Source organism: Mytilus galloprovincialis, chromosome 1 (genome assembly GCF_965363235.1).
Source record: "Mytilus galloprovincialis chromosome 1, xbMytGall1.hap1.1, whole genome shotgun sequence".
Lineage (NCBI taxonomy): Eukaryota > Metazoa > Mollusca > Bivalvia > Mytilida > Mytilidae > Mytilus > Mytilus galloprovincialis.
In genome coordinates, this window is record NC_134838.1 from 23,422,340 (window position 1) to 23,494,428 (window position 72,089).

At 31.8% G+C, this 72,089-nt stretch overlaps 2 protein-coding genes across 7 annotated transcripts; both read right to left on the reverse strand.

Moving 5' to 3' along the window:
* Positions 1-4,508: 4,508 nt before the first annotated feature.
* Positions 4,509-54,108, reverse strand: LOC143069914 (uncharacterized). 6 transcript variants are annotated; one of them, XM_076244690.1, is made up of 3 exons: positions 53,986-54,108; positions 25,464-25,551; positions 4,509-8,928 (listed from the first exon to the last, which is right to left on the reverse strand). In XM_076244690.1, the coding sequence occupies exon 3, from the start codon at positions 8,805-8,807 to the stop codon at positions 7,374-7,376; it is 1,434 nt and encodes a 477-aa protein (XP_076100805.1). In that variant the 5' UTR covers positions 8,808-8,928; positions 25,464-25,551; positions 53,986-54,108; the 3' UTR covers positions 4,509-7,373. The 6 variants fall into 6 exon arrangements, with proteins under 6 accessions (XP_076100805.1, XP_076100804.1, XP_076100806.1 ...); XM_076244689.1 differs by lacking the exon at positions 53,986-54,108 and adding an exon at positions 26,161-26,283; XM_076244691.1 differs by lacking the exon at positions 53,986-54,108 and adding an exon at positions 26,157-26,283.
* Positions 46,018-49,371, reverse strand: LOC143069898 (uncharacterized). The gene has a single exon (XM_076244688.1). The coding sequence runs from the start codon at positions 49,250-49,252 to the stop codon at positions 48,089-48,091; it is 1,164 nt and encodes a 387-aa protein (XP_076100803.1). The 5' UTR covers positions 49,253-49,371; the 3' UTR covers positions 46,018-48,088.
* Positions 54,109-72,089: the final 17,981 nt, after the last annotated feature.

A 72,089-nucleotide genomic window follows, 5' to 3' on the forward strand; every position in this document is an offset into this window, starting at 1 on the left:
GAAAATTTAAAACAGAAAGTCCCTACTCAAATGGCAAAATCAAAAGCTCAAATACATCAAACGAATGGACAACAACGCTCACAAGCATGAATTATTTGTGTACTGAGAAAATGATGGGTTAGACCGGTTTTTATAGCTAGCTAAACCTCTCACTTGAATGACAGTCGCATTAAATTTCATTAAATTGACAACTATGTGTGAACAAAACAAACAGAAAAAATGGGTTAAAATGTCAAAAACAGGGACACAGCTGTAAACATTGTGTTATTATCTTAATCACTATCAAAGCAACGGAATGTAAACAAATATTATCCATATCACAATAACACTATGACGGGATGCTTAAGTACATAGCCACGTCAAATCTTACAAAAGAAACCCAACAAAACACAAAGGTATACAGACGAAGCATATTAGCTAAAATGAAAGACAAGAATACAAAAGTTATCCTAGTACAATAACACAATGACGGGTTGTATAAATGAATAAACTCATCATAGATACGAGGATTAAATTGTGTAATAATGCCAGACGTGCGTTTCGCTCGAATCCAAATAAGTTAAAAAGGCCAAATAAAGTTTGAAGTTGAAGAGCATTGAGGACCAACATTCCTAAAAGTTTTGCCAAATACAGCTAAGGTAATCTGTTCCTGAGGTAGGAAAGACTAGGTATTTCAAAAATTAAAATTGATGCAAGTGTATGGCCGTTGTAAAAGAGACATGTTAATGCAACTGTCGTTGAAAAAGAAAAAAAATATAGTGAAAATTTGTGGAATTTTGAACTTTCTTAATTTTGGGGAAGTGACACCGAGAAAAAATTAAAAAAAAACATGTGCATGTCGGATTATTTTTTTCATATAAGATACAAATAACCAGACTTTTTGAAATGCAATATAATCCATGAGAAAGTTTATAGTTTAATTTCAAAGTACAGAAAAAAAATAGACGAAACATTTCAAATTTAAACTTTAAGGACGGAAGGAAATGAAATCATATCATGAGAACTTATGGACGCGGAAATTATCCACGCTAATACATGATTTGGATTATATATAAAACATACACAGGATGTTGCTTTCGGTCTTTTCGGGGGGTGGTGGTGGGGCTGGTTGGTTATCTTAATATTACATTAAGATAAAAAAAACAAAAAAAATCCATCACTTTAATAAACAGATGGGAAAACTTGTTAACATCTGTATCTTTTATGTACGAAAAAGGAATAAAATTTTAGATATAAAACTCATAAACGAAACCATGATAAAACCCTTGACCAATGCACGATAATAGTTGTTAGAGTGCTCTATGTCTCTTGACACAATACAGACGGTAAAACCATGATGTAACAGAAGTATGGGATACATTCCGACAAAGCTAACAATGTTGGGCTAAAGTTACAGGGGAGGTTCTGATTTTTATCTTTTATTGCTACAATTTAAAGACGGTTTTCATTTTAAAGTAATACTTCATGGAAGTTTAGCTAAACGTGTTTAATTGTGACGTTGATTTAGGCTGATGCTATTTAGAATGACAAGTCATTGTCCCATAATGATGCCCTTTACGACATTCTGAAAAATACTAAGAACATATACTTGTGACATTTTTACCTATTGTGTCTGTTTGTTATGTTCACACATCGTTGTCAATATAATGGAAATTGATGCGACTGTCATACAATTGAGAGATTTAGCTAGCTTTAAAACCAGGTTTAATCCACCATTTTCTACAAAAGAAAATGCCTGTACCAAGTCAGGAATATGACAGTTGTTATCCATTCATGTGAGTTCAGTATTTTTGTGATTTTACATTTTTTCCACATGTTTCGATATACCTACATATCATATGATGTCAAATGTAATAATTAATTAACGATTATTAATTTTGAAATCACTTGAAACCAATAATTAAGTATTTTAATTGAAAAAGCACTTATCGCCTTTATAATTTCATGCCAAAATACAACTTTCCAAACCGTGTCATTTGGATACTCTATATGAAAGTTTGATTCAATGTTTTATCAAATGCATTTTCTGGTGATGATTATTTCTAAAAACACAATGAGAAATATATTTTCATTTTCTTTTGTGTATATTTTTTTCCTTTTTGACCATAATAAACCCAAACATGCTTTGAACATTTAAAGGTCCTTACTATGTATTGACTACACAAAAACCCTGTCTATTATCTTTTCATCTTGGCTACTTATAATAATCACATGAATTAAACAATAATACAACGGGAAAAAAACTTCTCACGCTTTCGCTCGCTACGAACATATCGCAATCTTACCATTAGTATGCACGAAGGTAGATACATATAACAAGTGTTAGCTAAAGCTTTCCTGATAAACTGTAATTACAAATAAAGATAACAATAAATCGCGAAATGTTATACGTTCTGGACCCAGAATCGTTCATAAAGATTTGCTATACATTTTAACTCCCAATTTATATATCACTTTGATATGTGTTACTACTAATAAATTGTAACCCAGACGTTACTGTAATTTATTTGCTTCTGTAGAGGTTTTATTTCTGATAGTTCTACGTTTTCTAGTTCCATTTCTTTTTTTTTAAGAACTTATTGTTAATGAATTTTATTGCATTGTACAAGAATGGATTGAAAACTAAATCTTTGGATATTGTACAGAAATTATTCGTTTTTTCTGTACTTTCAATTCAGTTGGCAGTTACGTCTTGCCCACTCTCTGCAATACATCTCTCAGAATCTTATCAAACAGGAGTTTTCTTATTTAATCATTGTATCCTTTTGAAAAATCTTCTATCAGATTGCTTGGCTGAAACTCACGTAAAGCTTTCTCTGTTAGGAAAAAGGTCGGTACGATTATATACTTACTGGAACTGTTACGAGTATATACTTACTGGAACTGTTATGAGATTATCAAAGATGAATCTGTTCTCCTGTGATACCACATACGACAGCAATCAATCAGTAATGAAATGACGTAGATGTAATGTACTTTTGGTCACCGTGTTGCATGCAACATGTATGTTTTTCAAGTTTTCTCTTTGTAGTTACATATTAAGTTTAACGGTCAAATTAATAATTGGTTGACCTATACGACATGTCTGTGTCTCAACTCACTAGCGAGGGGATTTCACAAACTAAGCTCGTTATAGATACCAGCTAAGTTGTCTTATCTTTAATTTTGCCGATATCTGACACAGATTGCAAAAATTGAATGATATTTTAGATAGATCATTAAAGTATCTCCTTTAATATAGTCTGAAATCGATATATTCCAGAGACCCTTTAATCGATTCAGAAATAATGCCAAGGTTCTGTTGTTTCCCTTTTACGTGGCATCAATTTTGCACATACATCAAACAAAATACAAAACTTGTGTACATACAAGTGAAACATCGAAGAAGACACTGATATGTGAAAACAATGATTACTGGATAATTTTAAATGTAATGAAAGTTCACTGTTGACCGTTTCCAATGTGAAACCAGGCACATACTTGTATCCAAATCTTTTCTGTGGATTATCTTCCACAAGTTCCACTTTAGGAATGTTATTTCCGAAAACTTTTTTGGCGAAGACTCGCTTGCTCCTATTTCAAGTTCATACGATTCCTCTGTAAAGACATTTTATGATGTGACACATAATGTAAATCATATGCAAAACAAATTCCTGTTCACTTAAAACAAAGTCATGTTTTACGAATGGAAATGTCTATATATGGTATGTATATCTCCATAGGAAGCCTCAGAAATACTGTAATGGCGGGAAATACTAGTGACGTACACGAAAATACCATGTGTCAATGTATACTCTGTTATAAAATTTATTCTATAATGTTTCAAACTCTAAAGCGTTCAGAACGATCAATCAGATATAAAAAAAATTGTGAATTAATTTAACAGATATTATCAAAGATCTTTAACTAACACCAAAAACAGAAAAATGGCATAACGATTAGAGATATGACCAAAGAAAGCGTTTGTTTTGGAAAGGCACATGATCATGTTGCAGAGGAAGGTATTTAAAAAAATTTGATCAGAATTTTATATTTTTAAAAAGGTTAAAAAACAAAAAATCCCGAACTCCAAGGTAAATTCAAATCGGAGAGTTCTTTATCAAATGGCAAAATAAAAAGCTCAAACAAATCAAACGAATGGTGAAGCAGCTGTCATATTCCTGAAGATTACCTTTTACATATCAATTGCTATGTGACTTTTATACTTTTCTTTTATCTCAGGAGTAGATTACCTAAGCTGTATGTGGCAAAACTTTTAGGAATTTTGGTCCTCAATGCTCTTCAACTTTTTATTTTATTTGTCCTTTTTAACCTTTTTTTTAGATTCAAACGTCACTAATCAGTCTTTTGTAGAAGAAACGCGCGTCTGGTGCAAATACTAAATTTTAATCCTTGTATCTATGATGAGTTTTTTGACGTCAACTAACTTCAAATGTGTATATTCGCATCATTTTCGAATTTGAAACGATTTGTTTACTGCAAGAAAAAGGAAAACTAGAGATACATAATGTAGTTCAACATTTTAATACTTGCATAGGTCATATGATAAAAAAGTGTCGTTACTATATAAGTACAAAAACAAAAAGTATTGATTTCAACAAATTACAATCAAATTGTATAATCAAATGCATTTCAACTACAATTATAAGCATAAATGTCCTACATAGACTATGAAAAAAAGTAACAGAACTGCTGTAAGAATCAAAATAATCTAGACAGCAAAAAGGTTTAAAGGCTAACAATAGAAAGTTATGGAAGTTAATAAGCTACTGTTGTTCGTCAGATAGATAACTGAAGAACTGAACATTGGTATATGGGCATCTGTCAAATGTTGAAAACTGTAAATTACCCCTTTGGTCAGTTGGTGTGTTTATGTTACTTTGGTAGTTATTTTGCTGTTTCATTGACATTTCCAGATTTTCTTATCGTTCATATCAACACTGATTACTAAGTAGTTGCAGGCTTTTAATCAAAGGACATGTAGGTACGCATCAATGAAGCAGCAACAACAAATCTAAAATTCAAAAGAGGTAAACGTTCTGTTTTCGACAATAGGCAAGTACCTATGCAATGTGTCAATGCCTAATTAAGCAAAAATGATGCGGCTATAGAATGAAATTCAAAACAGTGTGGCTGTGGCCATTGATTGACACATTAAATTCATTCATTGACTGGGACAATTTAGGTGAACGTTTGTATGTAAAGACCACTGCTCACTATGTACTTTTTAAAGACACTTAAACTATGGGGTCACCAAAGGTTCTCAACACCTTAATAGAGTAACACGATGTTTTGATTTATATCAATTATATAAATCAAAACATAAAGGTTATTCCTGATTGATTTTTCGAATTATTTTATAATTAAAGGCGTTAAGAAACCTTTGGTGACCCCACAGTTTAAATGTCTATCGTAGGTACGTCATGAACAGTGGTCGTTACAGACAAACGTTCACGTAAATTGTCCCAGTCAATGGATGAATTTAATGTGTCAATCAATGGCCACAGCCACACTGTTTCGAATTTCATTCTAATTTATAAATACGACCAAATATCTTCAAAGAGCATAAAAATTAACAAAAGGACAAAGCCTTACACTGTAACTATCTAAAGACAATCACCGAGGACATTCTTGTCTTAAGATAGGTTCGTGATCATATTACTGGATTTAACTTGAGAATTTAACCTGGCCATTTTATATTTCAATTTTTGTTTCTCAGTGAAAATATCAGCACTCTCAATTTATTTCATTGTTTATCAAGATTTTATTTATGTTACATTGTATGTAATTCAAAGTTTATACTTAAAATATAAATTGCACTGACCATATTTAAACTCTATCTTTTGATTTGTACATCCAGTAATGTTTTACAGTTATCTGATCAGTTTCTCTTTGAATATAATGTTACATTTAATATTTATCCTTCCTGTTTTAAAACAAAGATGCCTAAGTACACGTGAAAAGAACATTTTGCAAGTGATCATATATGAAATGGATATTGTTGTTTCTCAATGCACAATAATCCATCAAAAACTGACCACTCAATATCAGTGTCACATAAATTGAGTGGATCACGTTTAGGGATCTAATCAAAGAGAAAACTTAATCAATAAGAAACATTTTCCCATAGATTGGTTTCAGAATGAAATAAGTGAAGAACTGACAAAACACTGTCACATATTTAATCAAATAAGACCAACATCTGATTTCTCAAGTTAATTGACAGAGAAACGTAAAAGTTTTATATATTACGGTCTGAACAAGTAATATTTATTTAATCATAGCCAACTTTTATACTGCGATATTTGTTTGTTGATGGTTTTCCATGGTTAGGCGCCACTTTCAACTACCTAGGCTATACCAAGGCAACCATAGATTATTAGTGGAGCATGTCGATGTTTCCAAAGAGAACAACCGACCGTCAGCAGGAATACTGTTAATCATTGTCAGTTTAGAGCGGGGAACATACCTCGCCACAAACGTGGTTCGAAATAAAATATGCTGTATTTGATACATTACAATAATTAAACTAGAGTATCTGAACATTCACATCCATAAAACACTATACAATAAAACAAAATGATACAAGCAAAAACAATACTAACTAAATAAAATATCAACATTTTTAAAGACAGGGATTATGACATTTTGAGGTCTTAGTTGTAAATCTTTGTATATTCTTTGGTATTAGTTATTTATTGCAAAAACAATATATGTGTCTGTTATCAGTGACATCTGATCTTTATTAGATGACTTCCTGGTTTTTATTTGACTGTTAGTTTACGACCAACCATCGTTTGATAAAATGCGCTGAGAAGGGTTACCAGTTTAAATGCGACTTGGACAATCTTTCATTTTCCAAATATTGTTTTTAGGATTGCAAATGCTGACTTTAATATTGCTTATTGATTACTATTTTTTTTTTAATTTGCATTGCTCATTAAATCACCAATGTTGTATAGCAACTGTTTCAGTTCTTAAATGTAATACACCTAAAAGAGACCAATAAAAAGTTGTTTTATCTTCTGAATCAGTCAATTTTGGCAGATTTTAATGAGATAACAATGTATTTCTGCTCACAGATCCTACAATAAAATGGATAGAAACGGAGTAAATTTGGAAAATTTGAAACTTAATGTCGCAAAATTTACCACCAAATGCGGTTAAATCGTTTTCTAGTCCCTTTGCTAGCATGCGAGTTCGTGTCATGCTAAGCAATGTACATTTATAATCATCAAAGCAGGAAGAAATGCTATTCAGTCAAAATTAAATTTGCAATTAATGTTATACTTCTTGAAACAATAAGTCTTAACTACAAGAAACGAACAAATGCTGCAATGTATAAAACTTTACACACATGTATAAATAGATAATTAAGTTTTAGGAATGTCGTTGTTTAAAGATGAAGGTTCGAAAAATTTCATGACTTCTTCGTTAAGGGTCAACGAATTTAATGACGAATTATCACCATCATCTCGATCATGTCTGTTAACAATATTTCTTATTCTATGTAAGCACGATTCACTTCTGAATACCCCAATACAGGTCTTGTAAGGACCTCTTCTACCAATAACATCAAGTCGATCCTGGCTCTTATGTAAACTCTTTCTCTTTTTGTCAACTTTTGAGATTGCACCTGTACCGTTTTTTGTAGGAATATCTGAAACGTCCAAACAATCATCCTTTATGCCTTGTTTGGCTTTGCCTTCAATTTTCCTTGAATTTGTTGCATTGCTTGAATAACTATGCCGCCTTTCAGTATATTCCCGACCGTCAAACACAGTGTCATCTGCGTCAATGTGAATAACGACATTTGACTGACTAGGTTTTTCTGATATATTCGTTTTGTCATGAAGAAAATCGGTTGAAATATCGTCGAGTTCTATTGTTTCCGTAGGGGATCCGCGAAACGCTGGATTAGAAAAACAAGTCTCGGAGTTTTTCTCTGTTGATTCCATGTCATGTGCGGACTTATCATCGGTGTTGCAATGAATAAATTTTGGAATAGTATTCTTCTCGCCACAGTATTTAGAATATTTTGAAAACCTTCGCTGTATTCGCTTGAATGATTTAGGACGGATATTTGGCATAGATGACGTTTTTAACCATGTTTCGTGATCACTTAAACACCTTTTTCGTTTGGGTTTTTGAGTAACTTTTTTGTCATTTAGCCATTTTCTTTGAATTTCCGGTGTTATCAGTAAAGCAGGTGTACTGATACTCAATGCTTTATATAATGTTGGCATTTTGGAAGCCACTTTATTAGAACGTTTACTTGGTTTTCTAATCGGCACTTCGATACCCCGGAAGTAGTTCTTTCGGAACTCGTCTATAACCATATCATACAATACACCTTTCTTTGTATTTGACAAGTTTCTACTAGGAAGAATGCTTTGAACGAATTTGTCTCTTATTTCACAATATAACACAACCGCTATCATAAGCACAAAGAATCCAATTCCCATTAGAACTGGACCAACATAAGCTAATGATTTCAACTGCGTATATTTTGTTTCAACTGGAACTTTCGTTGTAACATTCGATGTGTTTGTACTGTTGTAAATAGACGAGTTTGCAGAAATGTCGAAGAATTTTTGTGGATTATATCCAATGTAACACAAAAGTGCACCACTACACAATACAGTGAAACCAATAACAGATCCTACAACATTCGGAACTAAATATGGCATTCGGATAAACTCGAACCATTTCAAGTCTCGCTTCGGTAAGTTTCGTTTCCTTGAAGGTCCACCAAACCAACTTGGTCTTGTGTTTCCAAGCTTTATCCGTGCTTGAGGCACAAACATGATCACTTACATTCATGTTTTACGTTATCATATTCCTTGATTTGTAGAAATTTGTCATTTAAATACAGTAGTTAATATTATTTCACAAAATTCACGATATCCTCTCTATAGTCCCGTACAACTAAAAATAAAGTAAATAGAAGAAATTCAGAATATATTTGACATTAAATAATTCTTCCTTAGTATTTTAAGTAATTCATCATAAGTCGTTTTTGTTTCTCAAAGGTATTGGACTACATATAGATCTATACAATTTTTATATATATTTATTTTTATTTACGTAAGTGTGGGGACGTGACGTGTTCACGGATATCTGACGTGATCATTATGATCATGACAAAATTCTATAAAGGTTTATATTACCTATGCATAATTGGCATAAGAATAGATTGTACCTATATCCATCAAGCAAATCTGAAAATAGTTTCCAATGTAAAATTTCAGTTAAACGATCCATTAAAGCTTATTTCTATGAATAACAAAGTATTCTAGTTACATTTATAAATACTCATGAAATTTTAACGTTCAATAGAGGGAAAATCAGAAAGAGGAATAACAACCATGCATTTTTTTGTGTTAATTTAAAGATTAATTTGCTTTTGTGATATTTAAAAGGACGTTCGACTATATGTATAGGATTTGTTTAAAAGATAATTTATTTGGTGAACTGAGTATATGTATATAGTTGTTCAATGTGTGCATTTTAGACATGAATATAATTTATTTATTTTGTAACTTCTAGCTATATACAAAGAGAGTGTACACGAACACCAAAAATATAAAACAGGACAAAGTTCATATTTTTTTTTGCTGCGAACAACGTACGTTACTTATTGAAAATTCATACTTAAACGGAAATAAAACTGGAGGTCAAAGCTGAATTAAGTTCAACTAAAACTATATATTTTCCTTCGCAAAATATCCTTTCTTTAACAATGAAAAAACTGATATCAAACTCTCTTCACAGTAAAACGTTTGTAGAGTAATTTGTTTTTGATACGTAACTATTGATATAAGAAGGTGACTGTAGAAAAACTCATACTATTGCGTTTAAATACACACAATTTGATCCTACATATCATTCATCAAGCTCAATTGATAGAACAACATGTAGATACAAAGGAGACATTTTGTTTCTGTAGTTTTGATAACTACGTAAAATGACAACGTCAAAATATCTGTGAAATTGTTAGATTTTATATCTGGTCTTTTTAACTGATAATACGCTATATTAGTACATGAACAATTTAGCTAGAAGGGATGCACAATGAGTACCCATTTGTTATCGATTATTGAAGTATTTATCCGCCATACTTAAACAAATGCATTGTCTATCATGCCTTGAAGTTTTTGATACCATAATGTATACATCGATGTGTGTATTGCTTGCGTCAGTATGGTACAAATGTTCTAAACCCGCGACAAGGTACTGACAACTCTTACAAAAGTCACATTGTTTTTAGCGTTGAGGAATATTATTGCAAAATCAAAAGTTAATTTTAGTAAACCTGTTGGGAAATAATTGGTGGCTTTCCGATAGATTTTGGAAAATTGAGTTTTATTAAAACACTGTTAATACATAATTTCTGAAATTCAAATTACTCGAATTGTCAAATCATGCGCAACAGAAAAGGTTTTTTGTATCGCACATACATACTACTAAATGCGTATTGCATTGCTTGATGCATGATGAATCAATAACAAACATATTGACGTACATGTTTCAGTATAAGGATAACGAGTTTTTTTCTGATCATTAGAAAAAGTCATCCACAGACCCTTACGTTTAATATCAAATATCTGAACTAAAACATAGAACTATTTGAATATTTTGCAATAACAAGTCATGTGCATTTTTTAATTCAAGTATTTGAATTTGGTAGATATAAAAGAGTGAAATTATTTCTATTGAAGTAACAGTTGATATTGTTAAGAGCCAGGTGATAGCGTCTGTATCAGTTAAACCATCATTATTCTCTTTAATGATTAGTAAAACCAATTAACAGGTACGCGTTAACTTTCATCACCTCCTTATCATAAAGGAAAATTAAACAAAAGATCGGATTTGTATATAATGATTTGGCAGTTACTAGTAAGAAATATGTGATAGACACTTTTGAGATATGCCATAAAATTTCTACAAGGCTACAGAGTGTTCCATCGATCTTGTGATTTTAAACCAGCCTGAGTTAAAGACAATAAGATTTTTAATTAGTTCCATTACGATCTAGAAGAATACAATAACAGAACACTTGCAAGCTTATTACGTCATTTCGCTTACGTCTTATGCCACAATGAACCAAAATTAAAATTCTACTTTTAGTATCTGAAGATAAATAATATATAGAATGTGATAATTAACTATCGAATATTAAATATGTGAATGAACCAACCAGTCAGCCTTATAAGAATAATGGAACAAGTCGGCAAGCAGAGGAGCACAATTGGTTCCTATGGGAATGCTGATTTATTTATTGAAAACCACGTCCTCCAAACGCAACAAATATGTTGTCAATCAAGAAATCATGCATCATGATAATGTCAGATTCGGGGAATTTTTTGTTTAGATCAGATGTTTTGAAATAATGAATGTGTGCGTGAAAGTACGTCACCGATTTCTGTGTGTACGACCTCTTAATGACTTTCATAATGGTAACTTGAATTTGCATGAGTGCTATAGATTCATTGCTCTCGTTGTTTTTTTTAACATGTATTTATTTTCAAATTGCGAATGTCAAAGATGTCCAAACATTGTATAGAGGCCAAAGTGAAATTCTAAAGCCATCGTCGATATACTATTGATTGAACTAATTGCATTTCAGAGCCCAAATGAATTGTCATTAACAAGTGTATATAAAAGACGAAGCATATTATAAATATTTAGAAACATTAATCTTGCGAATAAACTTTTACTCAATTGAATTCTACACAAGATTTCATTGGAAAAGTATGGATATAACTTGGGTTTTTTTTTGCAATTTTTAAATGTAACTGATGGGGATATTTAACAGTCTCAGAAGATAATAAACTCATCCGACTGCACTCGGTATTTCAGACCGAAAGTAAAGAAAAGAGTATCATACATACTTAAGGATTATATTGACAACTCGTGTCGTTGTGCAGCGCAGTAGTTGCCTTTTGTATTTTTTGTTTGTTTATTGTTCGTTTGTTTCATTCGTTGTTTAAAGTCTTAAGAAACCTCAAATTAAAAAAAATAATGCATATGTTTTTTTATAACTCAATGGATAGTTTTCATTATAAAACTTATGTACATATACTTTTTTCTGAAGAAAATTCTTTAATTTATTCATATTTAGAAGAAGTTTACTTTATTTTAATTGCTTCCCCCGACATATTTTCCGTATGAAAAGTGACATCAGTGTGACCCATCTCGTAAAAACCCGGTGATCGCAATACGCATGGATGTCCTTAAAATAAACTATTATCGGAATTAACATGTTAAACACGTGCTCAATTTCCATGCTTTTTGTTGATTTTTAGTCGATTGTTGACAAACAGGTGACAATCGTTAACTTCGGCTTCAAAAAAAGAACTTTAATTACCTGCCATATTTTCACAACAACACTGACCGATTGAAAAAAATTGACGATTATAGCAAATTTACACGAAAAAAAAATGATAAATTCGTGCAAAGAAGACTAAGTTTATGATGTGTGTATGCATTGGTTCAAGAATTGGAAGAATATTATTATTTTTCACCGGTCACTCGTTTCTTAAGACTTTAACTGTTTGGTCAAACTGACGAAGGGAAAATAATTTAGCAGTTACTACGAGCTATTGGATACCATCGTAAAGTAAAAAGTTGATAAAACTTGTGGAACAGGATTTCCAACACCCCTCTAGAAAATCAAATAATTGTCCTTAATGTTTAACATAAGATAATTTGTTATTTTACAAATCAGATGTAAGTAGATGAGGGAATGCCGAGTGATTGTGTATGTCACTACGATAAAACTAAAGTAATTTTCGAAGAGGGAGTTAAATGCATATTTTAATCGTTATAATAATAAAATTAATTATTCAAAATGTAACCTTTAGCACTTGGTCATAATGTAAACACTTTTATTATGAAACATGACAACCAATTGTCTAGGCATTATTGTAACTTTTTCTCCATAAAATAAGTCAAGTAAATTCCGCTTTTGTTGGATACAATTATTTTAAATATAGAAACTAAAACATAAAAGGATTCAAATAATAATGTATCAGATAATTAATAAAAATAAATTAAACACACAATACCTTGGGATGTAGCATATCCACCGCTCTAGATCATTTTTCTTTGTGATGATTGTTTAGGAGGGCGATTGGTTTTATGTTTAATTGGAGCCCTACTAAAATGATATAATTTATCGGAGGTGAATTACAAAAACACATTGCCTATCATTTCTGTCAGTAGTGTTTGAATAGATAATACTTTTATCGTGTGAATCTATCATTTCTAATCTACATTTTTTTAATTAAATACTTGGTTTGAAATTTTTGATAAGAGGAATTTTGAAATGCTACTGTATATACGCGCTGATAATTAAGCTACCGACACTTGATAATAGAAGACAGAATCATACCCTGTATTAAAAAAGTCATTATGCTTGTACGTTATAAATAAATCTCTCTAAAGATATTATCAAGTTCAACTTTAAGTATAACAATGTTATGCGTCAAATCTTTGAATTTGCAATTTTGTATGTCAAACATTAGCCTAAATTTTTGGGGGGAAAACAATAGATTCTTCTCAGATAAAAGGAAAAAACTAACAGCTCCTCAACAACAACAATAAGGCATATGAAATTGCAAGGTAATGAAATGAAAAATGGTAGAAAAGATGTAAAGGTCAGAGAAAAAAAAGTTATATCACGTTAAAAAGGAGACACAAAGATACCAAGAAACAAATAAAAAACCAAGCCAAAATATAAAACAACGATCCTTTCTTTGTTGGGTTTATCTGTTATCGTATGTCTGGTATTGGTTTAAAATGAGATTAAAGCGTTGTTAAGGACCGTGTTTGATTTTTCTACGCTTTACACTACTATTCCTCATGCTCAGTTGAAAAATCGACTTCACCATATCTTTAAACAGAGCTTTTTCTATAAAAATGTGAATCATAGATACAAATTTCATGTTTTGGTTTATGATAAATAGTTCTTCTTTTGAGAAGAACCACACTGAAACAGTTCTTATTTTGTGAAGAGCCACACTGAAATAGTTCTTATTTTGTGAAGAACCACACTGAAATAGTTCTTATTTTGTGAAGCACCAACCACACTGAAATAGTTCTTATATTGTGAAGAACCACACTGAAATAGTTCTTATTTTGTGAAGAACCACACTGAAACTACCAAACATATACAGAAAAATGCTGGACTTTTTGATCGATAATATATTTGTTAAGTTTGGAGGATTGATATTTCAACAGACAGTCGGTATTGCAATGGGTACTACTTGTGCAACCCTACTAGCCGATTTGTTTCTACTAGCATGAGGCCGAATTCATCCAGAACCTTTCAAAAGACAAACAAAAAAAAATTTGCGAAATTCTTTCATTTTATTTTCAGATATATTGAGATGTCCTATCAATGAATAACCAATATTTTAGCCAATTCTTACATCTCATATATCCCAGTGAACTTGAAATTAAGGATGCTACTGATACTAGAATAACTGCCTCATACATTGATTTTTTTCTCAATATTGAAACAGATGGACTACTTCATCCTAAAAATCCATGACAAATGGGGACGATTTCAACTTCCCAATTTTCAATTTCCCATTTCTCAGCAGTAACATACCCTCTGTCCCTTCGTATGGTGTTTACATATCTCAGTTGATACATTATGCTCGTGCATGTTTACACTATACGGACTTCATATACAGATACAGGAGTGTGCTCCTTACACAGAAACTTCTCCAACAAAGTTAGTAGGAGGAAAGATTAAAAATGACACTCCGTAAATTTTATGGACACCATCATGAATTGGTTGAACCATACGATGTGTCTTTGTCTAAACTAAGTAAGGACATATTTACCACGTGATTTGGTTTCAGTTTGCTTTAGAAGAAAAACCAACATAGCTAGATGATACAATTAATTATCTGATTACTAAAACAATTATATCATAATAGTATAATAGTTTTTATTGTTATTTTAAAAATACATCAATTATCCTTATGCAAACCTAATCTTGAAATATATCCTATTGTTTAAATTTGTTTATAAATTTACCTGTGACGTCACTTTTGTGCGTCGATCATACAATGGGTGGTTCGCCTGCGCTGTTTTTGTGTGCTGACCTAGGTTGTTTTACGTGTTAGTTCTTATTCTGTGTTGACATGTATATCAATTATATGGTTATTTTTTTTTTTATATAAATTTACTGTTTGCAAAAGTATGAATTATTTGAAATACTAATGAATTTCTTATCACAGGCAAATAACCTAAGACGTATTAGACACATCTTTTTTTTGGAATTTTGGGTCATCTATGCTCTTTGTGTGGCTTTCTTTACTTTTTTTTTTTACATTAGTACACTGGTGAGTCTTATGTAGACGAAACACGCGTCTGGCGTTTTAAATTATAAGCCTGGTACCTTTAATAACTATTAGCATGGAATGTTCTATTTGCCACAAAACCAAGTTCAACCCACCATTTTTTCATAAAATGCCCTGTACAAAGTCAGGAAAATTGCCATTGTTACATTGTAGTTCGTTTCTGTGTGTTACATTTCGGTATTTTCGGTATTTGATACGTTTCTCTCAGTTTTAGTTTGTTATCCGAATTTGTTTTTTCTCTATCGATTTATGAATTTTGAACAGCGGTACACTACTGTTGCCTTTATTTATTGTAAATTTGTGTATTTCTCTATCCTGAATGTTTTATCATTTATTTGTAATGAAGTCCTGTCATGTGATGCTGTCATTTTAGTGTTATATTTAACATTGCCATGAAAGCGGGAGGTTTGGCTAGCCACAAAACCAGGTCAACCCACGATTTGTTTTCTTAAAATATCCTGTACCAAGTCAGGAAAATGGCAATTGTTATCTTATAGTTTGTTTCTGTGTGTGTTGCATTTTCGTTTGGTTTTTTGTTGCACTTTAGTATTTGTGAAGTTCATTGTTCATCTCTTATATTTAATGTGTTTCCCTCAGTTTTAGTTTGTAACCCGGATTTGTTTTCTCTCAAGCGATTTATGACTTTCTGACAGCGGTGTACTACTGTTGCCTTTATTATACATTTACTTGTAGTTGGCTGAGGGTTTTTTCTGCTCCCTGCTGGATGCCTCATTGTAACTTTGTGACGAAGAACATAAATTAGAGGGCTGTTCTTTTGCTTTTTGTTTCAATTTTTGCTGTAAATGTACTGATTTTTTGTAATGGATGCATACCCAATATTCTTTGTTGTTTTATTAGTCACGAACAGAACTTGTAAATAACACAATTGAAAGTGCATTTGTCTTCTGGTATTATTGCTCATTACTTTCGATAAGGTATATGGTATTTTGTTCAATTCCATCGCATTTGATATTGACTTTCTCCAGGTATAGCAGCCTGAAGTGCATTGGTTGTCGAATCATTAGGAATCAAATTCTAACTGTATTATGTAGGTCACTGTACTATTTGTTTTACGCATGGTTAATGTTGAGTATTTTATGATGAAATAGATTTTCGGCAATGTCAATATAAATCTTTTACAATGTAATAGAATTTGTGCATTGTTTGTATCTGTATGTTATTTTATCAAAGTGAAATTGACTATATAAAGACTTTTTGTTTTTAGATAGCTTTAAAGCGTTGTTGAAAATTATTTTTGATATTTCAACATTTGTTCTTTATTGTGTAGATCCAAATTAATTAAAATGTGTATGTTTACTAGTCGGATTACGAAATCAATAATACCATTGTTTCCAAATATTGAAGAAAAATATCATTATTTGCCAACATATTGTATAAGGTATTAAAAGAATGACAGAAAAACCCTGCTTGACTAATCTGTTTCTATATTTAGAACATTTGTAGAATTAACAATCAAACAAAAAGATATTAATTAAGTTCAAATTCAGTGCACAGAAACAACAATTTACTAAATTCTGTAGATATAATCGAATATTGAGCAACAAAACCAAAGTCACAAATTACCACAAGTTTAGCGGTAAACTAACTGTATATCACCTACTATTAAGAAATACATTTTCGATATTTTCAAAATTATCTAGTTATTTGTCACGGAGTCTCTATTGTTCCAGCTACCCGTATATGCGTAAATTTTTAATTTCAACAGGAGTGTCATGTATTAAATGCGGAAAATGACCCTGATGAGACGTCAGATTGCAAACTAGCTTTTGCAATGAACGTTTTGAGAATCGGAGATCGGAATATATATTTGAAGATGTCCTAAATAATGTGATTGCTTTAAAAAACAAATTTCTATAGGAAAGACTCTTGAACAGTAGCGTGTGGATGTAAACTAAGGGGAATAAAGCTTGAAATAAAACTCAGTATCTGAACTTGAAATTACTGATTAACTTCAGCAAAATGGCCGGAAGAATATGCATTTTTTCTCTATATTTTTTCGGGTAGCCGGACGAATAGCCACTGCCTATTTCTTATGAAATATTTTCTGATTAATGCTCAACGTTAAATACAATGCGACGAGTTATTAGTCTATGTTTGAATAGTGTCAATAATGCATATGCCCCCTTGCCGCATATCTGTTTATTTCTAGATCATAGTCATTCGATTCATTGATCTGTATTCATTTTATACTGTCTTTGGTCAATACTTCGAAATGCTATCCTTTTCATTCAGTGAGTAATTTCTCATCCATTAGTGCGTTCATTTGAGTTGTGGTTCTCATTGCAAGTTAAAACCCCTTGATACGTTCATTTGGCTAATTCATAGATGAGGAAAAGATGTCTGAACTAAGGCTACGCACAATAAATGTGATATATCAGTGGTCTCATATGATACAAATATTCCCAAACGGTTGTAGGTGTGGTCTCAAAGGCAATGACCATATTATTCGAAATTTTACTTGAACTTATTTACAAATAAACAAACCATCAAAGCACAGTTCCAGTGCACTCAAATAACCATATTCTAAAGCAGGTTCTGTGTTTACAAACAGATTGATAATAACAATTTATTCACAGCACGTCATAAGCTATAGCAAGAGAAACCCTTTCTACCCTCTCGGATGTCTTTGATTATTATCTAACAGAATCATCTGATATGAAGAAAACTATTGGCCCCTCTTTTATGTCAGAATTTTGAAGTGTACAAAATTAATTACTAGTATCTCATTACCACTTGAGACTGTCATTAGATGTTTTCATATTAAAAATGAATTATGCAATACAACAATTTTTCAGATAAGCACTTGATAACTTACATTGAATCATTGAACACAAATTTTATATCGTATATCATATTCATTAAATTATTGATATAGTTATAGTATATAAATGTCAAGTACTAATGGCTAGTATTAGTCTTCCTGTACATTGTATACGCAACAGTTTAATCATAAGCATTTAACCTTTACCCTAAATTGGATTTTTTTAATTGACCTAAACCACGAACGGCAACACTCTTATCTTATGTACCAGACATTGATTTTTAAAAGATCACACACACAAAAAAAAATAACCAAAAAACATGTTGCTTGATCCTGTTAGATAAGATGTTAGTTGTAAACTGTTTCGATATATTGGAAACTATCGTGTTTACAAACAGCGATGCGGTATGGAATTAAATATAAGTACGTCAGGAATCGTTTTTATCAGACTTGTATTTACGTCTTTTTGAAATTACACGGTGTTTTTGTATCATTTAAAAGATAAATTGAAGATAATAAAAGCAGTTTAATTGATTTAACGAAGGACTTACGTCCTTTGTTATTCATACTCAACTAATTGATTTCCGTGAATATTTGCTATCAACGGAATGAAAAACAACACTGAGTTCTGCTATTCTATTCTAAAGTAATAAGATATATAAATGTGGTCATATGCTCAATCATGTACCCGATGGCATACATATACAAATATAAGTATTGCAAGTCCGGTTTTACTTAAACTTAATCTAAAGAACGGTTTTCGCAGTTTTGAAGTCTATTTTGTTTACTGCACTTAAGCGTTGTGTATTTTATGGCTTTTCAAATGTTTGACTTCGAACGTACCCGATATAGGTTACCATCGGAGAGGCACGTAGTGTGTCGTCTGCAGGAACGTAAATTGTTATTTTCACGACGTCAAACTATGACTTATCGGGAAAAGATTCAGTTTTCGACTGATTTTTATCATTCAAACTCATTTAACTTGAAAACGAGTTCATCGACCCCTCTTTTTTTAAAATGCCATTTGGTTTGATTACGCGAGAAGATTATTTGTGCCAATTTTCATTAAAATTTGATAAATATATGTAGTAAAAAATGATGTTTTTTTTTCTACATTCATGAACATTTGATAAATATGAGATATTTCTGAATATAAAATGTATAATTTTTTAGGATACTTATGAAATACGGAATTAACAAATTATTTAACAGAAACAATGTGTGTTTATCTTTTAAAACAAAAAAGTTATGTCTTTCTTTCGAAAGAGAAAATACGGTCACAAATCCGAATTTTGAGCAAATATACAAAATTTCGACCTCATTTTACTCAAAAAGTAGCACATGAAGGTATATTTTTTATTACATATTTGATTCAATCAGGTAAAAAATAGTCTATATGGAAATTTTTATCAAAATGTAAATACGGGATCAAAACTGTATCGTATGCCCTTAAAGGGGGTAACATAACGTCTTAGAATGACGGGAAATGGTAGTAACTTCATTACGAAAATTGTTCTAGTGCACGGGAAGAAATATGATAAAAGAATACAACATCATGATATCTTATGATAACTGGATGAGATCGTAATAAATGCATAAATTAATACGATGTGAAATGCGATCAATTCAATATATCATTTTAGTAAATAACTTCACTTATCGCTGATAGAAAATCAGAAGAGCTTCTATGATAAATGACCAGTGTAAAAGATATAAATTGAACATATAAAACTATTGACATGTTTATCTTTTATTGATTTGAACAATTTCTTTGCAATGTTTGGCATCTTCCGTGTAAGCAACTACATTTGTATCATATCTGTAAGAAATACAAATTTGAATTATCTGGGACATATTTCAACCTTTCCTTATCTTATAAAATGTTGATGGTATGATTTTCAATGACACAACTCTCCACATTTTAGACCATAGAATTGTTGACTGAATAAATCTAAGTTTGCAATATACATATCTTTAGAAAAATTGACAAAATAAACACTAAATTAACGTACACCTAGAATGAAATTCAAAACAGTGTGGCTGTGGCCATTGATTGACACATTAAATTCATCCATTGATTGGGACAATTTACGTGAACGTTTGCTTGTAACGACCACTGTTCACGACGTACCTACGATAGACATTTAAACTGTGGGGTCACCAAAGGTTTCTTAACGCCTTTAATTATAAAATAATTCGAAAAATCAATCAGGAATAACCTTTATGTTTTGATTTATATAATTGATATAAATCAAAACATCGTGTTATTTCTCATTAATTTTTCGAATTACTTTATTAAGGTGTTGAGAACCTTTGGTGACCCCATAGTTTAAGTGTCTTTAAAAAGTACATAGTAAGCAGTGGTCGTTACATACAAACGTTCACCTAAATTGTCCCAGTCAATGGATGAATTTAATGTGTCAATCAATGGCCACAGCCACACTGTTTTGAATTTCATTCTATTTCTAGTGTCAAATTAGTCTTTCAAAACAATCAAAACTTGAAGCGTAAACATTTGTTTTGAGAACGACCACACAAATTTTAAATCAGTCAACGGACCAATATACAGCGGGACCGTCTAATTTGAAAGTCTTATAATTAGTACTTGCATGCACGCTCATCTATACAAGTATACTAAAATAAGAGTTATAACGTCATCGTTGATCTGTTAAAAAGTTCTGCAAATCCATAATTACTAAAAGGTTTTAAAATTGTTCTTAAATGAATTTAACATGACGATTTTCCCTGTTACCTCAGAAAACATATTTTGTTGAGAGTTTTACGCAATTAATTTTCCGAGAGAAATTTCAGATATCTAAAAGGGTCATATTTGTCAGTCGTATCGTATGAAAATAACATGTTGAAGCAGCGGAGATAGTTCTATGATTTTATGTGCCATTATTTATTTTTCAAATAATGTATTTTCGATATTATAAATGTGTCAACTTAACTAAAAGGGTTTTACCGTTATAACGGTCATCTACATCCCATTTAAAGGACAGCTGCACTTGAAAAACGGATACAATTAGTCAGTCGTGGTGAAAAAAAAATCAATGAAACCGTGACCAACAACAACACTGAATAGAAAACAATCCTGTGAAAGAATACGAAGGCCTCTATTTAAGAATTGAATACTTCTTTTTGTAACTTCGTTGGGGTGTAAAAACGTCGACCGAAGTACATTTTGTATGAAGCGAGCGCTTCATACTAAAAATGTGCGCACGGTCAACGCTTTTACAACCCTATGAAGTTACAAAAAGAAGCATCCAATACTTATAATAACATTTTTTAGCGATGATCATAAAAAAAACGAATTTATTATTGTTTTATTTAATTCACCTGTGCACTTTATTGTGGGACCATGTGTTATCATGAATGAAAAGTTTTATTGAGCTATGCAATTATTGTTTACGGAATAACACGTGATGTTCAATTAGCCAATCAGAATAAAGTATCATAATGAAACATACATCTAATGTCATTCAAGTATCTTTCTAGATAAAAGCAATGTCTACGAAAATTGGAGAGTTTATTTAACAGAAACTACCAAAGATTTGCGGATTTTGCCAGCAACACCGATCACCTAATGAAATAAAATATAAGATGAAAGAATGACAACCACTCTGCCCTGTCCTGTATTAAAACTCATTAGCGGAAAACCAGAAGAAAAACATCACAACTTAAAGAATTTTCAACAATATTGGTTCGACAGAGAGAACTTATAGTCACAAGATAACAAAACTATATAACATCACATCAAAGAATGCTCACAGTTTCAGAAAAGTTTTTTCTATAATAGAACGAAATTGATGTTCGAAATTATGGTCTCACAGTTTGAATACAGATTATTTTTCTTACGTAAAACCTCTCGTTCAAAATGTTCCTGTCATTTTGCAAATAGAAAATTATTCGTCCAACAGAAGAACAAAGATATTTTAATTTTATTTATGAACATTATATATTTTCGTGTGTAGTATTATTCTTTGATATAGAGTGCATTGTACTGTTATATAACCTTAGCTTTAAAAATCCTATTTTTGCTTGGTCTTAATACAACGTTTAAGTAGTTTTAGAAATTAGTTATCATGCATGAAATCGATACATGCTGATTAATTTTAGTATCAAACATGTTGATTACGCTACAAAGATGCACCATCAGTACCAACTAATTAAAATAAAATATTAGCTTCTAAGTTAATAGCAAAGTCAAGGATACATTCGAGCGTTTTAAAAACAAATACATTTGACTATAGTAATAACATTGAGAATGGAAATGGGAAATGTGTCAAAGAGACAACAACCCGACCATAGAGCAGACAACAGCAGAAGGTCACCAACAGGTCTTCAATGCAGCGAGAAATTCCCACACCCGGAGTCGGCCTTCAGCTGGCCCCTAAACAAATATATATACTAGTTCAGTGATAATGAACGCCATACTAAACTCCAAATTGTACACAAGAAACTAAAAATAATACAAGACTAACAAAGACCAGAGGCTCCTGACTTGGGACAGGCGCAAAATTGCGGCGGGGTTAAACATGTTTATGAGATCTCAACCCTCCCCTATACATCTAGCCAATGCAGAAAAGTAAACGCTTAACAATACGCACATTAAAATTCAGTTCAAGAGAAGTCCGAGTCCGATGTCAGAAGATGTAACCAAAGAAAATAAACAAAATGACAATAATACATAAATAACATCAGACTACTAGCATTTAACTGACATGCCAGCTCCAGACTTCAACTAAACTGATTGAAAGATTATGTCTTCATCATATGAATATCAGGCACAATCCTTCCCGTGAGGGGTTTAGTATCACACCATCATAACATATATGAGAAGAACATAACCCATTTCATGCCAACAACTGCATGATGTTTAAATAAATGTGTTTAGTTCCGATGCAAAGACCCTATAGGTGAATCAATATTAACGCCAAAATCTTTAATGACCTGACAACAGTATCGTAACTATATCCCTTCTTAATAAGTATATTTAAAGGTTTTGTTAGCTTCTGAGGTGAATACTGACATTTTAGTGCTTTATAAAGAATATTTCCATAAAATATTGGATGTGAAATACCTGAACGTATAAGAAGTCTACATGTTAAGCTATATTTACGAATGATGTTCTTATACCGATGATAAAATTCAGTAAATGTTTTGACTAGTTTGTGATATCGAAAACCCTGGTGTAATCATTTTTCAGTAATACATAAATTTCTCTCGTTAAAATCTAAAACATTGTTACATATACGAGCGAATCGTACAAGTTGAGATATATAAACACCGTAAGATGGTGACAAGGGAACGTCACAATCTAAAAATGGATAATTAACGATAGGAAATGAGAAATAATCTCTTTTATCATAAATTTTAGTATTAAGCTTTCCGTTAATGATATAGATATCAAGATCGAGGAAAGGGCATTAGTCTTTGTTAGTATTAACTTTATTTAAAGTAAGTTTAACAGGATACATTTCTTTAGTATACATACTGAAGTCGTCATTATTAAGAGCCAAAATATCATCCAAATATCTAAAAGTATTATTAAATTTATGTATCAGAAATTATTAATTTTTACTTCGTTATTTTCTTTTTATTACAAGTTTACCGGTGAGTATTAAAAAGACTCCTATTATTTAGTAGTCAAAATATGGGTCCTAAGAGACCAATTTTGAGATTTTTAGACCAGCCCAAACTTTCAATACATATTTTGTTTGACAATGTTTTTAAATACTTTTAAGTTTTCATCCAATCCTCAAACACCAACAGTAAATCAATGAAAAGGAACATAATTTGGAAGACAAAAAAAAAGGGAACTTGCAATTTCTAATCAACCTTAATTAGTCAGGCTTGACACTAAGAAAATACTACAACACGAAATTAGAAATTAGGAACTAACTTTTCGTATTTCAGTATATGATTTATTCTTTTATTATCTGCTTCATTCAGTGTTATAGCATCCAGTTCTTGGAAACTATTTTTGAAAGCATAAAGAATGGGCTAACTCTTCATACATTTGCAAAGATCAATCAAGGACAAACGCCCCACAATAAAGACTATAAATAAAATTAAATAAAAGCTGTTATATTAGATTTGAAATAATTTCATTAAATTTGAACTATTTTTCTGACAGACATGAACCTTTACAGTTTTATAATTGAACATCTTATTTCTTCTGAATTGGTACTTGATATAGTCACTTAATGATACCATTTTACCTACTGGTATTTTTTTTACATACTAGATGATATAATTGTTTGATAACTCTTGCTTCAGAAATTGAATTAGGAGGAAATGAGAATACAACTATACTGCAGGGAATGTTCGAGGATTAATTAACAAAAGGTCATGTCTATCTTTCAATCAGTTATGCTCTAGAATTGTATGCAATTTCTTAGTATCTTGGTTTTTAAATGTGCTAACGTATTTACGCACCTTAAGCTTTTAAATTTTGAAAATCTATAGTTTGAATTTATAGAACAGCTTAAAATATACCGCAACATCGGTATTTTATTATATTTTATTACCACTCGACGTCTGGGTCGTTAAACTACCAGCGTATGTATCTCCCTAGCGCTTTAACACAGATTTGTTATTACGTACATTTTCATTGATTTTAAGTGATACATTTTGTAATTTGTAAAAAAGGAATTGTTTTACTTTTCCGATCTCTTTAGTTCCCTAATGGTTTTTGTCTGGATCACATTTGCTCAACCAATACGTTTATGTGATGTATAAGGGACGGTTATTTTTCTTTTTGGACAATGGTGTTGTATGATTTATATTTTTAATTGACTTATAAGTCCAATGGGCCGGGTGTACACACATTGTATTGACAAATATTATTATTATACTACATATATATACACAATGTCACTATAATGAAAAAATCGTATTCGTATTCGTATTGTATGTTTTTTTATTGAAATTTTGTTTTTAGTTGCACGCTTGGTATCATCTCCATGTTTTTACATAACTTAAGTTATTACTATACATTGTAAATTAATGTTATACGACTTTGGATAGTTTAAGTCGCCTTTATTGATTGATTGTTTCCAATTTATTTAAGTGTTTTACATAACATTTTATATAATCAGTACGTTCCTGGTGATTTTTTATTCAGGAAAACACCTTACGCTTCATTATGAACAAAATGCTGTAAAAATGATTGTTTCTTACGCTAATTATGGCCAAAAAATGATTGTTTCTTACGCTAATTATGACCAAAAGGCCGACTGCTCTCTTCGCATCAAATATATAAAAAGAAATATCTACAAATACATAAATGACCAACTCACCTGCATTGTGTTCCAATATCTTACACCTTAATTTAATACGTCACAGGTTCTCTACTGGACATCTGGACAATTCACATTAGACTGTGGACTATAAACATAAAGAAACAAAAGAAAAATCAATTACAATGTGTGCTAAAGGAATATGTGAAATAGATTTAAATTAAAAAATGGACAATGTCTAAAATTGACCATAGTTATACAAGTGATTATATAGACATTATTGATAAAATACATGTAAGTTTAAATAATTACGTATAAATGAACCTAAAAAAATGAGATATTTAACACAATAGAAAAGATAGTAAAATATGTACTAATTTAGCATTTCAATTTATTTCAATTTTGTCTTTTTGTAGAACAAGGCTAAATTACAGATGAGCAACACACACGATGGTCACATAAAAATAATTCTTTCTAAATACTAATTCGAACTCTTTGACATAACATTCTAGGGCAGACACTTTTGTGTGGATGGTAAAGGGGTACATAATAACACCCTGCCATGCTTATCCCTATGATTATAAGATAACAGTCGTTATGAGGTCGCGGTTTTCTGGTCAACATATGATGTTAGATCACGATTAAAACCCACACCGTAAAGTGATTCTTCGAAATATATAACTACATGTATGGTAAAATTTCATCTCTCATCCCAATGTTCCGTCCTTCATGCTGATGGTCTACATTACAAACCTACCCGGCTTTTGTTGCTCTAGTCCTGAATATGTATAACCCTTAAATTGGCAGGTACACCAACGTCCGTTTACTCAGTATATTCGACACTTTTAATGACCTGAATGAAGTACATAATGTTTTCAATACATTCCGATTTATTTACAAAAAAAGTTTACGTTTCAGAATCCTGGGGCGGCTATCTTTAATTGAAACTAAATTAAATGAAAAGATAATTAGGTGTTCTTGTAAGATATGTATTCATTGTCCAATCTTATATAACTTTAACGGATAAGTGTCCTCAAGCCAAACTTCGTAAAATAGCGATCATTGCTTCTTTTAAGTCGGCAAGTGTTCAAAGCCTTTCATTCGCACCTTTTATTGTCATCGATTAAGTTGTAAACCGATAAAATCAGTAATGAAATCCGATATCTGAATTATAAAGAAACATTTGAAGTAAATAAACTTTAGAATTTAAGTAAGCAATGTATATAAAGATGACACCATTTATTTTGAAACTCACTGGTCAAAATTTTCATTCCGAGCAAAATGTTCAATTCGTAATTTGAATTAAATAGATAAGACTGTCTGTAATGATTGTCAATAAGACAACTGGAAGTATCAAACGGAGAACAGATGGCAATCATATAAACAAGAACTGGTTACCATTGGGCTTAAGACAATGAGTAAAGCCTACACCGTATATAGTGTATGTCAAAGAGACAAAAACACGACCAAAGAACAGAAAACAGCCGAAGGCCATCAATCGGTCTTCAACGCAGTGAGTAAATCCCACTCCCAGAGATGGTCCTCAGCTGGCCCCTCAATACTTATAATACTTATATTAAAACTGAGTCTGCCACTTTAGTAGAATAGTGCCATGAATGAGAAATCGATGTTAAATACCAATTGGGGTGTGGGGTTACATACAACTGTAATAAATATTTTTTTCCTATTATTTTGCGATTTTCAGCCACATTTTATTAAATGCTATTTTTGTTTTATAGTTATGTAAATCATATAAGTGTTATTTATGAAAATATATTGTAAAATTTTCCATTTTTCTTCCTAATATCACAGCTTTGTATATATTCTACGTGGTCTTTTCAGTGTTCAACTCATTTTTTATGTCATTTCTTCATAGACATAATACAGGCATTTCTCAATATGTATGTATTTTTAATGTTTAGTTTGTTACATCATATTTTATCGAAACCAATGTTTGATAGTTTGCAATATGTGTTTTTACCGTCAACCATTCTAAGAACATGAACCTTCTTTTTCTAGGACATACGTTTGTAGTTCTGAATAATAATGTTAGGAGAAATTCGTTTGTGAATTTTTGTCTGACTGAAATGACGAAACAATAATGATAGTTTGCAGAGGAAATCAATGTTCTTTCATCTGAAGATTGTTTTCAACGTAACCAAATTCATCCCATTGACACGCAATACCAAATTTAATAATAATGATCATGCAGGATTCCCATTATCCAGATTATCTTCAAATAAGTCGCTTACACCAATGAGAAAATAAATTCTATTTTTTTCAAATTGAATAAGAACTTGACTGTTAAATTATGTAATGTTTTGTATGTACTGAAGTTAATTGATCGTTTTTATGTAAATTTCATTCACTTCTCAAATCTGTAACCTACAAATTCAATAATGATTTTTTTTTTGCCATGAGGGAATTGTCTCCTGCAAATGTGAAATTATCTTCAATATACTGTCGAATTTATCCTCAGTGAAATAAATGACTCGAGGTCATTTCATTTCACCATCGAGACTCTTAAAGCTGTCAAAATTACAAGTCGCTACAGCCCTATCAAGTTGTTGACTCTGAACAAAAAATCATTATGAAGAAATAATCAAAACACCAATTCCCCTGTTGTAAACTCATCAAATTTATCATTCAGGATAAGGAAATGAAGCAGAGCATCATATTTGTTCAAATATGTGATATTTGTTCAAATATGACATATTGCCACATACATAAAATTGAATTGCTGCGAAAGTGCTAGGTTAACTATAAAGTATATATATGATGTTTTTGAAGTCAATATGTATGCATTGATCTCAAAACTGGTCTACATAAGACAAACTTCTCACGAAACACTGAATGGAAATGATCTTATAGACACCTCCATCTACAGGCTTTGACAAGAAACCATAATATTTTTATATAGAATTATAATTAATAAACACATTTTTGACTTAAACTTCTTTAGGTGGCAACGAATTATTTTGGTCTTTACATCCTTTAATTTACTTCAAATAACTGCACACAAAGAAAATTACTTTATTGATATTATAGAGGATTGCTTAAGCAAGACATATATTGTCTAAACATCAACAACCCAACAATGTTAGATCTGTAAATTTGCTTTCGCAAATTTTTTGTTCTACCTCGCCGGAATTCGAACCCATGGTACTGAGATATCGTGACACTAAATCGCCTGCACTGTAGCCGTCCCGATATACCAGACTTCATAAAAATGAAGCCTTCGGAGGCCGGGTGTTACCTTTCCACGTCAGTTTTAATCTAGCGTCGTACTACAGTACATGATATATTAGATATGAAGATGTAATTCTTACAGATCAGCTAAATTATCTATAGTAAAGGATCCTACAAATTAATGTAAGATACAGTCACAGAATATAATTATATCTATAAGTACGTCTGAGACAGTGACAACGCTACAACAGATTTATCCATCGGATCACCAGCAGTGATGGTGATACATGGCTGTGTACATTATGCATATACAACTCGTCTAAACATCAACCCAACAATGTTAGATCTGTAAATTTGTTTTTTTTTATTTACCTTCATCAGAAACGCTCAAAGCCAAACATTTAAATCCGAAAATATGCAGTGATAAAAACAACATAATAATGATATCAAGAGAGGAAAAAGGTTAAATTCAAGATATATATCTTGCTTTTGGGTTTTCGTCTTTTGTTGGAATGCTGGGTTTTTGACCGTACACATCTTTTATTCATATCGTTACAGTTGGACAACATAATAACAATTGCACTCTGTATTTACCCCCTTAAAACAAATGCAAAAAAAAAAAAAACAAACAAATTAAGAACAACAGGAAGCTCATTGTTTACAACTGACAAATATTATGTTTTCACTAAAGTAAACACGTTTCTTACTTGCCTTAAAACTAAGAGAAGACAATCAACACATAACAAATAAATATAGCTTGACCAACAGTTTGACAGCTGATTTTCTTTATAAACTCTATGACACGGAGTAGTTTATCTGAACAGCTGATGCCAATTAATTGTTTATCCTCTGTGTTTTCTTTACCACCTCTGATATTATACACAAATTCCTATTGTTGCAAAGATTTTTGTGTTGAAAAGTTAGGAATGTTTATTTTATATAGCTACTTAACAAGTACATTGAACTGCGCTATAACACAACTTTGACTGCTGTACCCCTTTTTTGACATTTTTAACTATTATGTCTGATTATTTTGTTCTCACATCGTTGTCAATATAATGGAATTTGATGCGACTGTCATACCACCATTTTCCACATAAGAAAATGCCCGTACAAAGTCAGTTGTTATCCATTCGTTTGATGTGTTTTGGCTCTTGATTTTGCCATTTGATAAAGGAGTTTCCGTTTTAATTTTCCTCGGAGCTCAGTATTTTTGCGACTTTACTTTTTTCTATAAAGTATTATTTAGAAGAAGACAAAACTGTTTCTATTATGATAATACTATACGTTCTAGTTGCCGTTATTTCCTAATCTAAATACATGTGTCTAGCAAGGAGTATACAGTTTCGTATAATTGAAAAATATGACCACAAGCACACAACAATACTGTGGATAATGCAACAGTTCTCGTTTATACTTTGGTGATAAATGAAATTTTTCAAACTTTACAATCTTAAAGACTTAACTTTGTTTGTCATACTTGATATCAGTCACAAATATGGAATCCACATATGATTGTTTGGCTGACCTTCTACAGACCTATTCAAACGTAACAATGTAAAAATTGTCTCCATACAACCTCAACATTTCATAGAAAGCTAAAAATGGCGAAATAAAAAATGTAAGATGTTACTCGTCAGATCGATACGAAGCACAAACATTTGAGAGTTATCTCAGAAGTCACAACTAATGATATGTATTTAAGACTAAAGTATACTCTTGACAAATGTCAGAATATGCAAGCTGTACTATGTAATACTAAAACAAAAGGCAAATGTGTACCATTATGGTGCTCTAAAATATACTTTGTTAAGAGTATGTATATATATTCTAAAATTCTAGAATAATCAAGGGTGCTATTCATTTGGGATGTTTAAGAACGCAGCCACGTTCAATTATAATATTAGTCGCCTTGCGCAAATATAACTTGAACGACTATTACCGGTCACCTTCATCACGTACACCTTAATCGTTAAAAATTATTATAAATTAAGGAATGTATCTCCCTCATGCAAAGCTCTGATTCCTTTCACGGATTTGGCTATACTTTTTGGACCTATTGGATTAAAGCTCTTCATCTTTTATATAAGCCTTGGATTTCAAATATTTTGGCCACGAGCATCACTGAAGAGACATGTATTGTCGAAATGCACATCTGGTGCAGGAAAATTGGTACCGTTAATGTTATTAATCGAATAATGGTATTGGTCTTTTTCATCGAATACATCTTGTAACTTAACCTGTTTTAAAATTAAAAATCATTTTTTTAGTCATAATCAAACTGCTGAAATTTACGAAATATACCTGTATCTGATATTACCTTTTTTGTTAGTATCATATCTATGCAGCCCCTGTTGTAAATAAATACTTTATATATGTCATTTTTAAAACACGCATTGCGGTGTTTGGTTTAAATTGTATAAGTTTCAAGTTTGTCATATTTAATCAGAATAGATTAATTTTTACATCATAATCATACTAATGAAAACAATCTGCTATGTTTAACCCCGCCGCATTTTTGCGCCTGTCCAAAGTCAGGAGCCTCCTCTGGCCTTTTCTTGTATTATTTTAACTTTTAGTTTCTTGTGTACAATTTGGAGTTTAGTATGGCGTTCATGATCACTGAACTAGTATATATATTTGTTTAAGGGACAGCTAAAGGACGGCTCCGGGTGAAGACCTGCTGGTGACCTTCTGTTGGTGTCTGCTCTATGGTCGGGTTGTCTCTTTGACACATTTCCCATTTCCATTCCCAATTTAATCTGTTATCCGAAATATTTATAGATAACTGCATTTAATGTTTTCCTTTCTTTATAATATTAATTTTGTTTTGTACACTTTTTAGGCGTTTATATATATCTCATTAAATGCAATATTCTATGTATTGTAGCTTGGTGATTGCTGCTAACAAGCAATCCATCAAACAACGGGTTCTGGATAGGTAAAGATAAATTTTTCCATATATAATATATTACAGATTCAACCATGATTTGGTTTGCATTTATAGAATATCTGTTGAACTGAAAATTACGGATATGCTCCATTTGTCATATCCATAGTCACATACGCTTCATGTTGAAAAACCTATTCCAATGATTCATAATTGCAAGAAGCAACTTTAGATCAACAAGAACACTAGCATAATGACACTTAATCAGGAAGAGATTGCCAACAGATAAATAATGTCATTTTGAATATAAAAATCATTTTTCACAAGTTTCCTTACTTTGAAGAGCCTTGATGAAGGTTTTGTCACTTTACATGGCGTTTTTATAGTCATGCTAATCCATTATTAGCTAATACTTTACTTTAATATGTAAGGATGTATGGAAGCTGACAAAGCATCAGTTTTGCTTCTGCATCAGTTTTTGAGAAATAATATTAGTTTTAACGAAAGGAGAAGGTTCACGAAGGGTTAAAATTTGTTAATTTTTTTAAAATCGGGCCAAAAAATTACAAATTTCACATAGAATTACTTGTGATAATACTATTAAGACAAAAATATTTTTTTCTGGCACTTTCCTTTACAATTTATGGAGGTATGACCCCTTTAATAAACATAATTTGTATTAAAAGGCCAATTTTGGTACTTTTTTGTCACATTTTTAATTGTTTTTGGCATAATTAACCTCGGCCGCCATCTACGATCCAAAAAGTTTTTATATTAATGAAATCTATATCAAAATTGGAATCTTTTGGTTACAACAAATTTTGGACCGTAGGTGGCGGCCAAGGTGTTTTTAAAGTTTTTAGGTCTGAAAAATGTACAAAATCGTCATATTTTGACAAAATGTCCAAAATGGACTTACTTTGGAGAATATTATGTACTCTTATGAAACATGTGAAAAGAACTAATACATTTAGCATTCAGACTTTTGAAGAAGACCCATTTACGAACCAAATTGAGACCTTTGTGGTGTTTTATGATAAAGTATATATTTTAGGCCATTTTGTGCCATAAGTGAACCTTGTCCTTTTGTCTCGTAGCCGATTATGGAAGGAATCTTGCAAAAGTATATTTTAAACCTTGATTAAAATTTCTATTACAAACTATAATTATTCCTACCTTTTGTTAATATTTTTCAAGTTTCACAATTACTGACCATAACTGATATGCTTAATCAAAATATTCCACAACGCATCTATAAAAGTCACATAAAAGAAAACAGACATATTTCAGTAACTTATTGTGTTAATATAGCTGACGATGACACTGTAAAATGAATAGTTTGTCCCCAGTGGTGCAGACACATATACATTTGTTAATTGTGTTGTGTTTCATGCTGAGTTATAGACATTGATATTATAAAATGATTGTAAAGCTAATACACTAAAAGGCAACATCTGGCTATGAATATTTCAAAAACAATCAACAGTGTTAATTGTTTACGTTTGCATCTATGCATGTTTGCAGTTTCATGCATGTTGCAGTCCTATTGTAATCTATGGACAGTGAACCCTTGGAAAAATGGTAGGTGTATGCACCCTGGTTAAATAGTTGAGTTGTGATACTACAATGAGAACCCAATCTACTGTCCAATCGTGCCGAAAAGAACACTTCTCATACATTTTACCAGATGTGAATTCACCGATGAGCCATTTTCTTTGCAATTAATAATGGCTAATGAAATTACTTGGGACTTGAACAATACAAGAATAAGCAGCATGTATGATCTTTTACTGTCATAATACAAACTAATGGAGTGGCAACTACAATATGTACGCTTGGTTATTATAAAAATTAGAAAATGCGATAAGTAATCATATGGCCTTCTACAATGAGTAAAACACATATTGCATAGTCAGCAAGAAACACATGTTTAAGTTAAGATTCAAACATTTACTTATAAAAAGTGGTATGATTGCCAATGAGACATCTATCCACAAAAGACGAAATGAAACAGACATTAACAACTATAGGTCACCGTACGGCCTTCAACAATGAGCAAAGCCCATACCGCATAGTCAGCTATAAAAGGCCCCGATAAGACAATGTAAAACAATTCAAACGGGAAAACTAACGGCCTTATTTATGTAAAAAAATGAATGAAAAACAAATATGTAACACATAAACAAACGACAACCACTGAATTACAGGCTACTTAGTTTACCTGAATTATTGCGTTGTCGCGGATCTGAGGTGTCTAGTAACTACCATTGGCACCCCCTGTGAAGACAACCTCTGTTTTACACTGTACATTTATTTACCGATAGCAGCGTACTAGGATGTGCATAATAACCAATAAAAATCCGACATCATAACATGATGTATTATAAATATTTTATTTTGTAATTAAAGACAGACAAGAGTCATACACCATAGCTGATAGGCATGAATAAATAGTGCTGCATTAACACGTATAAAAAAAACTAAACAAAAAAATATAAACATCAATATAGAAAAAGAAGGATATTTTCCTATGGCATATTCAAGAATGACCATACGAGTATTGCAAAATAGAAAAATGTGAAAGCAAAATACTGAACACCGACTAATGATGCCAAATTCTCTTAGAGATGGCCAACTAGCAGGGGATACCAATGGTAGATCATAGACACCTCAGATCAGCGACAATGTAATAATTCGAATAAGTAAACACGAGTATCTTAACTTACTGAAGTATTTATTGTCTAGAGGGAAACACACATTACACGATTACTGAAACAACTCCTCGTATATAAACTGTAAATGTAAAATCCGAATGTCTGTGTTACAGAATGAAAATATGATTGTTTCATTATTGGAATAAGTTGAGCTATAAATATATACAAAACAGAAGAGAACCTCACAGTCAATTGGCCACAGATTTGTAAATTGGGCATAACTTTTACAGATTAAAGCAAAAAAGTTGGTATGGTTATGTGCATGTTTGGTAGACTGTAAGAGTAAATAGGTCTAGTCTTTCAATTCGTTGTATGAGCACTTCGAACAGATAGGAATTTTAGATGTGGATAACTAGGTGCTAGTAACATGTCTGCTCTATCATAAGTTTATGTGTCGAAATAATAAATCTGAAATACTTTTCCCATGTTATGAAATACGCATTATTAACCTATTTTTCTAAAAACAACTCAATCGGTTTTCGATGGGAAAATGTTTGAAACTCAATTAACTTTTTCATGCACTCAAATGTTAATATGTTCAATCGACATTTTCTTAAACCTGTTAAAACTTACAAATTACTTTTAATACTCTATAACTTCGTACTTTTGTTGGCATTTCAATAGATTGATTCGAGTGTCACTGATAGAATTTGTGTGTACACAATGTTAAGCCTGTTTATACATGTTGGGAAATCTGGTCATTAAAGTCTGATGCTCAACATTTCTTATAAAACCAGATATAGGTATTATTCAGAACTGGAAAGGATATTCGTAAATTTTCTAATCTATTCATCAAGTTGAATATGCATTTAACAACATCAAACGTATAGAAAACTATCAAATATCTGATAAATCTGCTATATAACTTTACTTTAAATGTGCCAGCACAGTTTTATATGCATTTATTCTGAAAAAAGGTTTCATATATCTTATCCAAAGAAAGATATCCACTCCCAAAATTCTCTGCAAATGGATTAAAAGTACCCAATACCGAACAACCATAACGGGTATCTGTTTGTATCTTGCTTCTTTTATCAAGCGCATGTTTATCTCTACACAACTTATTATAGCATATAATTATTTTAGATAGAGACAAAAAACGGAGTCAATTTTGTGTAATATTTATAAGTATGGTAAAAAAAATGATTAGCATATGAAACAACTAAAATATTATTATAATCCTGTACGATTACGATGTACTTTTAGCCAAGATGACAACAATGTTTTATGGCATATGTTATTGGATTTCAAAAACAATCTTTGTAAGAGTGAATAAGATAAGCAATAAACGTTTATTTAAAACATTTTATAATTAAATGGGATTTTAATTCACAAGAAGAGAGGAGAAATTAATGCACGTGTTTACTCAGGATTTATTTGTTTGCACTAAAGATAATGATTACGGTATACAAAAAAATAGGTGAACGCGTGACATTTAAGGATGTCTGTTTGTCATGTTTTGGAGTTTTTGTCAGATTTCTCTGGTTTTATCCATTTGAATGCCATAAAAAAATTTGCCCATGAACCCCCATTTTTCTTTTTATAAATCTGTTACATGTATAATTATAAGTCATTTGTAAAAGTTTTATAAAATTTTATTTATTTTTTAATAGTATTTGAGAACTTTAACTGGTCAATGATAAAGCTATGAAAAATCAAGAGAGGACATTTTCCCGCCAAAACTCCAATAGCTAATATCTCGAAAACAAGCACATTGATCCCTATATTTTTTTTGCTTTTTTTATTCCTTAATTTATTCCCTATCAATACATACTAGTTTTATGGAAAGTTATTTATTTTGAAACTGAGCAGCGAACATCCTTTAGCATGAAAGAAAGTAGATGTGTAGTATTTTAAATGCATAACCTTAAAGTCATAAAAAACCTCAAATCAAAAAAATAATGCATACGTTTTTTTATAACTCAATGGATAGTTTTCATTGTAAAACCTATGTACATATACTTTTTTTCTGAAGAAAATTCTTCAATTTATTTATATTTAGAAGAAGTTTACTTTATTTTAATTGTTCCTTCCAGGAAGCAATTTCCCCGACATATTTTCCGTATGCAAAGTGACCTCAGTGTGACCCATCTCGTAAAAATCCGATGATCACAATACGCATGGAGGTTCTTAAAATAGCCTATTGTCTGAATTTACATGTTAAACACGTGCTCAATTTCCATGCTTTTTTGTTGATTTTTTGTCGATTGTTGACAAACAGGTGACGATCGTTAAACTTCAGCTTCAAAACACGAACTTTAATTACCTGCCATATTTTCACAACAACACTGACCGATTGAAAAAAAAATTAACGATTATACGAAATTTACACGAAAAAAATGATAAATTCGTGCACAGAAGACTAAGTTTATGATGTTTGTATGCATTGGTTCAAGAATTGGAAGAACATTATTTTTCACCGGTCACTCGTTTCTTATGACTTTAACACAAGAAAAACATAAGCACACGCTTTAAAAATGTTTTGGATTCATTTCGAAATTTTGTATCCATAAAAGCATAAATGAAAGGGTTTACAATATTGTTAATTATAAATATATCCGATACAAACAGCACACCTGATCTCTTCGCTATTGACATTTCTTCCCAAAAATCCTTGTTTAGTCCTTCAATTATAAGCAAAATTACCTTTGATATATAACAAAGTAAAAATATCAAGGTTATAACGAGAAACATAATTGTAATATTATGGGTAATTCGACGATTATTTTTCCGACGTCTTACGGATCCATTTTGCTTAGAATTATTCACCGTCGAGGTTGCCATGTTCTTCTTTGCATCCAAACTATTTGGATCACTAATGCCGGTTGAAAGCTCTTCGATTAATTGCATGTCTCCACTAAGAGAAGCAGCACTTATTTTAGTCGAAATTTTATTTCCTTCTAGGTCTGCATCATTTTGCGCATATTTGCGCTTCGGTTGCTGAACTTTAAGCTGATGGAATATTGTGTACCCGATTCTAGAGTATAAAATGATAAGGGCTAATGTTACAACAGTAGCAAACGTTCCCAATACAATTGAGTAGACCACCCGGACTGTTGTTTCACCATCTCCTCCACAGTGCATTCCTACTATCCCATGGTCAGAGCAATGAAAGGAATTCGCATCAAACACAAACGGTATAGGTAGCGCAATGAGAAATGAACACAAATTTGCAAGACACAATGAGACCCTTTTTAACGAAAGTGACATAGTAAATTTAAGCCGATGACATACTTTCAAATATTGGAACGAAAGTAGTAAATCCAGCAAAAAACTCTGCTGTCTTGCAGACTATACTGTTTGAAAAAGTTACTTGATTAAAACACTCATAAATTGCAAAAGATCCAAGATATACACATGCTATCATGACGAAAACAGCTAAAATTGGTATAAAATACCTTTCATCTGAGTTCTTTATTTGAAGTGTGTAAACAAACAAAACCAGGCCGTTTCCAAATATTCAGGTCAAAATAAAGATAGAAAGTACGATAATGTTTGGTGTCAGACTTTTCACTATTTCATCATTCCAATCCAAGATTGTGATGTTCATGTTTATTCAACCGAGAAAATATACCGTACACCTTGTAGAAGTTTGAATATAAAGATTCAAAACATTTTTATTTATTGTTCCTCATATGATGTTATAAATGTATATAGTTGCTGTAAACATAGACTTCCCTTCCTTGAACAAAATAAGAGAGAAGAATGATTATGAATACCACTTAATGACAATTAAGGTTTGAGTTTCCTGATCTTGAAATTTTAAATGGGAAAATTTTGATAATTAAAGTATTTCTAAGCCGGTCACGGTTTTCAAAAAATTCAACCAGAAAAATCGTAAAGGAAATAAAAAAATTCTGCTCTACCATTTTAATAACATTGTATTGAAGAAAAGTTCAAATAAAACTAATTACCGGTCATATTTCAAAACTAGTGGTACTATTTTCTCTAAATAGAATACGGATATGATTTCAGATTTAAAGTGTTAAGAGACCTACTTTTATATATTATTTTTATTCTTAATGTTTACCTATCCATAGTTTCTTCATGTGCTCGCTCATTTTGTTCTCTTCTCAATCTGTTACCGAGGAAGATGTATGATGTTTAAGGTCTTTCCTCTCCGCGAGGAAAGACCTTATTGTTTTTCTCCTGTTTTTTTTTTTTTTTTAAGGTCTTTCCTCTACAAAGGAAAGACCTTATTGTTTTTCTTCCGTTTTTTCTTTTTCTTTTTTTTCTTCCAACATTTTTTTGACATGCTCGCCTCTTGTTTCTGATCAAGTTATTAAGACCAAATATGGACCATTGCTAGACCTCACCAAGATGTATTACCAAATGACCCTGTTAAGGATTTCATCATCCCCTTTAGGAGTTATTTCCCTTTTATTGATTTTTTTTCAACATTGTCCCCCCTCGTTGGTTTTAAAGATATCATGACTTTAATTGGACATAATGTAGATCTCATCATGATGTATTACCATGTGAGGCTGAATTGGATTCCATCGTCCCCTATGAGAGTTATATCCCCTTGAAACAATTTCTTTCCTTAGCATTTTTCTCAAAAAGTATAAGAGATAGAATCGATTTGAAAACAACAACATGTACAGGAATAGATGGCAATGTTAATGAACATGTACAATCATTTTGTTACTAACCCTTATAAGGAGTTATTCCCCTTGAAAAATTGTACATAATTTTAGAAAAATTGTATCTCGAGAACCGAAAGTCGTAAAGACTTGGGACTTACACCAATAATATTAAGTTCATGTGACCTTTAATTTGCACCCAAGGTCAAAGGTCACCGAGTGCAAAAAAAAATTACGCTGCAATTTCAAGCTGTCATATTAGGAAAACGATAAGACTTTACTGCATACAAACAGCGTATAAAATGTTCCTCTCGACGAGCTCTACATTTTATATGATAAGTCCAAAAATGTCCGACTGTCTGTTCAAAAGTTACAACGGGATGATTCTTAAAAGTATAGTATTTTGTGTATATCTTTTTAAAGGTAACAGATATCAACCTACTATAAACTGCAAAGATGATCAGTAATTCAAGACCTTCAATTTGAGGTCAATGTCAGGTCATGATGAAATTTCACCTTGACCTTCACATTATACTATGACCTTGACCTTGTGATATTTGAAAGGTCAAGTGGTCCTGAGTTGAATGGTGATAGTCCCATGTCATAACGACTTCCGGTTCTCAAGTTTGATATTGCATCATATATTTGATGATTAATTGTGACCTTGGTGAACTTTGAAATTGTCCCAATTCTTTACTATAATGTTGTCCTTTAACTGCAGATCATTTACCATTTAAAAGATTTGAGATATCTATTGTCGTTTTAGAGATAATGCAGTTTGAAATTTTGCGAGCCGCGGCATGTATTTCTGAATCAACAACATTTTACCACTTAAAATGTTTAAGAAATTGAAGAGGTTAACATAGTTATATGTTTGACCAAATACCAAAAACATTCCATGGAAAAAAAGACCAAAAAATCATTTTGAAATTTTCATGTTTTGCATTGACTTTGTAGGTTTCATAACTTCTATTTATATCGTTCATATTGCATCATTTTTGGCACTTTGTCAAATTGGGTCATCTGATATATCAAATTGAAGGTCTCAATAAACTCTACTTAAAAATGAAAAATTTAAACCTCTTTTTCATCCCAGGTGGAAGGGTGGGGTCATTTAGTGCAAAAATTCAAATTTCTCAGATGGTAAGGTTGTCGCATATCAAATGAAAGAACATAAAGCGTACATTTCAAATTTCAAATTGACGTCCCCCAAAAATGGGTTGGATGGGGTCATTGAGTGCAAAAAATAAATTTTCTTTTACGATAGGGTTGTTGTATATCAAATGAAAGGTCATGATGTGTACATTTGAAATATCAAATTCCCGACCTCCAAAAATTAGTTGGATGGGGTTATTAAGTGCAAAAATCAAACTTTCTAGAACATGGCGTTGTCGCATATCAAATGAAAGCTCATCTACCCTGTGTTACATATATCATACTTCCGATCTCAAAAATGTAGGCGGATGAGGTCATTAAGTGTAAAAAGCGAAAAGTTTCAGAAGGTATGCTTGTCGTATATCAAACGAAAGGTCATACAAAGTACATTACGAAAACATCACTTTTACAGGAAAGACCTTTCAATTGTTTTACAAACAATTGAGATACTAGTTTTTTTTTTTTTTTCATCCAGCATTTGTTTAACATGGCCTCCCCTTGTTTCTATTGAAGTTATCAATACCAAATATGGACCATCGGTAGACCTCATCATGAAGTATTACCAGATGAGGCTGTGTAGGATTTCATCATCCCCTTTAGAAGTTATCTCCCTTTTATTGGTTTTTTTCGACATGGCCCCCCCTTGTTGTTTTTGAAGATATCATGACCTTATTTGGACAAAAGTTAGATCTCATCATGATGTGTTACCATATGAGGCTGCTAAGGATTTCATCATTCCCTATGAGAGTTATGTCCCCTGGAAGCAATTTCTTTCTTTTACATTTTTCTCAAAAAGTATTCAAGATAGAATCGATTTGAAAACGGCAACATGTACAAGACCAGATGGCAATGTTAATTAACATATACAATCATTTTGTTGTTAACCCTTATAAGGAGTTATTTCCCTTGAAAAAATATAATCAATTTTTAAAAAATTGTATCTCGAGAACCGGAAGTCGTAAAGACTTGGGACCTACACCAATAATCTTAAGTTCATGTGACCTTTAATTTGCACCCAAGGTCAAAGGTCACCGAGTGCAAAAAAAAATTACGCTGCAATTTCAAGCTTTCATATTAAGAAAACGATAAGAGTTTGCTGCATACTTACAGCGTATAAAATGTTCCTCTCGACGAGCTCTACATTTTATACTCGACCTCAAAAGAGTCCGACTGTCTGTTCAAAAGTTACGACGGGATGAAGTATAGTATTGTGTGTATATCTTTTTAAAGGAAACAGATATCAACCTACTATAAACTGCAAAGATGATCAGTAGTTCAAGACCTTCAATTTGAGGTCAATGTCAGGTCATGATGAAATTTCACCTTGACCTTCATATTTTACTATGACCTTGACCTTGTAATATTTGAAAGGTCAAGTGGTCCTGAGTTGAATGAGTTGAATGGTGATAGTCCCATGTCTCTACGACTTCCGGTTCTCAAGTTTTGTATTGCATCATATATTTGATGATTAATTGTGACCTTGGTGATCTTTGAAATTGTCCCAATTCTTTTTCTATAATGTTGTCCTTCAACTGTAGATCATTTATCATTTAACAGATTTGAGATATCTATTGTCGTTTTAGAGATAATTCAGTTTGAAGTTTTTCGAGCGGAGGCATGTATTTCTGAATCATCAAGAACTTACCACTTAAAATGTTTAAGAAATTGAAGAGGTTGACATAGTTATATGTTTGACCAAATACCAAAAACATTCCATGGAAAAAAACACCAAAAAATCAATTTGAAATGTTCAAGTTTTGCATTGACTTTGTAAGTTTCATAACTTCTATTTATATAATTGATATTGCATCATTATTTGCACTTTGTCAAATGGGGTCATCTGATATATCAAATTGAAGGTCTTAATAAACTCTACTTAAAAATGAAAATTTTAAACCCCCTTTTCATCCCAGGGGGGTGGGTGGGGTCATTTAGTGCAAACATTCAAATTTCTCAGATGGTAAGGTTGTCGCATATCAAATGAAAGAACATAAAGCGTACATTTCAATTTTCAAATTGACGTCTCCCAAAAATGGGTTGGATGGGGTCATTGAGTGCAAAAAATAAATGTTCTTTTAAGGTAGGGTTGTTGTATATCAAATGAAAGGTCATGATGTGTACATTTGAATATCAAATTCCCGACCTCCAAAAATTTGTTGGATAGGGTTATTAAGTGCAAAAATCAAACTTTCAAGAACATGGTGTTGTCGCATATCAAACGAAAGCTCATCTACTCTGTTCCATATATCATAATTCCGATCTCAAAAATGTAGGCGGATGAGGTCATTAAGTGTAAAAATCGAAAAGTTTAAGAAGGTATGCTTGTCGTATATCAAACGAAAGGTCGTACAAAGAACATTACGAAAACATCACTTTTACAGGAAAGACCTTTCAATTGTTTTACAAACAATTGAGATACTAGTTTTTCTTATGTTTTGCATTTGACCACGAATTGAAACATAACAAATGGTATTATGGTATTTTTTCATTGCGTACGTATAGGATAGAAGAGGTAAATATAATATCTTATTTATACTGATCGTCATCGATATATCTTTAGATTATATGTTGAAGATATGCATACACTGCTAATAATTGTTGATCATATTACTACAATACATTTTTTTTTATAGATCTACCGAAAGCAATCAACAGTTATGTTATATGTATACCGTGTATTTTCATTTACATCGAAAAAAGCACCAAATATCATGTATCATGTATCATAACATATGCATATACAATAGAAGTACAAAGCAGACAATATATTAAATAGGTAGGTTCTCAAAAGTTGGAAGATTGGTCGGGGATTTGTTTCGACATTATAAAATGGTTTTGATTAGATATCCATATTCAAATTGGAAAAAGTATATGTGTATTTATACATATCCGCAAAGACCCCTTCTTTTTTTTCTTCCTGCATATCTCTATCTGCCGAACAGTCTATACACTTAAAAGATATTATATGTTAAAGAATAACAGTGCCAAGATAACTGACAATGAAATCACAAAAAAAAAAGTGCTGCGGGAATCTGAATTATTTGACTCGTACATTGACAACTGTCTAATGCTTGAACACTTCTTTTGAAAAGATATAAGTATCATTAAGCAGTAAAAATGAGGTTACTAATTTTATAATCTATGACTAAATTTTAATATGCATGTGGCAATATAAAAATGTATAATAGATGATTTTTTTTTTAAATTTCTAATAAAACTGCTATATTACAAGACTTTTGATGTGTTACATAGTTTAATTTGCAACTTTTCTGAATTCTGGTTACCATATATCGTATCGAAAAAAATGAAATATATTGAAAACAGCTGGCGATGCACATGGATTAAAAGTACTCCTGACCTCACAACGATAAATAAAAAGGGTTCATACATATGTCAATTGTTTTTTATACTTGGAAATGGGGCAAATAATTTGTTTCCCAACTAATGATTGTGACATTTACGTGATTTTTTAAATAAAATCCCTTTGACGCAAAGAAAAAGTATCAAAAACACCACATCTAAAATAAACAGTTTAATAGGTATGTAAACAATTTGATGAACATCTACAAAATTGTGTTATCATTCATAACGTTTTCGATGCACTATTGGCTATGATGACAAAAATATTTTACGGGACATATTTTGGGTTTCAAAAACATATATTCTAACAGTCCATGAAATAAGCAATAAACGTTTATACTAAACGTTTTGTGATTCAGAAGAAAAAGTAAACAATTAAAGCACATGTCACCTCATCGTTTATAAAAAAAAAATAGGTGAATAAGTGACATTTTAGTCTTTAAAGTAGATGTGTGGTATAATAAACTAATAATCGTTACATACGCAAAACATAAACACATGTTTTAAAAATGTTTGGGATTCATTTCGAAATTTGGTATCCATAAAAGCATAAATGAAAGGGTTTACGATTTAAACAGCACACCTGATCTTTTCGCTGTTGACATTTCCCTCCAAAAATCCTTGTTTAGTCCTTCAATAATAAGCAATATTACCGTTGATATATAACAAAGCAAAAATATCGAGGTTATGACAAGAAACATAATTGTAATATTATGGGTAATTCGACGATTAGTTTTCTGTCGTCTCATGGATCTGCTTGGAATTATTTCCCGTCGAGGTATTCATACCCTGCTTTGCCTCCAAACTATTTCGATCACAAAAACGTTTGAATGCTCTTGATGTTTTCCCATTTCGATGAATTGCACGTCTTCACTAAGAGAAGCGGCAATTATTTCGATCAAAATTGTATTTCCTTTTAGGTTTGCATCGTTTTGCGCATATCTGGGCTTCGGTTCCAGAACTTCAAGCTGATTGAATATTGTGTACCCGATTCTGGTCTGAGACCACAATTATTTCGTAGAGCATTTCTTTTAAAAGATAAATGAAAATTTGAAAAATCCCACCTGCGCTTTCTCAATGAAATTTTTACAGTGTGTTGTACTACTTTTGGGACAAATTATATCAAAATTATAGAAAACTTCATCGGCTCTAACTCAAAATATAGACAATTTTATATTTAGGGCGTCTTGAAATCTTTTGACAGCTTCCGAAGTGCTAATTTTCAACCTTTTTCAGCTGGACCAAATCACTACTTTCCTTTAGAATTCTGAATCCAATTTTTTTTTACAGTGTAATTTCACCCCCCTTTTTTTCTAGCTATTTGAGGCATAAAACATGGAGAAATAAATTTGGAAGGGGTATAAAAGTTAATGGCAAGTAACCCACTGACAACACTGGGGACTATATTTGTGAACAACGAAAATCAAGGGACGACAATTGTGGTCTTGGACCTTCTGGAGTATAAAATGATAAGGGCTAATGTTACAATAGTAGCAAACGTTCCCCAGAAAATTGAGTAGACAATCCGGACTGTTGTTTCACCATCTTTTACTTCTCCACAGTGATTTCCTACTATCCCAAGGTCAGAGCTGTACAAGGAACTCGTATCGAACACAAACGGTATAGGTAGCGCAATAATTAATGAACAAAAATTTGCAAGAAACAATGAAACTCTTTTTAAAGAACGTTGCATAGGAGATTTCTGCCGATGATTAACTTTCAAATATCTCTGAATAGCAATAATAAGTAGAACAAATATTGGAACGAAATTAGCTAATCCCATAAACAACATTGCTATCTTGCAGATTATATTGTTTGAACAGGTTACTTGATTCAAGCACTGAATGCTTTTAAAAGATTCAAGATACACACTTGCTATCATGTCGAACACAGCTAAAATTGGTATAAAATATATGTCATATGATAGGTTCTTAATTTGAAGAGCATAAACAAACCGAACAAGACCGTTTCCAAATACTCCAGTCAGGATATTAAAAGAGAGTATGATGATGTTTGGTATCAGACTTTTCACTATTTCAGCGTTCCATTCCTAAACTGTGATGTTCATATTTATTTAGTCGGAAATTAAATGCCATAAACTTCTTTGAAATTTCAATATAAAGATTAAAAACATTTCTGTATCTTCTTCCTCATATAATGTTATGAATAATACATATATAGCTGTTTACTTCCGTGAACAAAATAATGAAAATGATTCTTTCTATACAATAAAGAGGAACAGAACTTTTATGCATCCCTCTTAAAGCCATGGAAGGGTTAGGTTTCCTAATCTTTAATAATTTTCAGTATTTTTAAGCCGGTCACGGTTTTTCCAGAATTTCACCAGAAATATTGTTCCGTGTTTAAACTTAAATTAGTAGTCAAATAGGTAATAAAAAATTGCACTACCATTACAATGAAATTGTCTTGAAAACAAAAGTAGAAAACAACAGTTGCCATATTTCGAAGCTAGGTATAATACTTTCTTTAAATGAAATACAGATCTGAATTCAGATATAAACAACTCCTATATTTTTGTTACCCTTATATTCATATATTCATATTTCCTCGATAAACTCCCCTGGTTCCCTTCTTAATATGTCAAAGAAGAAGAACGTGGATATTTTTATTCTGATGTTTTACATGTGAACCCAAATAAAGATATCACAAGTCGAAATGGTTGGAATTTTGTAATTACATGCATATAGAGTAGACTGGGAATGGATAATTTATTTTTTCTACCATTCTTACATTATATGTTCATGACATGTATGGTAATTATTGGTAATAATATTACAATTCTCTGTTGGTTTTTTATATACGCACCAAACGCAATTCATAGTGATGATAATACGAAAAATGTGTGAACAATTTATTTATTGACAACGGATGATTTTAAAGATATTACAATTAGTCAATTCATGACTACATATGCATATCCAAGAGTATAACGTTCAATAGGTAGGGTTCTAAAAATTAATGAGTTGGGAGGGAATCTGTACTGTCATATTAAAAAGGAGGCTCTACTGATGAGGGAATTTATAAGATATTTGAAACGGATTCTTTTATTAAATGATATATAATCTTAAGTGCACAAAACCATACAAGCACAGCTTTTGACAAACAGAATACAAATTATCAAGAGATATACATGCAACATTGTTTTTAACAATCGGTAAATCAAGAGTCTCTTGTCCTCGTTTTCGTTGACTGTTAAAAAATGAACATAGACTTTGTACCTTGTTGGATTTATAATATACTGTGTAGCTTGTTTTATAAGTAAAGTTCAAAAGGTCAGTTTTTATGAAGCAACTTCCTCAATTAATTGTTTCTTAATATTTTTTTTTACGCAATAGTGGGAGTAATTCGTCACCTTTATAATAACTAGTGCAAAAATACAATATCTGAGAAATGAAATTCGTCACCGATATAATAACTAGTGCAAAATTACAATATCTTTCGAGTTGGTATACAGACTCGTGAATTAACTTGATTGATAAATTAGAACAGGAATTGTCAACAGCCATCAATCATAACATAATTGTTGGTGGTAGATGTTTTGAAACCAAACAAACAACCATAGAAGTATCTAAGTGTATTAGAAACTTTAATCTCAACAATTTAACCCAAGAAACAATAAAAGAGGGGCCAAAGATACCCGAGGGACAGTCAAACTCATAGATTGAAAATAAGACAACGCCATAGCTGTAAAATAAAAAGACAAACAGACAGATAATAGTACAGAAGACACAACATAGAAAACTAAATACTAAGCAACACGAACCCCACCAAAAGCTGGGGTTAATCTCAGGTGCCCCGAAAGGGTGAGCAGATCCGGCTCTACACGTGGCACCCGTCGTGTTGCTTATGTAAATAGTCAAATTCGGTAAGTCACATTCGTGAAAAGGGTAGAGTATTGTAGTTACGACATAAGGAAAATATCTGATATCATCTGTGAAACGGTTATTCCATAACGTTCGACCAACTCGCGATGGCGTCCGTAAAATTTACGAAAGGATGATTTCAACTGTACCATTTGGAACTCTTATTTTAATAGATTCCTTGTAAGCAGCCATCCTCTATCAAGGAAATCATGATAGGAAATACAAGCCCCGGAATATCATATCAATTGGGAGATATATACAACGTATGCAGGCGCAGCTGGAATGTTGCGTCGTAGAAATGGAAAGTTCACAATTGGGAAGCTGCAATCATCTTTTTTGTAGTAAAGTTTTGTTTTCTAGATGTACGTCAAAATATGAGGCAGACTTAACTGTATCTTTATCTGTAGTATCCCTTATCTCTAGTTCGATGGGATAGATTTGTTCAACATAGACATCAAATTTTGTATTATTTAGTGAGAGAAAACTAAGATTGCTGGCAAGTAACTTTACATCATTCAAGTGATTTTTGTCCCAATTCCTTTTGACAAATAGAAAAGTTATCCGAAGCACCAAAGTAAGAATATATATAGGTAATTAAACGCAGTATACAACTAAGAAATATTGGTATTATCCTTTACGTTTTCGATGCACTATTATCCATGAAGACAACAGTATGTGTATGGCATATGTTATTGGATTTCAAAAACAACCATGTAAGAGTGCATTAGAAAAGTAATTAACGTTTATTCAAAACATTTTATAATTAAATGGGGTTTTAATTAACAATTTAAGGAGAGAAATTATTGCACGTGTTTACCAAGAATTTATTTGTTTGCACTTTAAGACATAAGTGGATGCGTGACATTTAGGTATGAAAGAAAGTAGATGTGTGGCATATTAAATGCAAAACTTAACACAAGCAAAACATAAACACACGTTTTAAAAGTGTTTTGGATTCATTTCGAAATTTGGTATCCATGAAAGCATAAATGAAAGGGTTCACAATATTGTTAATTATAAACATATCTGATACAAACAGCACACCTGACCTTTTCCCTGTTGACATTTCCTCCCAAAAATCCTTGTTAAGTCCTTCAATAATAAGCAATATAACCTTTGATATATAATAAAGTAAAAATATCGAGGTTATGACGATAAACATAATTGTAATATTATTGGTTATTCGACGATTAGTTTTCTGTCGTCTCATGGATCCACTGTGCTTGGAATTATTCCCTGTCGAGGTTGTCATGGTCTTCTTTACATCCAAACTATTTGGATCACTAATAACGGTTGATTTTTCTTGGTTTATTTCCGTTTCGATTAATTGCACGTCTCCTCTTAGAGAAGCAACACTTATTTCGATCGAAATTGTCTTTCCTTCCTGATCTGAATCGTTTTGCGTATGCTTGCTCTTTGGTGTAGTGACCTTAAGTTGATGAAATATTGTGTACCCGATTTTGAAGTATACAATGATAAGTGTTGAGGTAACAACAATGGCAAACGTTCCTAATACAATTGAGTACACAATCCGAACTATAGTTTTGTCATCTTTTACTCCACCACAATGCATTCCTTTTACTCCAAGATCACAGCTGTAAAAGGAGTTCGTATCAAACACAAACGGTATAGGTAGTGCAATAATAAATGAACACAAATTTGCCAGACATAACGAAACTCTTTTTACCGAACGTTGCATAGGGGATTTCAGAGGATGACACACTTTCAAATATCGCTGTATAGCTATAATGAGCAAAACAAATATTGGAACGAAAGTAGTATATCCAGCAAAAAACTGTGCTATCTTGCAGACTATACTGTTTGAAAAAATTACTTGGTTCAGACACTCATAAATTGCAAAAGTTCCAAGATATACACTTGCTATCATGTCAAAAACAGCTAAAATTGGTATAAAATATCTTTCATCTGATAGGTCCTTCATACGAAGTGTATAAACAATCAAAACGAGACCGTTTCCAAATATTCCAGTCATGATATATATAGAAAGTAAGACAATGTTTGGTATAAGACTTTTCAATATTTCATCATTCCATTCCAATGCCGTAATATTCATGTTGATACAAAGGAATTTATTTGTCGTCACAACCCAAATGATCTGCTTGAACTGTTTAATACATATACTTATAAACGTTTCTTTGTTTTGTTCCCTTTTTATTGTGGTAGTTGTAAAAAAGTAAGTGTACAAAATATTGTTTCATTTCATATAATAGACAGTTAAGGAAATATTTGTGTTCAAGGAAGACCAGAGTTAATCTTACTTAACTATCACCTTCCTTTTTCGTGTTAACTCGGTTAAAAGTTGAAATTAATATATTTGAATGTACGCTTAGCTGACCCTATTATTGTCGTCTGAATATGAGGTGGTCACGTTTGGTTTAGGATTTCGGAAGGTGAAGGCGTTGACTGAAACACTTCTATACTTGCTTAAACGATGTTAATTTCAATACATTTATATTTTAATGACATGCTTTTACTAACTCACAATCAGATTTTGTTTTTATGGGATTCTTACTTTTTTCTTTGTCTGTGTGTTAGTAACCTCTTTCTTACTCGTTAGCAAATTCATTTCTATTTAAGCGACCTGTTGCCTCCAAAAGACAAATTAACAAAACATATAAAGTCATTTGAAGGGTATATGAAAATTTATAATATCACAATATAGGATATGGCGAATGTGAACGGAATAGGACATTAGTGAACAGGAAACGTGTCCGGTACATTAGAATGGACTGGTTCTCTATCTTTTAGCTGTGACATTGTATCTAGTTGAATATATTTGTAAAGGCGGTTTAATTTGTAGTCTTTATAGGTATTTTTTTCTAACATTCTAACTTTCTTAAATTTTATGTGAATCTTAAATGATTATTAAGAAAGACAATATGAGTAAATTATTCACTTCTTATAACATTTCTATATAAAAAGATTATCCTGTACTAACCTCAAAACTCATTTCTTTGTTAAATGCTATCATGACCTGTCCAAAAATCTCTTAGAAACCATCTAGATGACTAAAGGTATAGAGAATGGAATTGCATATATATATATATATAGCGAATGTTGAGTTGACATGGTCACTTTATGACCTCTATCATTTGAAAATAATTTGTTTTAGCTCCGTCAAATGTTCACAAAAAAAATAAAATTGATAAAAAAAGGGAATGTGTCTTCAAGACACATATGCTTACAGGTAAAAACTTTATGCATTTTATAATAAAGCTGCAAAAGATGCAACAAAAGTATCATTTTAGGATCTTGTCATATATATCTAGATATGAGCCAAGGCCATATTTCATTTGAATTATTTTGCTTGGAAAAAGGGGCAAATAACTGGGTCCCAATCCGACTTTGAATCAGACTGAATTTGGTTAAAAGTACTTTACTAGCAATGATATCTATTCTCCGATTAAGAATTGAAAAAGGGGCCCTATTTTCACATCAGATAACCAGAAAGCCTTTGAAAAATAATGTATATGTAATTGCAGAAAAAAAAAACGATGCGAAAGGGTGTGTCAGTTTGAGTGTTTGTAAAACAAAGACATAGATAATTCAATGAGACTGTCGTACAAGTGAGAGGTTTAAAGCTATAAAACCATGTTCAATCCACCATTTTTCTACATTAGGAAACGCCTGTACAAAGTCAGGATTATGACAGTCGTTGTCCATTCGTTTGGTGTGTTTTGTTATATGATTTTGCAATGTGATAAGGAACTTTCCGATTAAATATTCCTCAGAGTTCAGTATTTTTGTGATTTTACTTTTTATATATTTATATTTATCAACGTTTCTTAACTTGATTCAATTTGACATACATAATATGGATATTTTGTTGATTATTGGTATTCATGTTAATCAATTTCCTGCAGTTTTCAAATATTTATACTGAAGATACTATTGAAGCAGTTGATGAAAAATGTTCCAACTTTTTTAATATCAACTGACTTCGGTAAGAATTAAAGGTCTTTTGTAAAACTTAAGAATATCGTTGTAATACGTAAACAATCTTTATTATATATGAGTGAAAGAATAGATAACGTAAACATAAAAAATGCTGTTGAATAATGTGCTGATTTAATGGTATGTTAGCTTTAAAATCAAAGAAAACAAAACAATTGTTATCAAAGGTACCAGGATTATATTTTAGTACCCCAGGCACGCGTTTCGTCTACACAAAACGCATCAGTGAGGTCATATCAAAATAGTTATAAAGCCAAACACGTACAAAGTTGAAGAGCATTGATGATCCAAAATTCCAAAAAGTTGTGCCAAATACGGCTTAGATAATCTATGCCTGGGATAAGAAAATACAAATGTACTTCTCACTTAGCGACGCAAAATCATATATCTATATATGCATATATATATTACAGTTTTGCACCGACACTATTACATGTATATGAGTTGGGAATATACTAAGAGAATGTTATTTTAGTATTTACATATTATCTGCCTGAATAAAACGCCACTGACTGACACCGAAGAATGCTATTTGTTCCTTTGAAATATTTGTCAATACGATAAAAAAATATATATATAACATGCAAGTGATTATGAATTCGATTCAACAATATAGGTTAGCAACAACATGAACCATCCAGAGGAAAACCAAGTTGAATAAAAGAGGGACAGTCAAACCCATAAATCGAAAACAAATTGACAACGCCTGTATTATACTACTGCCGAGACGATCGAAAGTCGACTGTCCCTCTGATATCTTTCGTTCCTCTTTTTGAGAATATATACCAAAGGAGTAGGTCCGTTTATGGCCAATTTTGGCCTCAAATTTCAGGAACATCTGATGAAAGATTTGGACACTTTTTAACACGGAAGTGTCTTTTGCATTCGATTCAGTTAGTTGATGTGAAAGATTTTAACTGGTATGGTCATTGAAGACCTCAAAGTTAATCTTAAATATGAATAGATCTATCAAACATGCCATAAAATTTCACTTTACAGATGTTTTATTGTTTGTTAAAAATTAAAGTAGCCACATTCGTGTTCATTCTAAACCTTTATATATGTTATGTTTTATCATCCAATACAATATATTTCCTTAGCTGTATTTGGCAAAATTTTTAGGAATTTTGGTCCTCAATGCTCTTCAACTTCGTACTTTATTTGGCCCTTTTAAACTTTTTTAGATTCGAGCGTCACTGATGAGTCTTTTGTAGACGAAACGAGCGTCTGGCGTTTATACAAAATTTAGTCCTAAAACTATATTTAGGAGCCAACAAGGGCCTTTCTGGTCTTACTGGTCTTACTCCTTTAGTAAATGAACTATTATTGTCATTTTATTTATTTTCTTTTGTTACATCTTTTGACATCAGACTCGGACTTCTCTTGAACTGAATTTTAATGTGCGTATTGTTATTGTTTTACTTTTCTACATTGGCTAGAGGTATAGGGGGAGGGTTGAGATCTCATAAACATGTTTAACCCCGCCGCAATTTTGCGCCTGTCCCAAGTCAGGAGCCTCTGGCCTTTGTTAGTCTTGTATGATTTTAAATTTTAGTTTCTTGTGTATAATTCGGAGTTTAGTATGACGTCCATTATCACTGTACTATTATGCATATTTTAGGGGCCAGCTGAAGGACACCTACGGGTGCGGGAATTCTCGCTACATTGAAGACCCATTGGTTGCCTTCGGCTGTTGTTTGCTCTATGGTCGGGTGGTTGTCGCTTTGACATATTCACCATTTCCTTTCTCAATTTTAAGATGATGTAGACATTTATAGATCTACTTTGCCTAACGGACATAGTAAATCAAGCTTTCATTACCATCTTTATATACAAATAAGTAAAAGTAGTATAATTACTCATACGACAATTATCCACCAAACTTCAAATGGGTGGAAGCATTTATGGGCAACCGTACAGCTTTCAACAAAATAAGATCCTCATACCGTATAGTCGGTATGGTTGCTGAGATGTATATTGTGAATTGTTATTTTGTCGTATGGTCATCATGAAGGTATCATTCTTTCTTCGAATAATGGTTCATGATTAGCGTCTTGGTATCTTTTACCTGTTATAGTTTTGATTTAATTTTTTTGTCTCTCGTTTAGTTGTTTCATCATTAAATTAAGAATTTGAAAAAAAATGTTCAGTTAATAAAGTTGAGACATTGAACCGACAAAATGTCATTAATTTCGTTAAATTGCTTACGAGCCGATTTAGCGTAAATCTAGAATTTGAATATTATTATTCTGGATTAAGTTTTGATGAAGATAACAGAATCAGAAACTGCATGCCTCAATGGAGGCATTTAAATTGTAGGGAAATGTTTTCGTTATTAAGATTTGTTTTCCTCAATATCAAGCTTGTGTTGGTTTGTAACTTCCTACATACATTCAAATCACTCACTATAAACCATTTCATTTATAAAATCTAAGTACCTACTAAGCAATTCCCAGTCATAAATGATTGCAGGGAATAAAGATCAAGATTTTAATTACTACTGTATCATCAAAACAAAAACACATTTATTTATCTGTATGACCAATCCTGGGTAAATAATAGCAGAGAGTAAAAAAAAAACAAGGGGAGAAGTTAACAAACATGTTATTTCGAATTGAAAACTGATTTATCGTCAAGATAATCTTGTATCTGCATGACAGAATACTAGGAAAGACTAAGAAATCGGTTGCCAATAAATCAACTTGAGGAAGTGTTTTGCAATTGCATAAATACAACGTGAAATAATTCTGAAAGAAAAATATTTCTCATTTTCAGTATTCAGTGAAGATGTATTTAATATAAGTAAGAAAAAAAATCATACATGCCACTTACCGTTGAAACTGGCAATTGGGAGAATATCCTGGAACACAATACGTGATCATTTTTTCTGAACTGCCGTTTACAAAACATTAAAGATTCAATAACAATATGATATGCAATTACTTTCCCGGAAACAGGTGCGCGTTTAGCTTTATCTTTAGTGATCAATAATCTTCCGAATCTTATATCTACATAAGTACAAGGATTTGACATGTGAACATTGATTAATTTTCTTTAAAATATCAGGAAAGTACCAATTGCCTCTGTGATTTGATTTCAAGGATTTATCAATCAATACATAAATGTGTGTTTTCTACCAAGTATATGTTTCTGTTGAATTAACTAATGAGCGTACACTTGACTCTTTACATAGCAGTTAATTAAGAAGAAAAATTAATTTCGTAAGGAATCAAAGACAACATGTTGATTTCAAGCTGCACGTCATTTTAAATACAATATTCAAGTCATGCAAATAATAAATCAAGAAGTTATCGAGGTGATTCCTTACACACTGAAAGCTTGGTTATGAACGGATAACAGTTTTCTTACAGTATTCTAAACGCAGCGTCGTCCTGAATATGCATGGAATATTTGCAAGTGGACGTTAACAATGCAAACGTTAATTAATAATCTAAATGCAGGAAATACCCTAACTTTATTTTACATCAATAGGTTTGATATATTTAAAAAGATCCCATTATAAAAATTATATGATCCTAATTGTTTATATAAAAGTTTATACCAACGTCATGGTAAGCGAACTTCTAACCAAAAACTGCTCCCACCTTTCGTACTGTCATAGGCTAGACATAAAAACAATACTATTGTTGTAATTGTCGGCTTATAATCAGATAATTCTGCAATTAAATTCCTGATATCCCCGAACGATGGCGTGTTAAGAAAGTTATCACATTCATTTACCATTTATGAATATATGAAGAAATGTACGCATAAATGGATGTCACAAAGGACAGATTATGAGTCAAAATATAAGATTAAATTTGTAACCTATAAAGAAGAAGATGTTCATATAAGATAGAAATGTGTGGTATGATTGCCAATGAAACGATTATCCACCAGAGTCCAAATGACTAGGATGTTAGCAACCATAGAATAGAAAAGAAGATTTATTTTCGCCAAAATAAAGGCCCTTGGCGCCCATGGAGTAAATAAACAATATCATTACAAACAATAACATATATAATGCAGCATATTATAATTCATTTAATTGTGTTGACATGAACTTCAATGCACCAGGTTTATGTATTTTGACTATCAAATACATAGGAGGATTAAACAGTGTGCCTTTTGGAGAAATCTCTATAAAAAAGAGTCACATTTAACTTTGAGGTGTAATGCAGAAAACATTTGATAAAGGATTTTAGACAAATTTGCAGTAAGAAGATTAAAGATTATTGTCAGCCACCAATGTTCCCCTAGGTACGGTACCACATACAATTCTTCTAATGGTCACTGTAGGAAAAATAGAGTATCCAAACTCATATTGAATAGTATCTTTTATATATTTATAAAATGTAAATACAATGTAGTACATTGGGATCTTCCTTATTCATTATCCAAATGACTTTGCTGTCATTAGGTTAATACATGTATTGGAAATTTGTTCATGATTTTGATATACTTTGCATCAATTCCTCTCTTTGTAATAAATAGGCAGCCCATTTAAATAAAAACTGAACTTCATCTTCATCTTCAACATTACCTGGCATGCACCTGAGACAAATTTGGTTTTATCGAACAGTACCCTGGTATCTGCTAGATTCAATTGGCTATTTGGGAACTGATTTATTAAAATAGTTATAAGTTTCCTTTGCTCAAAATGTGGCATTATTTACCAATATTTTTCAAAGCCAAATCAACTTTTTAATGTTACATCAGTTCGTAAATAACCATCTTCGTGTATATCTTATAAAATTGAGAATGGAAATGGGGAATGTGCCAAAGAGACAACAACTCGACCATAGAGCAGACAACAGCAGAAGGTCACCAACAGGTCTTCAATGCAACGAGAATTTTCTGCAACCGGAGGCGTCTTTCAGCTGGCCCCTAAACAAATATATACTGGTTCAGTGATAATGAACACCATACTAAACTCCAAATTGTACACAAGATACTAGCTGTTTTTCCCCAATTTGCAATAATGATTCCCTTAACAATCTGACCACAACGTAATTTAGATGTTGAATATTTTGCCGGTATTATATACTAGACATTGTTCCTTTTAAACGTTGCTCGATCCATACCAAGAAGGCTATTTTGTTTCAAATCGGATTCTAGAACAATCATTATTATGCATGTTTCAACAAGGAAAATGTGGTGCGACTTTTTTTAACGCTACCAATATCTTTATACATATTGGTCATTGTGCGGCCTTAAAACATGAAAGACCTCATACAGTAAACTAAGCTGTAACATTTGACCCCAACAAGTACTTGTTAGAAACATGGACATAAGACGAGTAATTAGTATTACAGATTATTTTTGGTTAAATGGTCTATAAACATATTCAACATTTGTCAAAGCTAATGGGGTATTTTATTTTAGAACTTGAAATACTTTATCTATAGACTAGACGTTTGTGACAGCCGCGAGGTAACATCGAGATGTCCTTAGGTATTGTACCGTTAGGATGTCATCACATGGACGTACACCTAACATTTCGTTTCATTCATATGTCAATGACCTACATTCCATAAATAAATGATTAAAAATTATTCAAACAATGTTTCACAAAATTATTTTTATCATATTTTGACATCTGGTTAAGATTACATAATCATTCGTATATAAGGATATTAATATTTCAACCAATAAAAGGTCATTAACAGCCATAAGGATCCATTGTATAAATGCAAGGTCAGTATTTTGTCTATTATAATCATTACTGTATTTTCCCACTATATTGTTTTGATGGTGTAGGCGAATAATGTCTTTGTCAACGCTCAGTTATAATGAAGAATATAATATTGATTTTAAAAGATAACTTGTCAGTGTTTTTCCAATTATCTGGTTGGTCCGAAATATTATATTTTTCCAGTAGTTTACTTTTCATATACTTTATATGCATGTTACAATATTTTTCTTAATTATATTTAATCATTACCTACAATATGGATGTCAGATTGCATGTGTTGCTTGTGTGGACATTGCATGACCATTTTGATTCATATTAATGTGTTTGCTCTGTATTGGCCCTTTAATTAAGAATAAAAACATTTACTTTGATTTGCTTTGGTTTATATTAAATTTGATCGCTTTTTTTGCAGTTGCATTGCACTTTGTCGATATCATGGCTGAAGGGAAGTAGTGCCAAAACACACAATACTGTAAATTCAGAAATCAAAATGGGATACTTGTTATAATTGCGATTTTAAAAAAAATGCATACATATACATGTATAATCTAGTAAAATGCGAATTTTTATCAGTACGATACTCATCACGTCGCATAAATCGCATTAATTAAAAACCTCGCAATAATTTCGAAATTTACAATAAACTGCGCCTGGCGATGATTAACATTAATTTTCTCTCTGACTTTTTGCCCTTAGCATGGGGAATGAGATCACTGTCGATACTATTGTTTGTGGACTTTCAGTGTTATAAAACCATGTCGTATCAACCTGCTCACATGAAATTTCATAACGCCTTATTTCTATATTTTTCTTCAAAACATAAAGCATTCGACCTTTTTGGTTTTTTGTCTTGTTGACATATTTGTTTTTATAGTGATTAAGATTATCACACAATATTGACTCCTGAACGCATTTTTTACACTTTTTTACCTATTATGCCTGTTTGTTTTGGTAACGTATTATTGTCAATACGATTGAATTTTATGCGACTGTCATAAAAGTGTGAGGTTTAACTAGCTACAAAACTAGGTTTAATCCAAAACTTTCTAAATTAGAAATTGCCCGAACTAGGCAAGGAATGTGACAGTTGTTATCCATTTGTTTGATGTGCTTGATCTTTTGGTTTGGCCATTTGATTATTGACTATTCCGTTTTTTTACTTTCTCCGAAGTTTGGTTGTATTGAGATTTTACTTTACACATGAACTAGCTTGATCATATTGTCATATCAGCCTACTCATATGAAATATGTTCCAAAGATACTAAAAACACTCCACTTTTCTGTTTTCCTATGTTGTCATATTTGTTTGTTTTTATAGTGTATCACTATTTTCGACATTTTAACATTAACATATATGTTTGTTTTGTTCACACATCATTATTAATATAAAGGAATTTTATGCGACTGTCATACTAGTGACAGGTTGAGCTAGCTATAAATCCAGGTTTAATACAGAATTTTCTACATAAGAAAATGCCTGTACCAAGTCAAGAGTTTGATGATGTCATTCATTCGTTTGATGTATTTGACCTTTTGAGTTTGCCATTTGCAGAATCTCTGTTTTGAATGTATTCGGAGAGTTCGGTAGTTTTGTTATTTTACTTTTTAGAAACAAAATTGTTTTACCACATTTTGCAAAACTTATGTTTCGGCATATTTTGGTTTTCATTTTCCTTCAACTTTTTTATTGTTGATTAAGACGAAATATATGTCAGAAGGCTTATTTACAAGCCTGGTATATCTTTTTGATAGGGTCGAAACTCCTATTGGAAGACTTTCGTCATGAACGTTATCACCAATCATTTGCTGATAAGAAATAGCATTGATAATTTCATTTTCTGTAAACAAAATGTTCAAAAAATAATTAAATCAATCAAAATATTAAGGTTGTCTACCGAAATCAAGAAAGGCCTCAGAAACAATTGTGAAAAAACCAACTAATATAATCAATTATATGTAAGAGTTTTGATATCCAACTCTGGCAGACAAAATTTATGTATCACTTGGTCTCTTGTGGAGGATAAGAGTTTTATGCAACATTGTTACATTTCTTGTTTTTCAATTCAGTTTTTTATTTTCTTTAGTGAATGTTGTATTATTTTTAAAATAATGATTACTGAGTTTTGCCGCTTTGATCAAGATTCTAAGCTTTGATCAAAAGTTGGTCATAAGTTCTTTCACGTTGCTTTAATGTATATTCGGATTTTAGGTTTTCGTGTTGCCTAGTCCTTAGTTTTCTATGTGGTGTCCTTTGTTCTATTATTTTTCTGAATGTCTTTTTGTCTTTTTAAGCCATGGTGTTGTCAGTTTATTTCGATTTTTGAGTTTGGATGCCCCTCTGGTATCTTTCGTCCCCTTTTTTCATCTATTTACATTTCTAAAAACACAGAATCATTTTCAACCATTTCCACTGTGATATGTTTATCTTGAATACAATTCAATGGAAATGAGGTGGAGAATTGTGAGAATTAAGCACATTTTCTTTAGGTTATTATTGATAATGATTCAGTTTGTGAGTTTTCTGTCATAGTTTACACACCAATAGCCTCTAAAAAAATATGTCGCATTCTATAACAATGAAACATTTTGATCTTCAAGTTTAAAAATTTTAAATGTAAAATATGATCATTTTATGTAAAAAGAAAGCAAGAATGCTATGTATTAGCATGTCATGTTTTTACATTTTTGGCTTTTATAATTTTTTTCCTGTCTTTAACTTTTGCTTGTGTGCTTTGTCTATATGCCTGTTTGTGCTTCTTTTTTAAATATTTGTTTTGCTTTTATGGGGAGTAAGATTATAACACAATATTGACTGCTGTACCTGTATTTTTTGACATTTTACCTATTATGTCTGTTTGTTTATGTTCATATATCGTTGTCAATATATTTGAATTTTATGCGACTGTTATACAGGTGAGAGGTTTAGCTAGCTACAAAACCAGATTTAAATAACCATTGTTATACAAGAAAATCACGGTACCAAGTCATATTCGTTTTGAATTTTCCTCGGGGTCCATTATTTTTGTGATTTACTTTTTGTTTCGGTGGCGCACAACATTTTGTCAGTATTATGAAACTTTACACAACTTTCTTACAAGTGGGATTTTTAGCTAGCTACAAAACCAGTTTGTAATCCACCATTTATCGGAACATATCTGTATCAAGTAATGAATGTGGCAGTTAGTTTTCACTCGTTCCATTGGTTGATAACTTTTGCTTTGTCACTTTGTTATGGACGCTCCGATTTTGATTTTGCCCTGTAGTTCGGTAATTTTGTTATATAAAAAAGAAGATGTACTATGATTGCCAATGAGACAACTATCCACAAAAGACCAGAATGACACAGACATTAACAACTATGGGTCACCGTACGGCCTTCAACAATGAGCAAAACCCATACCGCATACTTTTTTGCAGTATACATAATATGAGGGATGCAATTCTATCTAAAAGAGGAATTGTCGAGAGAAAGAACACCACCACTTTATCTTAACGGGAATAAATGTGCGGATATAAACTAGAATTTGTGTTCTTCTATGCAAAGATGAAGCTTATCGAAATCCAGTAAACTTTAGTGTCTAGATCTGTTTCTAGGGGCAATTTTAAATCTGAATAGACAATTGAGCTTATAACTATTCTGTATGTACATACCAATTTCCAGACAATCGGTCACTATCTTTTGTTCTGATACATTTGGGTGAAATTAATTTAAGACAATTCTATTTATCGTACCTTCAATGTCCAATATTTTATCAGAACTGGCATGTACTTTTTGTCACATCAGGCAGAGCCGTTGAACCATTAATTATATAAAATGAATAGCAAGTGTTTGTCAGTAATTACTAACATATATATGCTGATAATTAGTCTATATCAATATCCAGTAAACCAAATCAATCTCAAAAAGAGAGGAAATTTTTTACTTCATATTATCAAACCGTCTACTTCGATATAAAGTTAAAAAAAATCTAGGTTTTCAGAACAATCACTGGTTGGATATAATTGAAATATTAAACAGCATACATAGCCTTGTTACTTTCCTCATATTTTATATTATAGAACCGTTGAATTGAATTGTTCCTAACAAAAAGACAAACTCCACTTCACTTGAAAAAAATGCATACATTTTTTTAGTATCTTTTTATAAAACAGTCCATTAACTTTGCCTTTCACATTTGGAATGTATTTTCCCTGTCATAGCTGTCACAAATACTACACTCTTCTTTCAATATCTTTGTATTCATGTTACTAGCCGTGTCGTTTGCTACTGAATGAGAAAAAAATCCTGAAGTGCTGTACTACCTTCATTACAAATGGTCAATCCCAAGAATTTGAAAGTCAGAATGAATGAATCATCGAATACTTGAGGAGTAATATGATAACAAGAGGCTAATAAAAAGAATAGATGAATCCACAAAGCGTAATCTCGCCTACCAGAGTTAGAACCAAAGTTTCTTATATTATATTAATGTAATAACGTTAACTCGAAGAAAGGTAAGTAATGAATTTTGTTATTATAGATTGATTGAATATTGAGCTAATGAATAAAAACTAGAAAAACAAAAAACGATCTATCAAATACCATCCCGAATGTCGCACATTTCTTTTGGACATATTTAGTTTCAACTTGGTGTCTTTATGTTTCGTTAACAGATACTTTGGACAAGCATATGAACATTTGGCAGGATTGAAATAGTTTTATGCGATCTCAATCCTACTTTTTTTTTAATCTTGATCATCTTTATGCATTCTACATGTTCTAGAAGAAGCCACTTCCGATCTATCACATACCATCCCGAATGTCACACATTTCTTTTGGACATATTTAGTTTCAACTTGCTGTCTTTATGTTTCGTTAACAGATACAAAATGGAACTTTTGCTTACAACAGAAAACTCTCGCACAGTATTTGTATTTCATGTGATTGCACAACGAACGATCGTTTGGAGTACAAGATAATTTAAAAAAACTTTAACGAAATTAACAAATATCAACACTTTTTGTGGACGAGTTGTCTTCCTTTGCAACTTTAAAGATTCATTTTAAAAATTACTGCTTTTAAATCTTTCATGCAAATTGGAATGGACATGGTCATAAATTTTGCTCATACATATAAAATACCAGTGATTGAGTTGTTCTCAAGGTGATTATGTAATATTCAAAATCAAAGTCGTCCTTCTACAGTGGTCATATTGAAAAAAAATCATCATATAAGGCGTATAATTTGATACGTCAGACGCGCGTTTTGTCTTTATAAAAATTATCAGCGAAGCTCGAAGAAAAAATCCAGATGAAAGGCCAAATAGAAGAGTATTAAAAAGACACACACTCTCCTTGTTTTTAGACACACACAAAAAAATTAATCTCAAACAACTAATTTGTCTTTGTTCTTCGGTATTCTATAATTGAATGTCCAAACCAAAATACATATCAAATCGTTTAAATCTACATTCGTTTTGCATCTCATTAAAATTCAACAACCACTAAGTCTTTAGAAATACATACCACGAAAGAAACTCGTTCTAAATATTCAATAATTATAGTTCTTCTGGGAAGCAAAAAAGTTCACTTTTGAAATAAACAATAAAATGGGGAATGTGTCAAAGAGACAACAACCCGACCATAGAACAGACAACAGCAACAGCAGAAGGTCGCCAACAAGTCCTTAATGCAGCGAGAAATTCCCGGACCCGGAGGCGTCCTTCATCTGGCCCCTAAAAAATGGTTATTTTACTTGAAATGTCAGATGTCTGAAAATGGTTTTGTTCCAAACTTGTTTGTGAGATGTTGAACTGTGTTTTTTGTCTCTTTTTAATATTCCTTGTTATTCCCTGACCTGTGTAAAGAGTTTATGTTGCGTTGAAACAGGAGATCGACAATAAAAAAAAACATCTAAATGTATATAAGCTCTACTGATCTGATGACAAAACAGGATAGAAAAAATATTAAGGTCATTCAAAGTCGTATTTAAAAAAAAATTGTGATTCTTTTTTATAACTTTTCCACATTACCAAGGATAACTGAAAATATCAGTTTTCTTAAATAAGTGAATTAATTGTCGATATTTTTTTATACATATGCTCGTTTTAATGTTATATTTCTGTTAATCCCACAACTAAATTTTATTCAGGGAAGTATTCAATTCATTAAACTCCGTCATTAATTATAACCTGTGTATTCGTTGTTTAAACAATTGCTTATTGAATTATCGCGCTTTGTACAAACAATTAAAGTTTTCGTGGAAATTTTATGAAATTCAATCACAGTAGCATCCGGTTATTGGCAACTTAGTTTCATCAATTTTCTCATCGGGTAAACTGATACATAACAAAAAGTTCCTTTCTCCAAATATATAATTGTTCTAATTTGTCTGAATCAAAAACTGAAAGCATGGAATTCACTTAATAACAATGCATTGATAGTTTGTAGCTTTGTGTATTTACAACTTAAACAATATACTCAAAACAACTTATTCTTTTTTTAATTTGATCTTATTTTTATCTAACAGACTGATCATTTGTGTTCAACTTAGTACCATACAAAACTCACTTTCAGTCATGTCAACACACTAAGTAGCTAATGTGTTGAAAAAAAGAAAAATCACAAAATACTGAACTCCGAGGAAAATTCAAAACGGAGGTTTTTAATCAATCGATGTCACTGCTGGTGAAGATTTGTATACCGCCAAGTAGTCAGCACTTGTGTTGACTTGCGTTATCATTGTTATGTTCATAATTTAAGTTAACTGTTAACAAAATTTTGAATTTTTGAAAAACTAAGGCTTTTCTACCTCAGGAATAGATTATCTTAGATGTATTTGGCACAACTTTTGGGATTTTTTGGTCCCCAATGCCGTTCAACTTCGTGCTTTATTTGGCCTTTTAACTTCTGTTTATTCGAGCGTCACTGATGAGACTTTTGTAGACGGAACGCGAGTCTGGCGTAAATGTAAAATTTCAGTTCTGGTATCTATGATGAGTTAATCAGATGGCAAAATCAAAATCTCAAACACGTCAAACGAATGGATAAGAACTGTCATATTCCTGACTTGGTACAGGCATTTTCTTATGTAGAAAATGGTGAGTTTAACATGGTTTTATAGCTAGCTAAACCTCTCTCTTGTATGACAGTCGCAAAAATGTCATTATGTTGACAACGATATGTGAACAAAACAAATTAGGTAAAAATGTCAAAAATAATGGTACTGCAGCCAGTATCGTGTTATTATCTTAATCTCTTTAAAACAAACAAATATGTAATCAAACTTTTACCGTGGCACAATCACAAAATGACGGGCTACGTCATATGCAACAAAGAAACACGAAAAGGCATATTGGCGCAGCATATTAACAAACATAAATGACAAGTATACAAAAATTATTATAGAACATATCTTAAAAAACTGCAAGCAAATTTTCTGACAGAACCTAGTTCACCGCAGCGGATTTTTCTGAAATTTGTCTGGAAAGCTGTAAGTGACTTAAGATCTTATCGTTTAGACTTTTGAAATCTTTTCAAATCAAAATGTCGGTTTCAGACTCAAATTCGTTTACTTTGGCATAGTGTTTATACATCTTCTTTGGCCGAATACTGTGTTTTGCTCTCTGGATGACTACTGGTAATTTTTGTCCTATGGATGTTATCTTTTAAAGTACAACTAACATATATAACTCAAATTATGAATGTTATCAACTGGTGTTTAGTGCAACAAAATAAATGTATTCAACAAATAACAAAACGAGATCCATCCTTCACTCATCAGAAACCTCTAAATAAGCCAAAAAACTAAAGTAAAGCTATATATTCAAAATTAATTGAATAATTTATGAATAAGGATAACCGGAATCCTAAAAAATTAACGGTCAAATACAAGACACCACATCAGCCTTCAATACCATACTCCTCTGTAACAGCAAAACAAAAACTTTTTTAAAGTCAAACAGGAACAACAATAAGACATAATAATTTTTTTTTATATCATAACATGTCCTTACAAAACAAATCGAGGTTAACACGCTTATAATATACGTGTGTTTCGTTTCTTCAGTGACGCTCTTTGGTCGGGTTGTTTTCTTTGACACACACTCTTTTATTTTTTTCCCCGAGGGTCACCAGCCCAGTAGTCAGCACTTTTTGTGATGACATGAATTATCATTGATATGGTTATATTTATAAATGAACTGTTTACAAAATTTAGAATTTTTGAAATACGAAGGCTTTTCTACCTCAGGCATAGATTATCTTAGCTGGATTTGGCAAAACTTTTAGGAATTTTGGTCCTCATTGCTCTTCCTTCCTACTTTATTTGGCCTTTTTAACTTTTTTGGATTCGAGCGTCACTGGTGAGTCTTTTGTAGACGAAACGCGCGTCTGGCGTATATACAAAATTTAGTCTTGGTATCTATGATGAGTTTATTCATTCCATTGCAATAAAAAAAAAAGTACTAATAAAAACCAGAATTGAATTTTGTTTTCGCGCCAAACGCGCGTTTTGTTTACAAACAGTGACGCTCGAATAAAAAAGAAAGTTACAAAGGCCAAATAAAGTACGAAGTTGAAGAGCATTGAGGACCAAATTTTCTAAAATGTTTGCCAAATACAGCTAATAACATTATCGGTTCCAAATTTCCTGCACCAGATGCGCATTTCGACAATACATGTCTCTTCAGTGATGCTCGTGACTAAAATATTTGAAATCCAAAGCTTGTATAAAAGATGAAGAGCTAAAATCCAAACGGTAATCTATTTCTGAGTTTGAAAAGCCTTAATATTTCAAAAATTCAAAGTTTTGTAAACAGTAAATTTATCATCGACCACCAGTGAAATAAAGGCTCCTGATTTGGGATATGTACATAAAGATTTAAGTGGGGTTTAACATTTTAGAAGGCATCAGCCCTCCCTCAACCTGGGATAGTTGAGTAACGCCATAACATAAGAACGAAATACAAAACAATATACGAGAATGACATATCCTCATAATTGTTTCACATATCCATATAATTGAAGTATTCTGCGTTTTTGATTACTTTCAGCTTTTGTGGTCATTTTATCATTTGTGATGGTACGTAGATATTATAAAATGTGGTCGGAATGTGTTATTAAAAGTGTTTATTTGTATCAAATAAAGGTTTGGCAAAAATGTTCTCTCCATATATCCCTCAACTGTAAAATACTAATGTTGTATATATCCTTCTAAAAGATATATGTATTTCCTAAAGCCCTCTCAATTATAAACTCCGATATCTTAATTTATTTTCAAATTCATCATCGAAAAGGTCCATCCATTGTGAAGTTGTGGTTGATATGTATGCATCATTTTATAAAATAAACGGTACCAACTTTTCTGAACCAGATGCGCATTCTGACAATCAATGTATTTCTAGTGATGATCGAGGCCAAAATATTAAAAAAATCCATTGGATGAAGTGCTATAACCCAAAAAATGTATAGCCAAATCCGGACAATGAATCAACACAAATCCGTATTTTCATGCCATTATCAAAGTACTGGCTACTGGATGGTGATACCCTCGAGCTACGGATTTTTTTTTGGAAAAAAAGTTTGTTTCCAGTTTTTGGAGAAAAAAATAATTTGTTTTTGATTCTGAGAAAAATAAAATTGTTTGTTTCCCCCTCAGCTGCCACTATATGTAATGCTAAAATTGAAAGAAAAAATTGTTTTCGACTTGTCGCGAAAAAAATAGATTGTTTTTCGCCGCAGGAGAAAAAAAAAGTTTGTCCAGAAAAAAAAATCCATCGTGTTGTTCATGTAAATGCAAATCAAGGCAACAGTATATAAGTCTTTAAATTCTACGTCATTGTAGGTTTTACGAATAAATTTTACGAATGGTGCATGTCAATTTCACAACTTGGAACTCTTGGTTCAATAGCACCCTTAAAAGCAGTAACCTTCTTTTGAAGAAGGATATGCAAGTCCTGTAAAAACGTATCATTTTGGAGATCAAGTAGCCTGAAATCGTCTCTTTTGAAGTAAGGTTTTGTTTTCATGTATAGCTTGATGACTTTTTTTTAACACATCTATTCCATCAATTTTGAAAAAACGGATACAAAAGATACATTTAAATCTGTCTCATAACTTGAGTAAAATTTAGAAATTTACAATGAGGGCCGGTTGATAACAAAACATTACGAAAACTAGAGGCTCTAAAGAGCCTGTGTCGCTCACCTTGGTCTATGTGAATATTAAAGGAAGCAGATGGATTCATGACAAAATTGTGTTTTGGTGATGGTGATGTGTTTGTACATCTTACTTTACTGAACATTCTTGCTGCTTAAAATTATCTCTATTTATAATGAACTTGGCTCATTAGTTTCAGTGGAAAATGTTAGTAAAAATTTACAAATTTTATGAAAATTGTTAAAAATTGACTATAAAGAACAATAATTCCTAAGAGGATCAATTGACCATTTCGGTCATGTTGACTTATTTGTAAATCTTACTTTGCTGAACATTATTGTTGTTTACAGTTTATCTCTATCAATAATAATATTCAAGATAATGACCAAAAACAGCAAAATTTCCTTAAAACTAACAATTCAGGGTCAGCAACCCAACAACGGGTTGTCCGATTCATCTAAAAATTTCAGGGCAGATAAATGTTGACCTGATAAACAATTTTACCCCATGTCAGATTTGCTCTAAATGCTTTGGGTTTTGAGTTATAAGCCAAAAACTGCATTTTACCCCATGTTCTATTTTTAGCCATGGCGGCCATCTTGGTTGGATGGCCGGGTCACCGGACACATTTTTCAAACTACTAACCCAAAAGATGATTGTGGCCAAGTTTGGATTAATTTGGCCAAGTAGTTTCAGAGGAGAAGATTTTTGTAAAATATTACTAAGATTTACGAAAAATGGTTAAAAATTGACTATAAAGGGCAATAACTCCTAAAAGGGTCAACTGACCATTTCGGTCATGTTGACTTATTTGTAAATCTTACTTTGCTGAACATTATTGCTGTTTACTGTTTATCTCTATCTATAATAATATTCAAGATAATAACCAAAAACAGCAAAATTTCCTTAAAATTACTAATTCAGGGGCAGCAACCCAACAACGGGTTATCCGATTCATCTGAAAATTTCAGGGCAGATAGATCTTCACCTGTTTAACAATTCTACACCTGTCAGATTTGCTCTAAATGCTTTGGTTTTTGAGTTATAATCCAAAAACTGCATTTTACCCCTATGTTCTATTTTTAGCCATGGCGGCCATCTTGGATGGTTGGCCGGGTCACCGGACACATTTTTTAAACTAGATACCCCAATGATGATTGTGGCCAAGTTTGGTTTAATTTGGCCCAGGAGTTTCAGAGGAGAAGATTTTTGTAAAAGTTAACGACGACGACGGACGACGACGACGGACGACGGACGTCGGACGCCGGACGCCAAGTGATGAGAAAAGCTCACTTGGCCTTTTAGGCCAGGTGAGCTAAAAATGAGATAAATGTAGCTTCCCAACTGTGAACTTTTCATTTATATGTAGCAAAATTCATGCAGCGACTGTATATTGAGCATATATAATAACAAGTCGATGGATATTCCAAAGCTTGCATTTCCTGTCATCATTTCTTTGAAAGCAGTTGGTGCTTTATATACGCTATAGAACCGAAAGTTCAAAGTGGTGGAGTTGAAATCACCCCTTCCACAGTTTACGCGCGTCTGGCGTACTAAATTATAATCCTGAACTATTTTCGGACGACACCATGAGTTAGTTTGTCGTTATAAAATATCATTTTCAAATATGACGACGAATATGAACCAATAGTCGTTACCGTAATTCTGTCAATTGTAGCATACCGAATTACAATAACACAAGGTGTGTTTTTACACGAGCAACTAGACTGTTACCTCGTGTGGAACAGGGTTTACTAACCCTTCCGAAATACATAAAATCACCCCAAATTTTTGATAATGTTCGTATTGATCAGTTTTGATTTTTTTTCATTTATAGTTTCTGTTCTGTTTGTTCGTCTTTTGATCGTTTTGGGTTTGTTTTTTTTTTTTTTTTTTGCCATGGCATTGTCAGCTCAATTACAGATTCGTTGGCATGTGAATTGTTAGTTTGTATGAAGGTTAACTAACTATGTAAAATTGAAAATTGAAATGAGGAATATGTCAAAGGAACAACAACCCGACCAAAGAGCAGATAGCAGTGTTTGATAAGATGGAAGTCTACATAGTTTTAGAATTATTTTTTTAAGGTTGATTGAAACATTTTTCAAGCCTTGTCACAAAACTGTCTTAAATTAGACAATTCGAAATTATGCAATAGCATTTTAGTTCCGGTTATTTAAATGGTTTTACATTCAACAACATATATTTTTAAAGGAAAAGCCAAATATACACCATGAGTTGAGTTGCGATATTTATGAATTTGGACCGAAGAAAACAGATTGAGTCGGGTACTATTTTGTTTAACATGTTAATCAAGTTTTGTCCCAATTTCAGTCATACCAATTGCTTATTTTTTGCATCATTAGAAGTTTCTTGATCACATAGGTAATTTTCAAACCAAAATGATAACAAGTGGACGTATGGTTCAAAAGATTACATCTTTAAATCAAGTTCTTGTCCAATTTTATTTTTATTAACAGCTGATTCGGGCGTGACATTTGGTCTATATTAACCTCTAATTCAATAGTAGAATCTTCTTCGTTTCATAAGGCATTATAACACCAAGTGATAAAAGAGGGACGAAAGATACCAAAGGGACAGTGAAACTTACTACGCCATGGCTAAGGATAGTAAGATCATCCTGACACAAAATTGATGCTCAAATTTCAGTTGATACAAATAAGATGTGGTATGATTGCCAATGACACAATTATCCACCAGAAACCAAATGAAATAGAAGTTAATAACAATGGATCATCGTATGGCATACAACAAATAGCAACACCGCAATACCGCATAGTCGGCTATAAAATCCCAGAAATAAAAATGGTTATACATGTACAATTCAAACAAGAAAACTTACTGCCTAATACATGTACAAATCTACGGAGACCGCTAGGGACATGTAAGGAAAAAAAAGACATATTGTGCGCACGAAATAATATATTCTGCACACAATTTAAATATTTTGTTTGCACAATTTAGTGTAATCTGACCTTGACCTCAATTTCAGGGTTAAGTGGTCCGGCAAAGTAAAATATTTGTGTTTTGGTGTATTTCTCGGATACTATAAGCATTTAGTTAGGTATATTTGGTGTATGGAATGTTTGTATGGTGTAATTGTCTATCTTGCAGTAATATTAATCTGACCTTGATTTTATATTCATGGTTCATGGTTCATTAGTCCACGTTATTTGATTCTTGTTTGGTCTGTTTTTCAGATACTATAAGGAATAAGTGAACTATATTGTTTTATGGAATGATTGTAATGTATATATATTTGTCTGGTCGGTATCATCTGACCTTGACTTGGTGTTCATGGTTTATTGGTCAATGTTAAATGTTAATGTAAATATGTCAGAATTGGTCTATAAATTTTCAGATACGATAATAAAGGTAAAGTTTAACTGTATGTAATGTACACAATAATTGTAAGGCGCGCATGTCGTATAAGGTTTGTTTCTCAGATACATTTGGCTCTTCAATACAGCAAGAAAATCCCGCACCCAAAGGCGTGCTTCAGCTAGTTCATAAACAAAAATATGTACTAGTTCAGTGATAATGGACGTCATGCTAAACTTCCTAAGTGTTTCTCGTTTCTCGATTTTTTAATAAAGATTAGATTAGACCGTTGGTTTTCACGTTTGAATGGTTTTACACTCGTATTTTTGGGGACCCTTTATAGATTGCTGTTCGTTGTGAGCCTAAACTACGTGGTGAAGACCTTACCTTGAGCTATAATGGTTTACTTTTATAAATTGTGACTTGTGGAAGACTGGTCTCATTGGCACTCATACCACATCTTTAATGACTATCATTTTGATATCAATGATAAGTAAAGAAGGCGAGACATTTCAGCGTGTGCACTCTTGTGTTATAGTCATTTCGGGCCTTTTATGGTGTGCTGTTTGGTGTGAGCCAACGCTCCGTGATAAAGACCGTACTATGACCATTAATTGTTAACTTTTAATAAATTATGACTTGGATGAGAGCTGTCTTATTGGCACTCATATTGTATCTTCTGATTTAGAATGAAATTCAAAACAGTGTGGCTGTGGTCATTGATTGACACATTAAATTCATCCATTGACTGGGACAATTTACGTGAACGTTTGTCTGTAACGACCACTGTTCACGACGTACCTACGATAGACATTTAAACTGTGGGGTCACCAAAGGTTTCTTAACGCCTTTAATTATAAAATAATTCGAAAAATCAATCAGGAATAACCTTTATGTTTTGATTTATATAATTGATATAAATCAAAACATCGTGTTATTTCTGATTAATTTTTCGAATTACTTTATTAAGGTGTTGAGAACCTTTGGTGACCCCATAGTTTAAGTGTCTTTAAAAAGTACATAGTGAGCAGTGGTCTTTACATACAAACGTTCACCTAAATTGTCCCAGTCAATGAATGAATTTAATGTGTCAATCAATGGCCACAGCCACACTGTTTTGAATTTCATTCTATATATGTCCTCAGTTTTATCTTTATTTGATCACAACTGCATGGTGAATTTCTAAGACGGAACACACCGTCACATTTCAATAACGAACAGTACATTTTGAGCCAAAACCGTACTTAAGGTAGCACAATACAAAGATTTGTTTACTTCCAATCACTGACCTTTAAAATGCTGTTACGTTCTTATGAATGCATACAAAATAATAAAAGAGGTATATATAGATAGATAAAATATTAAACTTTTGAATGAATGCAATATTTTTATTATGCAATCATTATGTAATCAATTATTATGTAATTAGTGGCAAAATCTCGGTCAGTTCACTTGAAGGAATTTTGCTCTTTCATCTCTATAACTAGACAGAAAATTTTAACGAAATCTTAATCAACACATCATGGGGTTCAAAAGAGTGTCTAAAATTGTCCCTATGGTATTTCATTCTCTCATCAATCTCTAATTAGTGTGAACATTTTAACCACATAAAAGAAGATAACGTTTAATTAAGTTTAAAATTTGTTCTATACATTCTATCTGAAATCTGAGACACCCTTTTGTAGATAATGGCTCTAGGAAAAACATATAATAAAATCATTCTTCTAGGAATACCTATGAGGAAGCTAATTTCAATTGAAAG

What these genes read in the sequence shown, in the direction of transcription:
- LOC143069914 (XM_076244690.1), bottom strand. Translation starts at nt 8,807, where the DNA reads ATGTTTGTGCCTCAAGCACGGATAAAGCTTGGAAACACAAGACCAAGT.
- LOC143069898 (XM_076244688.1), bottom strand. Translation starts at nt 49,252, where the DNA reads ATGAATATTACGGCATTGGAATGGAATGATGAAATATTGAAAAGTCTT.